This window comes from Chenopodium quinoa, unplaced genomic scaffold, assembly GCF_001683475.1.
Source record: "Chenopodium quinoa cultivar QQ74 unplaced genomic scaffold, ASM168347v1, whole genome shotgun sequence".
NCBI lineage: Eukaryota > Viridiplantae > Streptophyta > Magnoliopsida > Caryophyllales > Amaranthaceae > Chenopodium > Chenopodium quinoa.
The window spans coordinates 7,107,242-7,179,330 of record NW_018743331.1 but is presented as its reverse complement, the minus strand read 5'-3'; the positions used below and the strand labels follow the sequence as shown (position 1 = coordinate 7,179,330).

The 72,089-nt window shown below is 36.2% G+C and overlaps 3 protein-coding genes and 1 long non-coding RNA gene across 10 annotated transcripts; 2 read left to right on the top strand and 2 right to left on the bottom strand.

The window, feature by feature from the left end:
* Positions 1–3,259: 3,259 nt before the first annotated feature.
* Positions 3,260–5,475, bottom strand: LOC110737858. Of its 3 annotated transcripts, XR_002514486.1 has the most exons (5): positions 5,274–5,463; positions 5,083–5,181; positions 4,894–4,999; positions 3,859–3,903; positions 3,260–3,418 (listed from the first exon to the last, which is right to left on the bottom strand). It is a non-coding gene; the product is annotated as an uncharacterized LOC110737858 (long non-coding RNA). The 3 variants fall into 3 exon arrangements; XR_002514485.1 differs by having other exon boundaries at positions 3,859–4,999; positions 5,274–5,475; XR_002514484.1 differs by having other exon boundaries at positions 3,260–4,999; positions 5,274–5,455.
* A 24,698-nt stretch (positions 5,476–30,173) lies between these two features.
* Positions 30,174–43,452, top strand: LOC110737857 (endoplasmic reticulum oxidoreductin-1-like). 2 transcript variants are annotated; one of them, XM_021918206.1, is made up of 11 exons: positions 30,174–30,372; positions 30,492–30,638; positions 31,883–32,014; positions 32,226–32,481; positions 32,805–32,915; positions 41,005–41,123; positions 41,618–41,722; positions 41,810–42,012; positions 42,500–42,623; positions 42,972–43,153; positions 43,259–43,452. In XM_021918206.1, the coding sequence occupies exons 2-11, from the start codon at positions 30,516–30,518 to the stop codon at positions 43,275–43,277; spliced, it is 1,374 nt and encodes a 457-aa protein (XP_021773898.1). In that variant the 5' UTR covers positions 30,174–30,372; positions 30,492–30,515; the 3' UTR covers positions 43,278–43,452. The 2 variants fall into 2 exon arrangements, with proteins under 2 accessions (XP_021773898.1, XP_021773897.1); XM_021918205.1 differs by having other exon boundaries at positions 31,880–32,014.
* A 2,256-nt stretch (positions 43,453–45,708) lies between these two features.
* Positions 45,709–53,557, top strand: LOC110737856 (NADH kinase-like). The gene is made up of 5 exons (XM_021918204.1): positions 45,709–46,090; positions 47,146–47,391; positions 47,534–47,614; positions 52,644–52,795; positions 52,887–53,557. The coding sequence occupies exons 1-5, from the start codon at positions 45,902–45,904 to the stop codon at positions 53,278–53,280; spliced, it is 1,062 nt and encodes a 353-aa protein (XP_021773896.1). The 5' UTR covers positions 45,709–45,901; the 3' UTR covers positions 53,281–53,557.
* A 1,360-nt stretch (positions 53,558–54,917) lies between these two features.
* Positions 54,918–59,642, bottom strand: LOC110737855 (E3 ubiquitin-protein ligase CCNB1IP1 homolog). Of its 4 annotated transcripts, none has more exons than XM_021918201.1 (9): positions 59,453–59,636; positions 57,920–58,042; positions 57,623–57,695; positions 57,265–57,310; positions 57,071–57,101; positions 56,616–56,871; positions 56,329–56,492; positions 55,601–55,841; positions 54,918–55,518 (listed from the first exon to the last, which is right to left on the bottom strand). In XM_021918201.1, exons 2-9 carry the CDS (start codon positions 57,987–57,989, stop codon positions 55,512–55,514), a joined length of 888 nt encoding a protein of 295 aa, XP_021773893.1. In that variant the 5' UTR covers positions 57,990–58,042; positions 59,453–59,636; the 3' UTR covers positions 54,918–55,511. The 4 variants fall into 4 exon arrangements, with proteins under 4 accessions (XP_021773893.1, XP_021773891.1, XP_021773895.1 ...); XM_021918199.1 differs by having other exon boundaries at positions 54,919–55,518; positions 55,601–55,871; XM_021918203.1 differs by lacking the exon at positions 54,918–55,518 and having other exon boundaries at positions 55,597–55,841; positions 59,453–59,642.
* Positions 59,643–72,089: the final 12,447 nt, after the last annotated feature.

The following is a 72,089-nucleotide window of genomic DNA, read 5'->3' as shown; positions in this document are numbered from 1 at the left end:
GGGGTTTTCAACTGTAGTGTAGTTGAATTAGCACAGAAACTTCAAGAAGAAGCTAGAAAGGGAAAACTTACTACACAACAGGAAGGGGGCAAGTTAGTGGAAAGTAGTGGGAATGGGGGTTTTAGATCTGGGATGAAATTCATACACCTAGGGGTAGTGAGGATAAGGAAACAATTGAGAAAGAAGAATCAGGAGGGGATTGTTGGTAGGGGTTGACACAGACTTCAAAATATTTCAGTGGAAGGTGGGACAAAGATTTTGTAATATAGTAGCATTTAAGGAGGTTGTGGCTAAGTATGCAGTCTTTCAGGGCAGGAACTTATCCATTGTGTTAGAAAATAGGCCTAAGCAGCAAAGAATTGTTGTGAGGTGTTCAGGAGGGTGTCCATTTAGGTTGTATGCTTCCTAGGATTATAGGAGGGGTTCATTTGTACTTAAGATAGTCATGTAGGACCATACTTGCTTAAGAAATATGGAGAAAAACAAGCAATTGAAATGCACATGGTTGGCTGAGCAGTTGCTTGATGTGTTCAAGGCTAGACCATACTGGCCTGCTAAGGAGATTATTGAGACTGTTAGGAGAGCTTATAGGGTGATTGTTTAGAGAGATTTTTCTTATAAATTAAAGTACTATGCCCATAAAAATCTTCATGGTTCTATGAGAGAACATTATGGGAAAGTTGGGAGGTATTTAGAAGCATTGAAAAAGACAAGTCCACACACACACTTGGACTTAGTAACTTACATGGAGAAGAAGAAACCCCCTGAAATCTTTCAAAGGTTGTATGTGTGTCTTGAGGGAGTGCACAAGGGTTGGAAGGAAGGTTGTAGGAAAGTAATATGTGTGGATGCATGTTTCTTGAAGACTTTTTCGGGAAGGCAGTTGATGTCAGTAGTTGGGAGAGATGGCAATCACAACTACAAATCCTGTCCTTTTGAGACGCTTTTTTCCATTATTTACGGCACTGAAAAGCGTCGCTATTTTTTTCTCAACGCTGTATAAAAGCGTCGAGAAAAACTAAGTCGAGAAATTCGCGACGCCTTTTCGTGTCACAAATCTCGACACCCTTTTATGTCCCAATACTTTGTGACGCCTTTAATTGTCTTCAATATCGACGCTTATTAATGTCTAATAAAATATGCTAACCGTGGAAAATATCGGTATTCAAGCGTCACCACCAAATTTCTAGACGCTTTTTCCCTTCCATATTGTCGACGTTGTTTTCAGTCCGAAAATCAATTGAGACGCTTTTTGACATCCACGCAAAAATAGTGGCGAGAAATTTTGAAACTAATTAGAGCAAAATTTCTTGGCAAGAAAAAGCGTCTAGAATTTTTTTTACTGTTTTTTCATATAATTTAAATAAAAGTTTTTCAAATATTTTATTTTTTGGTAAAATAAATTTGTATTGCTAAAGAAATATGCAAAGAAATAAAAAAAAATTCTTTACAAAACCAGCCACCAAAGCAAAAAAAATACAAAAACTAACATCAACAAGTATCTAAAACAACCAACAAAAAAAACCAACAAGGCAACAAAGGCAGCAGATAGACCAAGCAACAACTTGAAAGCAGCAAGAAAAGCTTCAAGGAAACACCCAAGCAGAGAAACCAGCAAGGAAGCAGCTGCAAAATATCACCCAAGCTCAAGACGGTAGCTGCCTACAGAGAAGATCAGACCAGCAATAGCCACCATTAAAAGCCAGCAACAGCAAAACCATGAGGCAGCAGCAGCCAAACCAGCAGAGAGGAAGGCAGTAGGCATAAGGGTCAGCAGCCAGCACAACAACCAGAACAGCAGCTCAGACTAAGCAACTTCAGAAGAACCCAGGCATCTGTAGCCAACAGGCAAAGCAAGGGCAGGAAGCAGACAAATCTCAGAAAAATCTCAGAAAAATGGGCACATCAGCCAGCAAATTAACAGGCAGCTCAGCAGCAGACCAAGCCACTTCCAAAAGGCAGCAGCAAAAGAACCAGGCAACAACAATAAGATAGCAGCAGCAACCAAAGGGCAAAGGAAATGCTGAGTATAATAGGCTCAGCCATGTGAACAACACCAAGCACACTACCAGCAAGGTATAAAATATATATAAAATTAATAAAGTTTCTGTCAAAATTAACGAACAAAAAAGAATTGAAATTCAATCCCTGACCTACATACTATCACTGATGGATGTTAAAAAAAACGTAGCCATGTCCAAAATATCATCATTATTATTACATATATCAACTGCCAACTAAATTAAAAAGTTAGATTGAAGCCTACATAAGTTAACTACTATCTAACTAACTATAAACAAATGAAGGTGCATAGTAGGCTAATTTCCAGCTTCAGTAGGTTTCCTTCATTCTCCTGTTGCATTCATAACCTTTAAAAAAAATTAATAAGTATATAACATTTAATTGTTAGAAGAAATGCAGGGGTAAAAAAATTATCTGAAGGAATGCAATGGTATAAGTATATTTTTTATGAGTTTGGTACTTGCAAAGCATTTATAAAGAAAAATGATGAAATAAATGGCAAAGTAAAACTTTTCATAAAAAATAGAGTATGATGATGGAGAAAGCACAAAAACAAGATACAAATTGGGCAACAAGCGCGCAAAGGCCTGTGAAGTCTAGAAGGCCACATCGCCACTGCACACTTTTTCCACACATGCAAACATCTAAGACACATGTACACTACCATACATAAACCAAATACACACACATATTTTTACACCAACACAAAAGTCATGAGAATCATCAAGTGGCCGCACAAAAGCTAAGACATATGTAAGATAGACAGTTACCAACAAATTGTTTGACGCAAGTAGGAATACCAGTCCTCCTAATCATAAGAACAGGGAAAGAAATAGTCAGCTTAAGTTCGGTTTCATCTGTACCATTAGACAGTGCATATGCACCAAAACCTTAAACATTACAAATAAGAATAGATACAGAAGATTGACCTGGAGTCATGGGAACATCGTCACCATTGGTTTTCTGCAAATAAGCGCAAACAAATAAATCTGCTTTGGCTTTGTATTGCTTCAGAGTGTCAGTATATGCTCGACCATCTCCATCCAACAAAACCTATAAAATACAAGTTTGTGCTGCAGTTAATATTCAGTTCCCATATAATGAGCAAGTGAACATTACCTAACAGGCAGATGATCCTATGAAATTTCGTTAATATGCAAAACTCTAAAGAATTATGACATGGTTAAGTGTTGCTTCAAAGTATATAATAAAAAATTTTTAATGTAATTAACTTTGTTAGAAGGATCTGTACACCAGCATACTTGTTATCCCAAGAGAACATCTTGACTGAATTACCAGTTCTACCTAAATTGGTTGCATTGTAAGATGCATACTATAAGTAGTAGTCAGTATTCGTGGCTCGGTACAATCAAGTAGCTGCCCATAAGAGCTCATCCTTCAAATCAGGAGAACCATTTTAGTGTTAAACTAAATGTAACACCAATAGTTTATAGAAAATATAATCCATATTCTATAATAGAAATGTTCAACTGCAATACATATTATTACATAATAAAACTATTGACTAATCACCAAATAACATCAATACTCAGTATTAGGAACTATGAGATTATAACCAACATTTATTTTGGTTATGACTTAGCATTTGCAGATCCGTTTTCCTCCCCATAAGGCTTATTGACCTTTCTTGCACTATCTTGAAAACTTCGACTATAAGTTTAAAGCTCTATAATGGGTAACACTAGGAGAAGATATATAAAATATCTTGATCTTAGAAGATATCTAGAGCTCTTTGCCTTTTGATAGAGTTTTAAAAACTGCATTTTATAAATATTAAATAAAATACATGTCGATTCAAGGGCATGTAATCAGTACCAGGAAGTTCCATTTTGGGATGCTGAGAATCACCGTTGCTGCAATCTACATGTTAAGCCAAATAATTTCATATAAAAAAAAGGCAAATAAGCAGCAGTTTCTTTTTTCTTTACTATGTAACTAGGGATGAAACAAATGAGAGATAGAAACAAATGTGCTGAAAAAGCAGGAGAAAATCATCCATTCAAAACAACAAAGAAACAAAAGCAGCTCCTACTTTTATTTCATTGCTAATAGAGATAGATTAACCTATACAAAACAGAATGGAAAAAGTTGCTGCATAATATCTACAGATTTCTATATATAAAAACGAAACAGACAACATAAATGTGAGAAAAAGTCCTCGTAAAGAAAAATAATAATTCTCTCTAGTTCTAATTTGACAACTAAAAAAAGAATTTGATAACGATTTATATAGTGTATAAACAACACTGAATCCAAATAGTAGAATTTTATCATGCTTGTTCTTTCTACAATTTTGATGGCAACCAGTCACCAAAGTATTTATTTTTATCTATTAACAATTTAAACCTCAATCTATAGAAAAGTTTCACTGCAAAACCCTAGCTAGGCAACAACAACAGTAGAGCATAATTTACTGGTTTATGACAAAAATCAATGAAAATGCAAAATCTAACCCAAAAAAATCTAAATTGCAACAACAATAATGCTTCAAAACCACCAAATATAATCAACATAAACAAAATAATCCAGAAAAATTCTACCAGATTAACCAAAACATAAACCCTAGAAAATTCAACTAAAATTTCAAATTCAATATACACTCAAAAATCAACAAAATTACAGAAAACAATTCAAATAAAATAACTAAAAATTCGAGGAAAAAACCTCTGCGGCTAGGCATTTGCTACTGCTTCGATCTACTGCTTTAACCACAGGAGATTACACATCAAGCTAATTTAACATTTAAAAAAATATAAAAAAAATTCGGTTTTAACAATGTTAGAGATGAAAAAAAATTTAGAACCCTAATTACATAATTCAGACGAAAACAAATTTAGTAGAATAACTTACACCGTGGCCGGATTAGCATCACCGTTTACCATGGCCTGAGCGCAATTGTCCGTCGCAAATGTTAGTGGTGTGGTGGTGGAAACCGATTGAGAGAGTTTGAGAATGACTTTAAAGGTAAATGTCAGAGTGAAATTAAACCCTTAAGTTGTGAAATTGATATTCGGTGATTTTAATGGTAAAACATCATACCTCAGAAGCTGCTTCAATGGAGGAGAGAAAGCATCGGAAGCCACTTCAATGGAAAATTCAGAGTGGACAATACTCTGACATTGATGCCTCATAAGCAACCTAATTTGAGTGATATATCAACCAAAAACTACGAAATTGATGCCTATAACAAGGAGATTAAGGAAAATTGATGACAAGAGCAAGGGGATTACCGATAATTGAAGATAATACTGAAGAGAGGAACGAAAATTCAACAATTTCAAGCGGTTTAGGAGATCAGATGAGATCGATCGTAAGCATAGAAAAGTTAGGGTTTAGTTGTGGGAAAGTAGTGCTGATGAGAACTAAAGGTTGTGGGTCGTAGAATTGTTCTGATGAAAAAGCCCGCTTATTTTTTCCCTAAAATTTTGAAGTCTCGGGATGGATTTTAGTCACGTGCATTAAGGCATGTTAATTTACTACGCTTTTCTGTGTCAAGACCCAATTATGACATAGAAAAGCGTCGAAAAAACACGGAAACTAAATTTTATGCTAACTCTTATTACCTGACGTCGAGCAAACATCGTCTAGAAACTAAGGGATTTGTAGTAGTGAATGATCAGATGTACCCCATTGACTGGGTTGTTGTAGAGGGTGAGAACAACAAGTCATGGGAGTGGTTTTTGAACAACCTGAAGAAGAGCCTTGAACTTGGTGATGGTGCTGGAACTTTCATTGTTTCAAAAGAGCATCAGGTAACTACACTGCTCTTTTAACTACAATTTTTTTACTTATAATTTTGTTAGTGCTTTTTTTTGTTGTATGAATGTGTAACTGTATGCTGTGAATTTTTTTTTTCAGTCTATCTTAGCAGGAGTCTCAGTTACTATGCCTAATGCATAGCATAGACATTGTGCAAGGCACATTTTTGCTCATTGGCACAAGAATTTCAAGGGCGATGACATAAAACTTATGTTTTGGAACTGTGCCAAAGCTTACAGTGAAGTTGATTACAATGATGTTATGGCCATCTTAGCTACCTCGAACCCAGCTACAGCAGAAGCCTTTAAGTCTTACAACCCTAAGGTTTTCTGTAGAGCCTTTTTGAAGACTGAATTGAAGGCAAATGTAATTACAAGCAACATGGCTGAAACATTTAATGGATACATCATACAAGCTAGGGCTAAGCATCTACTTTACATGTTGGAGGACATTAGAGGTGCTCTAATGTGGAGACTGGTTGTTAAGAAGGAAGAAATGTTGAATTGGAAGACTATTTTATGCCCTAGGATTCAAAAAAAATTGGAGAAGGAAAAGGAAGAAGATACCCACTGTGATGTGCTGCCATCCACACATACATTGTTCCAAGTAAGCTACAACTTGGACACTTGCTCTGTTGATTTAGACAAGAAAAGCTGCACATGTAGGAAGTGGGATATGTGTGGGGTACCTTGCTGCCATGTTATGGCTGCCATATTCTTCTTGCATAAGAATGCAGAGGGCTATGTGGATGATTGCTATAAGAAAGAAACTTACGTGAAAGCGTATGAGAACTCAATCCCACCATTAGAGGGTGAGAGGCACTAGCCTATGTCTGACTTGGTTTTGGATCCCCCTCCTATCAAGATAGGCCCAGGTAGACCAAGAAAGAATATGAGGAAAGACCCTTTTGAAGACCCTGAGAAACCAGACAAGATTATAAGACATGGCATAGAAATGACATGTGGTGTGTGTATGTCAAAAGGGCATAACAAAAGAAATTTCCCTAATAAAGGTACTAGTTTGCCCCAACAACCCCTAGCAAAGAAACCTAGGGGTAGGCTTAGAAAAGATCATGCAGATCAACCTGTCCAACTAGTATGGCATGTTCCCCCTTCCCATCTTACTACAATAGCAGAGCCTTCAAGGATTGGAAAAGGTGGAAGGGTGATCAACAGGGGAGGCAGCAGGGGAGCAAGCAGCAGTGGAGCCACTAGGGGAAGGGGAAAGGGAAGGCAAAGGCCTAGAAAGGATGGTGGCAGGGGAAGGGATCCTACTAGCACTATAGGAATGGAGAGTAGTAGGGGAAGGGGAAATGACAGAGGTGGAAGAGGTCCTAGGTGTGGGAGAAAGAGAGGGAGTGGAAGAGGAAGGGGGCCTCAGATTCCTGTAGGCTATGAGATGTTTGTGACACAAGATGGAAGCTCTTATGTATGCTCTTTTACACATATTATTTTTGAGATTGCCTCTTTTGTGCATATTCTCTATTCAGATTGCCTAATTTAATTTGTTTCTTTTTGTTGGATTTGACTTACAGGTACATGGAAGTGCAACCACCAAAGAAAGGAGGTTGTTACCAGAAACTTTTCATACAACTTCAGTCAAGGGTCCACTTCCTAGATTAGTTTAGTTAACTAAGTTTTTAAGATACAATTATTATTTGTAATCTGTTTTTGAGACAATTTGCTAAGCATTGTGGTGTTGTTGTATGGTTGATTTGAATACTTATGAATTTGCCTTCTAATTTAATCAAGGATGCTTTTACACTTTCCACCTTTATTTTAATCCAACTTTTGCAATCACAAAACACACACAAAGTATATAAAGCAACATCATATATTCATTTCATTGAAATCAGTTGCCAAAATGTACATTTCAACCTACATTAGCATCATACCATCACCTACTAGGTCCACATATGACCAAACTAAACTTAGATTTTTTTTATTTTTATTTTTTGCCAATCACTGCCTGCTACTACTACTACATACTTAATTAGAAGCATTAACCTACTAGAAACACCTTCATCACATAAACGGCAAAAAATAACCAACCAGCTACATCTTAGACTTCCCCAAAAACAGATACATCCACCAAACCCAACTGACTCATCCCCAAAAACCTACAACAACATCCAACCCCCCCAAAATACTATGTCATCATCATCACCCACTTAAGCATAAGCACCAAAGTGAAAAAAGCCTAAGAAAACACCAAAGTCAATATGAGCCTCTTGTTAGTGTTGGTCTCCTGTAGTTCGGACATAGTCTTAGTTGTAGCAATCCCTATTTCTTCAACCTCCTCGAACAACTTCACTTTCTTCGCCTCCAGCTTCATCACTTTTTCCCTAAGCCATTCCATTTCTTACTTCAACATCTCAACTTCATGCTCAAGTTCACATATTGTTGTCTCCTTCTCCAGAACAACGTGTACATCTCACAAATATCATCAACCTTGTTTCGGGGGTTTCTGTGTCCCTCGGGAGGTTTACGTCACCTAGACTAGACTCCAAGCGCCTGTACCTGCAAAACAACGGAGACTCCGGTTAGGTGGAGTTTCGCCTTAACGATCAAGTTAGAACGTGTACGGAGAATGTAAAAAAGTGCAGAAAGTAAAGTGGTATCTTCTTGGATTCCGAGATAAGGTATTCTCTAATGTGAGAATTAATTATCTAGAAATCATTGACTACCTCCGTTTCTGAGGGAATCTGAATCTGAATGTGTATCTCTCCCGCATTGAATGCGTATCTCCCTATTTATAGGGTCATGGGGATTTGTGCCTCCGTCCTAGGTTACGGAAACCTAGGACTCGTGGGTTGCTTGGGAATTGGGCCAGGAAGGCCGTATTTTTTCCAATGATTGGAAGTGCCACGTGTCAAGTGGGGATTGGTTCATCTAGAACCTCTCCTAGGGTGACACGTGTCAACTTCCGATTGGGCCACGTGGCCTGGGTATTTTTACCCAAATCATTTGCCCCTCACAGGGGTGATGTGGTGTGCCACGTGACGCATATGACACTTGACGTACATGCATTGGTGGACGATTTTAACCGTTCACCTTCTAGGAAATTACAGGGATGCCCCTGATTTTACCCTTCTATAAATAGGTTCTTATTTCCTTCATTTTCGCATATTCAGGAGACATTTTCGGACAAAGAATCTTTGACTTTGGAAAGAACTTGTATGTTTCTGAGAAAAGCACCTACCGCCTGCAACTTGTTCATCTGTTTCTACAATCGTACAAGACTTTTTCAAGCGTCCACGGTACCTTTAAATTTAAGGTAACCGCCTGCTCTTCCCTCGTATTTTAAATTTTCTTTCTTTTTTAAAATGGTTTCCCAAAAGCACACGGCACGACCTAGGTTAGTGATCAGCCGATCACCGGGGACGGCTGAGTCTAAAACTAAGTGTACCGACTGCCCCTGCTTGGACTTCCCTTTGCAAACTTCCCCGAATCCGACTTTCTCTATGTGTGTGCAGGACACCATGGCCATAGTTAAACAAACATCCAGGCAACAAAATCCAGACGGCTCCTTTAGGGTACCTACTAGTGAGATTTTTTATTTGCCGCCTAGCACTCCAAGTACCCCCAATGATTCAATTTTTCAAGAATCAAGGGAGGAGTTAGAGAGTGATGTCTTTGACTCTGTTCATGTGGCCCCTCAAGCGGACGTTAGGTCCGACAACTCGGATGAGAGTTAGAGCCATGTACTTCTGGCAAAGTCTCCGTGGACTATAATGAAAACCGCTATCGGCTGGAGGCAACGAGAGAGACTCTGTTCGTAGAAATGGGTAAGGGATGGGCCGAGCCTTCTGCCCATCGCCGAGAACAGTTTTCCGCTTATTACCACCACATCCCCGTAGGCATGCAGAAGACTATGGCCGACAAGGTGGGGAAATTCAGAGCTGGCCATGTCATGGGACATGTCTTCATTATATGCGTTCCGGATGCTGAAGACACCGTAGTCTAGCCAGAAGGGTCAAGCTACAGGGACGAATTCTTTGGCTGTTATAAGGCGGCCATTCAAGGTGGCCTTAGATTCCCCCTCCATCCGGATGTGGAGAAAATTATAAATGGATACCAGCTGGGTATCTGGCAACTTGCCCCCAACTCTTGGGTGAACATTCTGGTGTTTGTTGAAGCATGTGAGATGCTGAAGGTAGAGCCGAGTTTTGAGGCTTTTGCCCAGATGCACTACCTCAGCCGGACCCCAAAAGCAAGCGGGTCCGGATGGTACACCCTTTCAAGCCACAAAGTTTATATGTGAATGTTGGGAAGGAGTACAAGTGGAAGGACTGGAGAAGAAAGTTCTACATTATCTCCTCCCCTGACCAGATGAAGAACAAAAAATATAAACGGTGGAACCGGAACCCCCCTTTGCTCTCAGGCAGGGCTGAATTGCCATCTGTCCCCAAAAGCCAAAGAGCAGATCCTGGATAAGGGTCTCTTCAAAGTGACCATTCGGTCTAATGAGGAGACAGGGGAGAAAGAGGTCATTCCACAAAGCTACATTCCCCGCCATGAATGGCAATCCGATGGGAATTACTTAGCCGCCTGCGGTCTGAGTGTTAAGAGACCGAGAGGTAGACGACCAACTGCGCTTAAATTTTCAGTAAGACTTGATTATTTTGTTCACCTTACTAACCATTTACACTTCTTATGCAAACAAAGCAATGGAAAAGCTTTCGGCCTCAAAGAAGTCGGCCGCCTACTACCGCTCCCTTTTGGGCAAGCGGAAGAGCGAGGATCCAGATGCAGCAAAATCTCCCAAGGTGAGTCATATTCTTTAATTGGATAGGTTGGACTTTGTTTTCACCTGCTATATTCTCATTCTGGTTTGTGCAGGGCGATTCATCTAAACCTTCCCCCTCTTCTCAGCCGGACCCGAAGCTTCAAAAGCAGTCGGGCGGCGATGTGAAGACTCCTAGCCAGCCCTAGAAATATATGGCCCATAAGCCTAGAAGGACCCTCCCCCCGACTGGGGGAAAATCACCGGACGGCCTTAAGGGAAGTAGACCCACAAAGGACCGGGAGGTGGCCGGTGGGAGCAAGGTCCCAATGGAGAAGGCGGTCGCTGAAGGTACTACAAGTCTTAATCCCTTGCCATACCCTTGTAGGGTCAAGTTCAATTAACAATCGATCAGCACTTCTGAAGACAGTCGGTCTATTGGGCGAATTTACGTCAACTACTTACAAAGTGTTAAACGTGCAGATGTCCCCCAAAGGCCAGATATTCAACAGCTGGCGAAGACCATGCTAAGGGCCTCCTCCCTCGAGGAAAGGGAGTCTATCAGAGGAGTCGGCACCCTCAACTTTGATGCTATCCTTGACCTCCTTGCTGAGGTGCATTAACTTGTTATTTTTTCTCTTTTTTGCAACTCTTTGATCCGCTTAATATTAATGTTTTGCCCCTTTGCCGGATGCAGGCTATGCTGCGCGTGAATGACCTTAAAAGACCGTTCCATGAGAAGACCAAAGAGGTAAAAGCTGCGAACGATCGGGCCGCCTCTTCTCTAAATATGGCCAAGTATTTTGTATTCTCAGGCGGCAACCAATCTGCAAGTCAAGGCGAATCTGGCGCAGCGAAGAGGTGGACCTCCGAGCTGGAGAAGGAGGTTAAGGACCTCAAGGCCAAGCTCGAACTCCTCCAAGAGGCGGACGCTGAAGTAGACGGACTCCACACCCGGGTGGAGAGCCTCAAGAAAAAACCGCAAAACTAGGAAGTCCAACTCGCCAAGAAGTATACCTCAAGGGCTGAGGAGGAGACGGGGGATCTGGTTAAGCAGATGATGGACGACTGCGATGCTATCATGCGGATGACTTGGGAGTCCCTCTTCCCCGAAGCTGGCTATGACGGGTGGAAGCATTAATTTGACGCAACCTCCCTTGAGTTCAATGACAAGCTTCTAAACCAAGCCCAAGAGGAAGAGGAGGAGGAGTCATCTGATTCTGCTAAGGGGTCATCCGGGGGGTCTGATCAGAAGGATGAATAGGATGATGAAAAAGACCGGGAGCCGACTGGGGAGAAAAAGGATGCGGTTGTCGATACTGAGAAGCTCCTCCTAATGCTTAAGCTTTCTGTTGTTTTTCTGCGGCCATATGGCCATGTATTAATTTCTCCGGCATATATGCCATGTATTTATCTGCATCTTTACCAACTGAAGTGTTGGGTAATTTGACAATCTTTTGCGGTTGTACCGGTTAACTTATTTTTAGTTGGCCATGAGGTCGACTAAGTTTAATCAATGAATCATTTGGCCTAATGTCCGATTTTGACATTTTGCACTTGCTTTGAATTTTTTATATGCATAGATTTTAGCTAAGTATTTAACTTGCTTTTTTCTATGAATTTTTTTTTACTATACCGGCTGTTTTTGCCCCTGGACGGTTGTAAGCTTGGTTTTAGAGGCAAATTGATTGACTTAGAAATTTTTGATACTCAGAGTATGATTGGTTTCCAAGTCAATCAATCACTATGGTGCTTGCCCCAAACTAGGCGGACAATCGGCCGTTGAGCCGGCGAGTAAACGTTCAATATTATTCGGCCATTAACCTCATCAGGTAGTTCTAAAACAAACAATGCTTAGTTGCTAAGTTTTTTACTTATTTTATTTTATTATTTGGAACTTTGCCACCTATATTGCCCATGTGCAATAGTAGGCGTTTAAACGATGTATCTAAATAAGATTGTATCTAACCAAGATAGTAGTTGGTTAACGTTTGTTATAGAACATGAGGTAACCTTTAGCGAGCTTGGTCTTTTTAGTCATAGTGGGAATAACAGCCGGTTACCGGCTGGTGTCAAATGAGACATGCAGCTTTGTTCATACCTTTTAGATTCCCTTTTAGATTATTCAGGTGAAACGGCTATGAATTATCCCTTGTTGGGTTACTCGATTTTTACCGCTTTATTTGAGTTTATAGACCAATGTACCACCCGGATGGGAGATGCTCTCTATGAAAAATTCACCTGGATGGGCGTCATTGGATGTTTTGCTCTTGTTGGAGCAGACGCGTTAACAATTAAAAGCAGACGACCATTGGCCGTATAAGTTGTTTCAACCGAGCAATGCTTAGCTACTAAGTTTTGGGCTTAGCTAATTGGTGTAAGAACAGAATTGAGTTATTTTATCTGAATGAGATAATAGTCGACTATCGATTGTTATAGAACAAGTGGTTAGTGTTTAGCTATTTATGTCTCATTAGATAGTTCAATTCAAATAGCTGCGAGCTTATCTTAATCCATACAGTCGGTAGGGCCATTTGTTTTTTAGTTTATTGAGCATGTACCACCCGAATGGGAGATACTCTCTGCAACGAATTCACCCGGATGGGCGTCGCCGGCAGCTTACTCATGTTGGAGCTGACGATGGTTTTTAATATCATCCGGCCATTGGCCTCATTAGGTTGTTCTAAAATGAACAATGCTTAGCTGCTAAGTTTTTGGACTTAACTTATATCTACTCATGTTGGAGCAGACGTTGGGCTTTAGTAAGGCCGTTTGCACATTGCATAGAAGGTTTTCCCCTAGGAAAATGTATTAGTTTAAACATTAAAAATTATAAAAAGCAACTATTGATGGGCTTTTTATTTTAAAAAAATTTACAAGTCTTAGAAGTAGTACTTTTTCAAGTTATCTATATTCCAAGTTCTAGCTAGCTGCATGTCATCTAGAGTTTCCAGGCGGTAGGTGCCTCCTCTTATTTCTTCATAGATCCGGTAGGGGTCTTCCCAATTAGGAGTCAACTTTCCTTGCTCATTGGCCCTATCGATTGCCTCCATTTTCTGTAACACAAAGTCCCCTACTTTCAAGGGCCACTTATGTACTCTTTTGTTGTAGGCTCTTGTCATTTTCAGACGGTAAATCTCATGACGCAAGGCAGCATTGCCCCTACGTTCCGAGAGTGAGTCAATTGCTAGTCGCATGGCCTCCTAGTTTGCCTCTTCATCATATAGCGTGACTTGAAGAGTCGGCTCATAGTGCTCAATAGGCAAGACAGCTTCAACACCATAAACCATGAGAAATGGGGTTTCGCCGGTTGCCCCTTTTGCTATTGTTCTGATGGCCCATAGGACATGAGGCAACTCATCCACCCATAGACCGCCAGCTCTTTCGATTTTCTTTTTAATGCCGTCTGAGATTAGCTTGTTGATGACTTCAACCTGGACGTGTGCTTGGGGACGGCCGGCTGATGCAAAGCAATGAGAGATCCCTAGTCTCCCAACCAATTTTTGAGGGCAGGCGCCTCAAACTGAGGGCCATTGTAAAAAACCATAGACATAGGTACCACAAACCGGGTGATGATGTTCTTCCAGATGAAGGAGATGACATCCTTTGTCTTAATGCTTTTGACCGCCTCTGCCTCTACCCATTTGGGGAAGTAGTCAACGGCAACTAGAATATACCTCTGTTCGCCTTGTGCAGGCATATGGACCTAGAATGTCCATGCCCCATTTGGCGAATGGTACTAGGCTATGAATGTCCGTCAGATCAGTGGTCGGACGGTGTATGAGTCTGCCGAATCTTTAACACTTATCACACTTCTTCACCATTTCCATGGTGTCTGCCTCAAGAGTGGGCTAGAAGTAACCTTGCTGCCTGGCCCTTTCTACTAGAGACCTGCCGCCTATGTGGGATGCACAAAAGCCCGAGTGCAGGTCCTCCAGAATTTCTTGCCCCCTTTCTAGGGTGATGCATTTCAAAAGAGGTTGGAGATAACTCTTCTTGAAAAGCTCTCCATTATGGATCTTAAAGTTGGTCGCACGTTTTTTCATTGCAACCATCACTAGGTAAGTATCTGGCAAAGTGTCGTCTGTCAGATAAGCCCGGATGCCATCAATCTAGGTGGAACTTTGGTCTAGTATTCTAATGGGAGCTTCTTCAATACTTCGTTTTTTCATTGCAACAATTTCTAGATAAGTATCCGGCAAAGTGTCGTCTAGTAGATAGGCCCGGATGCCATCCATTCAGGTTGAGCTTCGGTCCAGAACTCCAATGGGATTTCCCTCAATACTTCATTTTTCCATCACCACCCAAAAGTCTGACCGAGGCGTATCACATGAGGCGGATGAAGCCAACTTGGACTGAGCATCCGCCTGATTGTTCTCTGATCTGGGCACCTGACTTAGATGAAATTCATCAAGTATTCCAGCCTCTTCTTTGACTGCCTGCAAATATTTGATCATGGCCGGATGGGTGGCCTCATAGTCACCATGATACTTGCTAACAATCAATTGTGAATTAGAGCAGGTGTTAATTTTTCTTGCCCCTACCACCTTGCACATGTGGATACCGGATAGCAGTGCTTCATACTCCGCCTTATTATTTAAGGCCTGGAACTTGAACCGTAGTGCATATTCATACTTGTTCCCTTCAGGGGACTAACATATAATCCTTGCACCACATTCGTTCATAGTAGAGCTCCCGTCCACATACACCTTCCAAACATGGTCAGGGTTCTCCGACTCAGCCGACCTTGTCATTTCGACAATGAAGTAGGCAAACGTCTGACCCTTCACGGCCTTCCTTGGTTCGAAAGAGATTTCAAGACTTTGCATTTCAATAGCCCATTTGAGCATCCTACCGGATGACATCAGAATTGTCATTGGCCGCTTGAGGGGTTGGTCTGTGTAGACCACAACCAGATGTGCTAAGAATTAAGGCTTCAACTTCTTGACTGCCATGAAAAGAGCAAAGCCAAAATTTTCAACCATTGTATACCGTAGTTCAGCATTTTAAAGAACATGGCTAATGAAGTAGACCGAGAGTTGAGTGTCGTCTCTCTCAGCAAGGAGAACAACACTGAGAGCATGATTTGAGACAGCTAAGTACATGTAGAGCACCTCCTTTGGCAGAGAGCTAACAAGCCTCGGCAATGAGTGCAAGTGTTCTTGAGATTGTGTACTCCGGTCCTCAATTTCTGAAAGGCCGCCTCAGCATCATCCCCCCATTCAAACCTAGTCTTCTTTTTTATAGCTTGGAAGAAATAGAGGCACTGACCGGCCAAGGAAGCTTCCCAATGCTGCCAGATAACCTGTTAACTTCTGAACTTCCTTTACAATGCGTGGTGACTTAATGTCAATGACCGCCTGTATCTTCTCTGGGTTGGCCTCTATCCCCCTTTGATCAATTAAAAATCCGAGAAACTTCTCAGACTCAACACCAAAGACACACTTCTTGGGATTGAGCATGACCTTGTACCGCCAGAGTGTGGCGAATGTTTCTCGGAGGTCAGCAAGGTGATCCGTCTGTAGATTGGATTTGACTATCATGTCATTGATGTACACCTCTACATTCCTCCTTGTTTAATTAATGAAGACTGTATTAATCATCCATTGGAAAGTAGCAAACACATTTTTCAAGTCAAACGAATCACAGTATAGTAGAATAACCCCTGATTAGTGACGAATGTCGTCTTCTCTTGATCTTTCTTCCACAAGGGTATCTGATAAAAGCCTAAATAGGCGTCCATAAAGCTCATCAAAGCATGGACGGCTATAGAGTCGAATAAACTGTCGATCTTTGGAAGTGGATAACTATCCTTTGAACATGCCTTGTTCAAGTTATGTAATCAACACACATGCACTAGGTACCATTCGGCTTCTTCACAAGTACAACATTTGCAACCCAATCAGGGAAGTAACATTCCCGAATGAACCCTGCGTCTAACAGCTTCTTTACTTCGGCGGTTGCAGCCTGACTTCTCTCCTCGCCATGGTTTCTTTTCTTTTGCCTCATCGGCTTCTTTTTGGGATCCACGGCAAGTTTGTGGACACCTAGATTCAGGTTGATGTCAGGCATCTCTTCCACTTTAAAGGCAAAGATTTCTTCGAATTCTTTCAAAAAATTGTGAAAGTTTGTACCCAACTTCGCAAAAGCAACCGTCCCAACCTTAACATTACGCTCCGGACGTGTGTCGTCCAGCAATATCAATGTGTTCACCAGCCGGCTGGGGAAGAAGTTCATCTGATCGTTCCCTGGTCAGTGATTGCTATTACTTCTCTTTTTTCACAGCCACCAACAAGTTGACATTTCTCTTTTTGCCGGCAGCTGTTAGAGCAGGCACGACTTCCTTGACTTCATCACGGTCTATTGCCTCCTCACCCTGGCCGAATGCTATCACTATGGGCCTGACATCTGAGAGGTAGCACTCTCTAGCCGTCTTCTGGTCCCCATTCAGGGAACCAACAGTCTCATCAACTATGAGCTCTTACTTGAACCTCGAAAACACGAGGCCTCCAACGGGATCGTACCCTCGAACCCAACCCGAGCGTCCTAAGCCTCGAAGGTCAGACGAGGCCCGGACAAATATAAACTTGGAGTTTTACGAATTTCAAGGTATACTCAACAATGGAGTTGCCTTTACTTTTCCACTCAAGTGTATCCTTTCCCAAATACCCAAACTTTGGTATTTATAGGGAAATGAACCCTTGATCTTCATTCCCCAACCAATGTGGGAGAATGAGTAATTTTGACAATTAAATTTAATTCCAAATTAAATTAATAATCAAATCAATCACAATGCAACAAGTGTCAAGGGGAGAGAGAGAGTTAGGTGAGGACCAAAGGCTTGGGGGGGACCATTGCCTTGATCCCCAAGCCATTGCTCCAAGCAATGGTCCCCTCATCCAAAACGGATCATGTGCAAGCCAGATGTGCTGCTCGCCAGCTAGCACGCCAGCTGGCCCCCTTGCCAGCACGCACAGCACGCCCAACGCTGCTGCTTGCTAGCTAGCCAGTCGATGCTGCTTGCTAACTAGGCGTTGGTGCTGTGTGCTAGTGCTAGGCACTGCTAGTGCTGTACTGGCGCTGGCCCCTAGCACTCCCAGGCACTCGCACGTCCAGGCACACGCACACCCCCTCGCATGCCTACGCACAGTCAGGCCAGCATGCACTAGCACTCGCACACGCATACGCATAGGTGTGTTGTGCTTGGTTTATGGCATGCGATGGTGCCTACGCACACGCACACAAGCAAGGAAGCCTAGCATGGTGCTGCTGTGCGAGGCTGTTGTTGCGATGGTGCGAGGCACACACGCAAGGCCCAACAAGTGTCGTAAAGGCACACACTTGTTGCTTGTGATTTTACGACGCTCGGCCTCGACACCCTAAGCTCGATATCCGACGTCTTTGTTCGTAAAAATCCGTCGACTTATTAAATCCTTCTGATTAATTTGTCGTCTCGGATCGGTTGTTCTATTGGGTTCGACCCGAAGGGTTCAGTTAAGATTAAGCTGTAATATTAATTATACCTTAATATTACTAATCGGAAGCGGCCTCCACCTAGGCATTCCGATCACTTGACCTTACTGAAGAATTAGCTCTGTAATAATTCTAAACCCTCTATCAGAATAATACACTTGTTGTAAGGACACCATTCCTTTCAATCTCCCACTTGTCCTTCCAGTGTGCATATAGTGTATAGCCCATTTCCTATGTCGCTTAATGTCTTTTCGTGAACTATAAGGTAAGATTCATCGTCATCCTTATTACGTTCAGAAGTGTTTCTCGATCTCCAAGTTCGACTGTCAATAAGCATATGATTTCTAAAATTCATCTCAGTACGGCCATGCATTTTCACAGTCTTGCTCTTCGAGCGGCCTTTTAAACAACAAAGACATGTTCCCTATTGTTGATACGGGGACATTCCCAGTCTTGTACTGTAAGTTTCTCTTACTAAGAGGACCTAATCTCCCGAGTGTTCCCATTATGATCCCCAGTTACGGCAGACGTTAGGCAACATCAAAGAGACTAGTACTCAAACAAGAAAACTTCACAATACTCATGGTCGAGGAAACGAGTTCCGATAGCTATAATGAGAAATGTACTTATGACAATTTTGAATCTCTTAAAGTACTCTCATAGGTCGATCCAGTGCAGTTCCAAAATGGCACCTGTGCAAATGATTTATGACCATCATGTCCTTGCAGCACAAGAAACGGTGCTGTAAATCATACTACACACTAATTTAATCTCTGGTGGTCATCAATCGTCCATCAGTTAGATGACCTCGATTAGGGATAATTTTCGATTTAAATATTCAATGTTCACTTAACAAGTGTTTCTTTATCCAAGACATGGTCTTGATACCCTGTTTTGAATATTTCCATAAATCGAATGGACTCATTATTTAATTCTAAACCACAATTAAATAGCAATGGAGTGAAAAATAATTTTGCACAAAAATTAATTACTCCATTAATGAATGGTTTCAATACAGTGTCTTACATTAAAACAACCAGTTTAATTAAAACACATGTACAGGGAATTTCAAAGCCAGTCTCCGATGTGCTTGATTCCCATTACCTCAACGTGCTTGTTGTGTTTCACTTGAGGCAGAGGTTTAGTCAAAGGATCGTCCACATTATCATCCGTGCTGATCTTGCAAATTCTGATTTCACCTTTGGATTTCCATTCCCTTATCATGTGAAATCGCCTTTGGACATGTTTGACCTTCTGGTGTTCTCTTGGCTCCCTGGCCTGAGCGATAGCTCCATTGTTTTCACAGTAAAGATCTATCGGACCCTTGATAGAGGGTACAACACCAAGTTCACCAATGAACTTGCGAATCCAAACAGCCTCCTTAGCAGCTTCTGAAGCAGCCAAGTATTCGGCTTCAGTTGTAGAGTCTGCAATTGTGCTCTGTCTGGCACTCTTCCAGCTAAATGCTCCTCCATTTAGGAAAAATATGTACCCTGACTGTGACTTGAAGTCGTCTCTGTCAGTCTGGAAGCTAGCGTCGGTGTAACCTTCAACAACCAGGTCTTTATGGCCACCATAAACCAGGAATTTATCCTTGTTCCTTTTCAGGTACTTCAGGATATTCTTGGCCGCATTCCAATGTGCCTCTCCTAGGTTTGATTGGTATCGGTTCGTAGCACTCAAGGCATACGAGACATCTGGCCTGGTACATATCATGGCATACATGATCGACCCAATTAGCGAAGCATATGGAATCTGATCCATTTTCTCTCGCTCAACAGGTGTCTGTGGACACTGTTTCTTGCTGAGAGTTACGCCATGGGACATGGGTAGATGCCCTCTCTTGGCATTTTCCATGTTAAATCGTGCTAGTACCTTATCAATGTAAGTACTCTGGCTCAATCCAATCATCCTCTTAGATCTATCCCTGTAGATCTTGATGCCCAATATGTATTGTGCCTCTCCTAAGTCCTTCATTGAAAAGCACTTTCCCAACCAGCCCTTTACGGACTCCAGTAATTTTGTGTTGTTTCCAATGAGCAGTATGTCGTTGACATATAGGACTAGGAATGCGATTTCACTCCCACTGACCTTCGTGTATACACAAGATTCATCTAGATTCTTGATAAAACCAAACTTGCTGATGGCTTCATCAAATCGCAGATTCCAACTCCTGCTGGCTTGCTTTAATCCATAAATGGACTTCTTAAGCTTGCAAACCTTTCCAGCGTTGCTCGGATCGACAAAACCTTCTGGTTGTGTCATGTACACAGTTTCTTCCAAAATCCCATTTAGGAAGGCGTTTTTGACATCCATCATATTTCATAATTGTAATATGCAGCAATCGCTAGAATAACCCGGACAGACTTTAGCATTGCAACCGGTGAAAAGGTTTCATCATAGTCAATCCCGTGGACATGTCTATAACCTTTTGCCACCAGCCTAGCCTTGTATATCGATACATTTCCATCCTTGTCAGTCTTCAATTTGAAGATCCATTTGCAACCAATGGGTGTTTAACCCTCGGGCAAATTCACCAAGTCCTAGACTTGATTTTCAGACATGGAGTCCATCTCAGATTTCATGGCTTCTTGCTATTTAACAGAGTCGGAGCTCGTCATAGCTTGCTTGTATGTCGCTGGCTCATCTCCATCCATAACTAGGATGTCTTGATCATCGGTTAAGACAATACCAAGGTATCTGTCTGGTTGAGATCTTTGTCGTTGCGACCTACGAAGGGTAATAGGTTGAGCATTTACATTGTCTGTTTGATTCTGACCAATCTTCTCAGCTGCTTCTAAAGCACTTAGATTGTCAGTTTATCAGGTTGGCATTGTTGTTCGTCCTCTCGAACTTCGTCGAGTTCGATTTTCCTCCCACTTGTCATTTGGGAAAGGTGTTCCTTCTCCAAAAAGACACCATCACAAGCAACAAACACTTTGTTCTCGAATTTATTGTAGAAGTAATACCCTTTGGTTTCTTTTGGATATCCCACAAAGAAACACTTATCTGATTTGGGGTGAAGTTTGTCCGAAATTAATCGCTTGACATATGCTTCGCATCCCCAAATCTTGAGAAAAGACAACCTAGGAGGTTTCTTAGTCCATAATTCATATGGAGTCTTTTCAACAGCTTTTGACGGAGCTCGGTTCAATGTTAGTGCCGCGGTTTGTAGCGCATGTCCCCAGAAAGAGATAGGAAGTTCACTAAGACCCATCATTGATCGAACCATGTCTAACAAGGTTCGATTCCTCCGTTCGGATACTCCGTTCCATTGAGGAGTTCTGGGAGATGTCAACTCTGAAAGAATACCATTTTCTTTCAAGTGATCGTCGAATTCATGGCTCAAAAATTCGTCACCTCGATCCGATCGAAGTGTTTTAATTTTCTTGCCAAGTTGATTCTCAACTTATTTCTGAAATTCTTTGAATTTCTCAAAAGATTCAGATTGACATTATGTAGATATAGCCATATCTACTAATCTTTGTTAACGAAGTTGAATTCTTAGATGTCTTAGTTAGCGGTATCTACTTTTGTCTAATCATATGTAAAAACATGCAATTTCATTGAACATATATTTGTAAGACAATTTTGAAACAACTATTGTCAAAGTCTTACTTTCAAAATAACTAGGTGTCCAACACCATAGATCATAGTATGTTCAAAAGCATGATGAAAACTAGAATTAGTTTAATTACATGTCATAGACAAAATAGTGCATGCAAGCACGACCAAAAGACTATCTTCGTCGTCTTCTTGTCCTTGCACCAACACTTGATAAGCTTCTCACTTGGTCCCTGAAAAAGGCAACATAAAGTGAGTCATACTTGGTATCCAATACCTATGATAAGCTTAATTCACAAGTGTTTAGGAAGATACCTGAGGTAGATGCTCCATTCCTCTCATCATCTTCCTTAAAGAGCTTGCATTCTCTTTTGTAGTGGCCTTGCCCACCACAATATAAGCAACGCATCCTTGCCTTGACCTTCTTGAACTCCCTTCTCCTTGCTCTTAAGGGCCTCTCGGTCATTCCACATGCGATGGCTCAGCTGAGTAGTTGCACCACCTCCATTAAGGAGCGTGTCTCCTTCCCTGCAGCTATATGTACTCTAAGTGCATCATAGCCTGAGTGGAGTGAAGCAAGCAAGATGTGCCCCGCCATCTCATCCTCCAATGAGATTCCAAGAAGCTGCATGTGTTTGAAGAGCCTAGTAATTCCAAGCACATGAGGTCGGAGGGGCATGCCGGGTCTCAATTTGGCATTGTAGACCTTGGTCCAAAGCCGACGCCTTTCCTTAGCAAGACATCCCACGTTTGGTAGCTTTATCCTCATGTTTAAGAGTGACCTAGTCAAGTCAAACACGAGTCCATCAAAGTTGCTATTGTCACTCTTGGTGACTCTTACATTGACAACGTCCTCAAGTGCTTTGAGGACCATGTCCGGAAGGTAGGAGGAAAGGGTTTCCTTCCAATCTTTCGGGATGGAATTTGCCATAATTCGTGAGACCTTTTTGCAATTGGAAGACCATTCTTCATGAGCCTCATTGGTCATGATCCCTTTGGCAAAGAAGCTTGGAATGGGAGTATTAAGAGTGTACTCCAAGGAACAATTCCAGAGAGTTCTCCTGAGTTCCTCCTCCCATTCCTTGAAGTTAACCAAGTTCAAAGAAAAGGCCAACTTTTCGGGGAGTTCCGGGCACATTTGGTTGTTGTTTGAGTTACTTGTAGACATTGTTCTACAATTGAAAGAACTTGAAATGAAAAACCATTTATAAACCAATAAGTTGAAATTTATAAGCGTTCATGCATATTTTCAATCTTATTGAGCATTTTATCCACGCATTAATAAATTTTCCCTTATGGGCGAGAATAAAATGATTCCGAGATCCCAAAGATCAAGAAATGGTTAAGCACGCTTTGGCTTGTCTTAATCATTAAATATATTAAGGTAAGCAATCCAATTGCTAATAGCTCTAAGCTACTCTCGGTTTGATAAAATGTCACATCCAATGCATTCCTTACATTTTATCTCTTTTGCCACGACATCTAAGGACTCCTTACTAATATCGTTGAGCTTAACCAAGACAACTTGTATACCTAGTATACCTTACGTTCCTAGGGAAGTAGTGATGTCTCGCTTTGGCGTAGCCCATCACATACACTCACTAGTTCGGTAAGTGTTGTTCTTGGAACGGCAAAGTTTAGCTCAATATTATTAAGGGACCTAGGGTTTCTATGTTGGTTTGATTTAAGTGAACTTAACTAATCATCGCAACATGTAGAAATCCTAGACATGCATCTAACATTCATATATAACAATAATATATATAAAGCATAAATTGATGCATTTGCCAACTAGCATGACCCCTTGAAATCTTCAATTTCCATGGGTCTTCATCTTGGCTCGTCTTCATCGAAACGCCGTCTTGAGACATCTTGGCCAAATAAAATAACTAGCTAGTACGACTAAGATTAATCTAAAGTACAAAAATACTTAACGGTTCGCAGACCGTATTTAAATTTACAAAAATACATAACGGAACACAGTCCACATTTTCTATCCTAGTCGGGCCCTACTAGATGCCTTTTTTAATAACCTCTTTTGAAAACAATCTTTCATTCACCCATTCACTATTTGTGAATGGCCCATGCATTTTACGAAATACATAATTAAACACGCAAAACTAGTAACTAACTTAGGTGGTTAATCCGATTAACGCGCCTAATTAAAACTAGTCAAAGTTGTTTAATCCATTAATTCTAAAAGCAAATAGCTCACGTAATTAACTAAGCTCCCACTAAATTCCGCATCCATACTTAATTAATCTGATTAATTAAGTCGGCATAACCCACAATTTGTCAAAATCAAAATTTTGCAAAAGCCGGAAAAATCGAGGTCTTACCTCGTTAAAATATTTACATAAATAATTTAAAACGGCAAAATTTTCGCAAAATTACATAGCTCAAAACCAAGCAAACTAGCCCACACAAGCGCTTGGTGGGTGCGCACCATGGCTGCTAGGCAGCCCACGCCTTGTGTTATGGTGCGTGGTGCTAGCATGCTGCGCCCAGCACAGCAAGCCACGCTGCTAGCACAAGCAGCCTGCCTGGCATGCTACGCATGCTGGCTAGCAAGCTGGCGCTTGCCAGCAAGTGGTGCGTTGGGCTGGTGCTTGCTGCCATGCTACCCAGCAGCATCCCCTCGCAAGCCAGCCCCCACCCACTGCCCACGCACATCAGCCCCAAGCCTCCCCGCCACACAGCATTGCACAGAAACACCATGGCTTACCCCTTGTGCGCACCATAGGCAGCCTACATGCGGGCTGTTGGGCAGCCCGACTGACCTTGGTGACGCTTGGGGTTTTTGCCACGATTTGTGTGCATTTTCTCGGGATTTTAATCTCGATTTGTGTGTGACATAAAATTAATTCCAAATCTATATTAGAATTAATTTAGGGAAAATGAAAGTAAAATGAGTCCAACTTAATTAAATTCAATTTTAACGGTGCACAAGCCTAAATCATCCAAAATTTTATTTTTTTGAAATGATTTAGGTCTTCCTTTATGCTTAAAATTGAAATAGCTATGTCCATAATTAATATAGCCAATATGCAAATTAATAATGGATTTGACAAATGGGAGTTGGGAAAAATAAATTAACCATCTAATGATAAAATTTTCCAACTTTCATACTTGTGTAAAATAACAAGATTACATCTTCCAATATGAAGATTAATCAAAATTTTACTCACAAGTATTTGAACTTTATGGATTTTAATCAACCAAAATGAAAAATCCAAACTTTGTTCAATATGGAATTTAGGGTTAGAGTTCCAATCATTTAAACCTTTAAAGATTAGAACTTTAACATAGTTGGGAACTTAAAATTGCACATTCACATCAAACATTCACACATTAATGCAATTTATTTGCATAATTGTGAAAAATCAAGTTTGTGTGAAAAATAGCATATCAACTCAAGCACTAATTATAACTCCATAATTATGCTCAAGGATAATTAAAATATCAGTAGATTAGGGATGCAATAATGCATTTAATCTAACCTTGTAATGCTTGCATTAATCAAGGCTTAAAAAGATTTAAAATTTTCGTTGAAAAATGAAAAAACCCCAAAAACTTGGGTTTCTGGTTCGAATTTGGCTTCTGGACAGTTCTCGAAGTGGGTTGAATCTGTTTCAGAATGTCGATTCCACCTAAAAATCACTATTTTAGAGCCAAAATCTAGGTTCGATAGCCAAGTCGATAAAAATACGAGTTTTAAAATTAATTAAAACGAGCTTCTACTCTAATTAGAAAAGCAAAACCGAAATATAAATCTTACTTTAAAACACCTTAATTAATCAATAATTGCAAAATTTAAAAGGAGCGTGGCTCCGATACCGCTGTTGGGTTTCGTAGTGACCCACACTACGCGGAAAGAAACCTGCCAAGACCCGTCCCAATAATAAATGCAATTAACAAGAAAAACATAATTAAAAGCATACGAAAGGATAAAAGATTATACCTTTGACGCATGCTTCGCTCAACTATGAGCTCTTACTTGAACCTCGAAAACACGAGGCCTCCGACGGGATCGTACCCTCGAACCCGACCCGAGCGTCCTAAGCCTCGAAGGTTAGTCAAGACCTGGACAAATATAAACTTGGAGTTTTACGAATTTCAAGGTATACTCAACAATGGAGTTGCCTTTACTTTTCCACTCAAGTGTATCCTTTCCCAAATACCCAAACTTTGGTATTTATAGGGAAATGAACCCTTGATCTTCATTCCCCAACCAATGTGGGAGAATGAGTAATTTTGACAATTAAATTTAATTCCAAATTAAATTAATAATCAAATCAATCACAATGCAACAAGTGTCAAGGGGAGAGAGAGAGTTAGGTGAGGACCAAAGGCTTGGGGGGGACCATTGCCTTGATCCCCAAGCCATTGCTCCAAGCAATGGTCCCCTCATCCAAAACGGATCATGTGCAAGCCAGATGTGCTGCTCGCCAGCTAGCACGCCAGCTGGCCCCCTTGCCAGCACGCACAGCACGCCCAGCGCTGCTTCTTGCTAGCTAGCCAGTCGATGCTGCTTGCTAACTAGGCGTTGGTGCTGTGTGCTAGTGCTAGGCACTGCTAGTGCTGTACTGGCGCTGGCCCCTAGCACTCCCAGGCACTCGCACGTCCAGGCACACGCACACCCCCTCGCATGCCTACGCACTGTCAGGCCAGCATGCACTAGCACTCGCACACGCATACGCAAGGAAGCCTAGCATGGTGCTGTTGTGCGAGGCTGCTGTTGCGATGGTGCGAGGCACACACGCAAGGCCCAGCATGCGTGCTGCTAGCGAGCCACGCATGCTGGATGGCTTGATGCTTGGCGATGGTGCTAGGCACACACGCACACGCACACACGCAAGTGCCCAGCACTGCGATGGTGCGATGGTGCTGCGATAGTGCCTAGGCACCCATGCACGCACGCTGTTGTGCCATGCGAAGGCACGCACACACGCAGGTGGTGCTGCGATGGGCAGCCTAATGTGCCTAGCATTTCTCTTTTTCTCTTTTAGGAACCGGGCATCAGAGTATGTCTTCTTTGAGCCATCCGGCTAAACATGCCGGATGGCCTTCCTCTTCCCTATCTCAGGGAATTGGATCTTGGTAAGATCAATCAAGGGTCGCTTCCCCTCCTTTGATTTAGGATGCGGAGTGGGCTCGTGGTCCCTAACTTGTTTGTTCTTCTCAGAGAGAGAAGGCTTCTTGGCCGACTGACCCCTATTGGAGACAACCGTCCTTTTGTTGATCATGTCCTTTATCCCCCCCTTGAAACTTGTCATAAATTTCATGAGCTCGTCTCGAGTGACTGGGGCAGTGCCTTCCGTCGCCTGGTGCTATCCAAAGGGCTGTCCGAATGACTTGCTTGGACCTGCTTGATCGTCCCCCCATTCCTTTCTTTCCTTGGGACGGGTGCGTCTGGTTCTGAGTGACCCATCACCGGCCACATACGTTTCGACTTCAAAGTCGTCATCAGTGTCATGGTCCGAATAAACATATGCTTCGGCCGTAGGCCATTTCTCATTAGAGGCGGTACAGACTGTTGCGAATCCATCTAAGAGGTACTCTCCCCACAGACGGCGCCAAATGTTTCGGGGGTTTATTTGTACCTCGGGAGAGTTACGTCACCTAGACTGGACTCCAGGCGCCTGTACCTGCAAAACAACGGAGAATCCGGTTGGGTGGATTTCTGCCTCGTACGATCAAGTTAGAACGTGTACGAAGAATGTAAAAAACTGTAGAGAGTAAAGTGGTATCTTCTCGGATTCCGAAATCAGGTGTTCTCTAATGTGAGAATTAATTATCTAGTAATCATTGACTGCCTCCGTTTCTGAGTGAATATGAATCTGAATGTGTATATCTCCCGCATTGAATGCGTATCTCCCTATTTATAGGGTCATGGGGATTTGTGCCTCCATCCTAGTTTACGGAAACCTAGGACTTGTGGGCTGCCTAGGGAATTGGGCCAGGAAGGCTGTATGTTTCCCAATGATTGAAAGCGCCACGTGTTAGTTAGAGATTGGTTCATCTAGAACCTCTCTGAAGTGACACGTGTCACCTTCCGATTGGGCCACGTGGCCTGGGTATTTTTACCCAAAACAAACCTCATCAGCCCACTTGAAGAACCCACAAGTTCTCTGCTCCTACAAAATAATCAAATTAAAACCCCAAATTGAGCATTCAATTAAAAAAAAATTGAAACCTCGCACACTTACAGGACAGTAGGAACACCCATAAAACCTCTTCCCCTTCGTTGGACCATCATAGCGAACAATCCTCAATGGCACACTCTCGTTGTGGTAGCACACCAATTGTGAAGGGGAAGCATTTCCCTTCGACCTAGACCTAGACAAAACAGAGCCAATAGACAGATGACTTGCCATTTCAAGAAGAGAGAAGAAAGAAATTTACTAGCACAAAGATGGAATTGAAATGGATAAAGAAAATTAGATTGGGGGGGGGGGAAGGCTTTTAAAGAGATGGGAAACAGAGAAGAAGGGGAGAGGGAGTGAATTAATGGGCCATTAACTACCTGCAACGGAACTAAATAAGGGAGGGAAGAAAGCAGATGAATTAAGAAAAGTAGGAAGTTTACCTGATTTAATAGGTAATGGATCTGTTGGTGAAGATGGGGTATAAAGGTTGGATTTTTGTGGAATAAACTTAAGGTTGGATTTTTTAGAGAAGAAAGTGCAAAGGTTGGATTTTTAATTTCTATTTTTCCTTTACTAATTGCTTAATTGTTGTGAATATCGATCAATTGAATTACTTAATTTGTCATGAATATCAATTTATTTTAGTCATTCTCTCTCTCTCTCTCTCTCTCTCTCTCTCTCTCTCTCTCTCTCTCTCTCTCTCTCTCTCTCTCTCTCTCTCTCTCTCTCTCTCTCTCTCTCTCTCTCTCTCTCTCTCTCTCTCTCTATATATCTATCTATCTATCTATCTATCTATCTATCTATCTATCTCTCTCTCTCTCCGATTATTTTGTAGTCTTTTGATTTCCAATCATGTTACATATCAATAATTATTTTCTTTATGATGAATCAAGATTAGATTTAAGTTGTATATGCAAATTTTTAGAGTCGGAATAATTACAATCGAACTTGTATAATTTCTGTAAAAATAAAAAAATAAACATGTAGTAACTTAAAAATGAACATTTAGTAAAAAAAATAAAAATGAACATTTAGTGCATAAAAAACGAGCATATTTTAAACGATTTATTTTATCTTTATTTTTCGTTAATAATTATATACAATGAATTTGAACCTATATGAATATATGAAAAAATCATGTTCATATTTAATATACGGAATGTTTTTTCCCTTTTTTTGGCGTTTTTATTTTTTTTTACATGTTCATTTTTAAATAGTACATGTTTGTTTTTTCAATGTGTTCATATATTTTTATGAAATGTTCATTTTATTAGATATGGTCCAGCTTTCCATTTTTTTTAAACATGGTCTAGCTATTCTATGATTGTATAATAAATGTTCATATTTTTTTAACGTGTTCACTCTTATTACTAAATGTTCAAATTTTTTTTTTTACGTGTTTATAATTTGTTTTACTAAATGTTCATTTTAAAGGTCGTGGTCTAATAATTTTATAATTATATAATAATCATATTCATTTTTAATATACTAAATGATCATTTTTTTTTTCTCATGTTAACTTTTTAGTACTAAATGTTCTTTTTTTTATGTGTTTTTTTTGTATTATTAAATGTTCATTTTTTTTACGTATTAATATTTTTTACTAAATATTCATTTTATAGGGCATGATCTACATAATGATCTAGCTAAGACTTATTGAGTTTTAAGCAAGCATTTTTCAACCCAAACCTTAGCCTGATTCGGCTTAGTGGGCTGATTTTTTAGTCTCCATCTCGACCCATCCCATGATTACCACTACTGGCACTCGTAAAAAAAACCATTTGAATCTTGAAGAGTAGACAATCCCTCGAGTCAAAACATAACTCTTGCCAAAACCTCGAGTTGTGATTGTCGAAGCACGTCATTTTTCTCATATTTCCAGCAGCTCACATTTGAATTTTCTTTTATTACATACATACATAATACATTCTTTCTTAGTAGTATCGTAACACTACACTGAGGGTACATTTGGTTAGTATATTTTTTGGATTAAAAACGAATTTGATTAAATCGATATCGTTATCGTGTATTTGGTTTGAATGTATGGTAGATTGGTAACAATTACCATTAGCTAAGGGTAATGGTTACCCCTTATTTGTTACCTCTCAAAAACTTGGGGTAACAAATACTCTTACCCTCCTCTTAACAAATACTCTTTCCATAATTTACCCAAATAAATGAAAAGAGAATAACTAAATGATTCCTTTCCTCTCTCTTATTTATTTCCTAGGTAATGTTTACCCCTCATTTGTTACCTCCCAAAAACTTGGAGTAACAAATACCCCTACCCTCTTCTTAACAAATATCATTTTTATGGTTAAATCAAATAAATGAAAAAGTAATAGCTAAATAATTTATTTTTCCACTCTTATTTGTTTCCTTTTCACTCCGTTTCCATTTTCGAAACCAAGCGTCCCCGAGAAATCAAATCAAATCATATCATATTCAATATTTCTCATTTAAATCAAATTCACATGTGCGTTTACAATTAAAACACCCAAACCCCTTTACTGTTTTTCCATTGTTTGCAACGGTGGATTCCTCTAAATCAACCATTTGAATGATAAATTCTTCCTCTAAAATCAGGTAATTTGACGAATTGTTGCTCCAATTCATCGCTCAAATTGCCCAAAATCGCTTCAAAAACCGCAAGTCTAAGGTATCGATTTTGTTAAGTTTTCGCAATATTTCAAAAAATTTAGCTGAATTTACTTGTTTAGTGAATTTTTTACTGGGTTTATTGGGTTATAATTACTTATTTTTTATTTTTTTGGAAAGTGTGAAGCAAGAATTGAGGTTTTAATGGATGGGAAGAAGAAGAGTGAGAGTGGAATCAGATGGCGATGGGTGGCAATGGTAGCTGTAATGGCGATTTTTCTTGCAATGAGCACAAAATCTAGTTGGAAATCCAATCGTTGCAAACAGGTTTATATTCTTTCTTACTTTCTTTTTGTTAATTTTCTTGCAATGATATGTTGAATTCTACTTTAAATGCATGTTATTATTGATGGGTTTTGCTTAAATTGAATTGGGGTTTGTTTGTTAGGGTCGATTTGATGGTTTTTTTTTCGGATAAGTAGGATTGACGAATGATTTTGAAACTATAGGGGGGTAATGATATTTGTGGGTATTAGAGATGTGGAAATGACTGAATGATCAATTTTATACGATTGATCAGTGCAATTTTGTTGGAATTGTTAGTAATTGTTTATAGCTGAAATAAGATCATTGTCGGTAGGTTGCTAGTGATATTTAAGAAATCTTGACAAAGAGTGGTTTCTCTTTTAATATTGCAAGAAAATTCCAAACCATGTGGTGAGGTTTGTGACTGTTGGAGTTGATTTTAATGAATTTGGACGAGTTGTGGTATTAAGTGGTAATGGATATTTATGAAGAAAAACACACATTTTGGGATGCAGTTCTATTACCATGGTAATGTACAAAATTACCTAAAATATCATTGCCATTCCATGATGTATAGCTTCTTACTAAATGGGCCGTTGGGTTTCTTAAAATGTTGTTGATTGTAGTTGTTACCTCTGTCAAAAGAGGGATGGGGGGAGGAGGGGTTTGAGAAACAATGCTCTGTAAGTGTTTTTAGGATATTAGAATTGAACGAATATGCTTTGTTGGTATATAGTGTTAATAATTTTCGGTAGTTGAAGGAAAGAAACTATTTTTAGTCTTCTGTTGTTTCTTTGTATAAAAGTGCTCATTGATTAGCTGCTGTTTGCTAATAATATGAAACATTTAGTATATAAAGCAGCATTTTAATTATGTGTGAGTATTCTGCATGTCTCCTTGATTAGGACTTTAGGAGTGAGCCATTTTTCTGAAAAGTGTTCTTATACAGCCCACAGGCCTTATACAGTAGCTGTATTAGTTTTGAGAATTTAGTTAATGTATGTATCTAAGTTATTCCAAATCCAATCCTCGGCAGAAAACATAGGGAAATGCTGCTGAGTTTTTTATATTGAATCCTTGAAATTTGAAAAACTATATACTCCGTAATAACTTAAGTATAGTTCCTTTGTTGATCGTCCAAATCTTATAGAATTACTCATAGTTTGTCACTGTGCTGTTTCATTTTGGTTTTCAGTTTATGTTAAAGGGGTCATTCATCAATATCATTAGAAAAATGGTATTGACATCTGATTGTCTTTTAGCAGGAGTCATGTAAATTTACGGGAATGGTGGAGGATTGTTGTTGTGATTACGAGACAGTAAATGTTCTAAATGAAGAAGTGTTGCATCCTTTGCTGCAAGAGCTCATTACTACACCTTTTTTCAGATACTTCAAGGTATAATTTATTTTTTATGGCTAAAATATAGAGCGCTATTGCTCATAGTTAATCTTCACAAGTTCACATCTTAAGTCCCTGAGGGGTGACAAGGAAACCTCACTTCATAGCAATTCTGAAATTTCTAGTTTTAGTAGTTAATCTTGACCTTTTCCTTAGAGGCTCATAATAAACAAATCTGTTAACTTTAAACCATTTGTGATTGTGATAGGCTAAATTGTGGTGCAATTGTCCATTCTGGCCTGATGATGGGATGTGCCGATTACGTGATTGCAGTGTCTGTGAATGTCCAGAAAATGAATTCCCAGAAACTTTTAGAAAGCCATCTAATGTCCTCAGGAAAGAAGATTTGATGTGCCAAGAGGGGAAACCCCAAGCTATAGTTGACCGAACACTAGACAAAAAGGTGTTCAGAGGCTGGGTAGAGGTTGATAATCCGTGGACAAGTGATGATGAGACTGATAATAGTAAGTTCCCTCTCTTTGTTGGTTGGCATGGTTTCATTAAGGTGTCAAAATTCCACATTGCATATTTTCTTCCCTCTGCCTATGTTAAGCTTTTAGAGGGCTGGATAAATTAATGTTGAAGCACTTTCATTCTGTGAGATAATTTTGTTTAGGAGTTGACTGTTCACTGTAATTGTTTTGGATTCTTCCTTTGATCATAATAAGATTAATTAATTGTGCTGTCATCTTCGACTGAAATTCTCATGTTGAAATTCATGTCATGTGAAAGTTACTGTGATATCCTTTCTTTGATTTTTAAGTTACCAATTATTGCTTGGTTTCAGGTGAAATGACCTATGTAAACCTACTGCTCAATCCAGAACGTTATACGGGCTATACAGGTCCTTCAGCCAGGAGAATATGGGATGCGATATATTCAGAAAATTGCCCAAGATGTAAGTGATTTCATTTATTCACAAGTTTCTAAAATTAAATGTGTATGAAGTGACTTTATTCCTAGTTGGAACTTAGAAGGGCTTAGGCTACTTTTAATTTGAAATACACTGATGTCAGTAATGTGCATGAGAAAACTGAGTAGTCTTGTTTTATTTACTTCCATTCATTATTTAAGTCTTACTAGGATACCATGATCCTAGCATGCTCATCATTTGATATTCAGTTTCACTTTAAAAGATCTTTTGAGTCTTATCATTTCATAAAGTTCCAATAATGATTTTGTTTTTTTTTTTTTATTGGTATTTATTTATAAACTCATAATTTGCACAATTACTAGGTTAGGTCCCGTGCCATGCACGGTACATTATTTTAATTACTTTTGACAAATTAATTTATTTATAGCATAAAATATAAAAATTGTTTAATTTCTTTAACAAAATTGAAGTAACATGGAATATTTGATCAAGATCATATTCTTAAAAAATATTCCACCAAAAATACATCTTCTTGAAAAAGATTATATATTTCCTTATTATTTCGTTATTAATTGAGTATCAACATAAAAATGGTAAATATTATTGCTCATTTATATAGTTGACAAAAAAACAAACTTTTTATTTTTAAATAACTTCCTTAAATAAAATTTAGTAATTAATTATTAAAAAAAAATATATTAAGAACACACCAGAAATCGACACGTGTCATTGCTGGTGTCTCTTTTAGTATATAGTTATTGATTCCGGGCATCTTTTGAGTTTGGATAGCTATGTACATAGTACATACTACTGTTAAAGTAGTCTTCATAATTGGTATTGTGAATGATGGGAAATTAGTCCACATTGGTAGAATAGAAGTTGGTTATATAGGTTAGTCTATATAGTTAATGTTGGATGGAAGTCCCACGTTGGTAGAATAGAAGAAGTTAGCTTGTTCAATTCTATTTAACTTGATGTTGGGAAGAAACTCCCACATTGGTTAAATAGAAAAATTTAGTTTAAAGCTAGTCTATAAGTTACTCTATTCTATTTAACTTGATGTTAGGAAGAAGCTCCAACATTGGTTAAATAGAAAAGTTTAGCTTGGAGCTAGTCTGTAAGTTATAATTTTGGAGCCATTAAAATGTATAATGAAGAATAGTCACTATTATCCTAATCAATTTAAGTGTAGGAAAGTAAGTGCTTACACTCGCCCGCAAGCCCGTCGGGCAAATAAACTGACAAATCTTTTAACTAGGCTCGCGCCCGAGAAAGCCCGCCCGATCGGGCCATCTTTACTTTAGAAAATAAGTTTGCTCTCGCACCCGACCAGACTAACTTAGCCCTATCAGGCGAGCAAATATTATTTTTCTAAGTATATGTTCGCGCCCGACCGGGCAAAAGCCCGCCCGATCGGGCCCGTGGTCATAAACCATGACCATTAAAATTTTTATTATGCTCCAAATATTAAATTTATAGACTAGCTCCAAGCTAAACTTTTCTATTTAACCAATGTGGGAGCTTCTTCAAATTAAATAGAATAGAGTAACTTATAGACTAGCTTCAAGCCAAACTTTTCTATTTAACCAATGTGGGAGTTTCTTCCCAACATCAAGTTAAATAGAATTGAACAAGCTAACTTTTATTCTACCAATGTGGGACTTCCATCAACATTAAGCTATATAGACTAACCTATATAACCAACTTCTAGTCTACCAATGGACTAATTTCCCATCATTCACAATACCTATTATGAAGACTACTCTAATAATCCCCCACTTAGTCTTCAAAATTGGGTATGTTCTTAACCAACAAAATTATGCATCATGCATCAGTGAAGGTATCTTATCGATTTGAACCTCCACCTACTGTAAACTTTCAACGTAACAACAAAATTAACGGTAGCATGTAGCTTTGAACCATAATCTTAAATATCATTACCGGAAATTCTACGCACACAACTTTGTTAAACCAAATGTTCTTTGAATTGGTAGCACTATTATGGCCATGTGCTCATCCTGGTATTCATGAACATCTCCAAAAGTAAAACACACTTTTGCTAGGAACGGCACCATTCCTATATGTTCATATAGGTGAAGAACCTTTGAAACTACATTTAGAGTCTAAAACTAACCCTTACACATATATATTAATTATACTCGTTAATAATTAATATACCATCAACAAACAACTTGTTTGTACCACGTTGAACCTTTAATATAGGGGTAGTACTATAGGAAAGGTTGGGTTTCCGTTGTTCTTGATTAAATAATTAGTTTCAAACCAATTTCCTTGGACATTGTTTGCACCATGTCCCTTGGTAATCCTTTTGTAAAAGGATCCGCGAAATTATTGCAAGACCTTACATACACAATAGTTATTATACATATGCATGTCTTAAACTAATATGTCTAGATTTTCCATTATAAATCTTGTTATACGCTCTAGACAATGTAGCTTCACTATCACAGTTCAAAGAACGGCTGACATCGGTTGTGGCCACTAACTCTATGTCTAATAACATGTTCCTTGGTGCTGCTAAGGTTAAAAATTCAGCCTCCATGGTGGAATGAGTAATACAAGTCTGTTTCTTTGAAGCCCAAGAAACAACACCTCCACTAAGCATAAAAACCCACCCACTAGTGGATTTATTATCACCGGTACTAGAAATCCAACTAGCATTTGAAAAACCCTCATGGAAATCTATTATAATTCAAACCAAGATTTTTAGTTCTCTTTAAGAAACCAAAAACACCAGGATTGCTAGTAAATCTAGAAAGTTTGCAAACTGCAAATGCAATATCGGGCCTAGTACAATGTGATGCATACATTAAACTACCTATTGCATTTGCATACTCAGGTTAATCAACCCACCCATTATTCTTTTTAAGTTTACATGATGAATCATAAGGGGAATTGGCTTCTTTGATATTCAAATGCTTAAATTATCAAGTATTTATCAACATAATGAGACTTGACTCAAAGCATAACCCTTACAATGTTTTATAGCTTTGATTCCTAATATTGTATCCACTTCACCCAAATCTTTCATTTGGAAACAAGAAGATAAGTATTCCCTAGTCTCATTAATGCCTTTTATATTCGTCCCAAAGATTAACATATCATCAACATATAAACATACAATGACTCCATAATCTTTTGTAAACTTAGAATAAATGCATCTATCAGCAGTAAAACCATGTGACAAAATTGTAGAATCAAAATTTTCATGCCACTGTTTTGGAGCCTGTTTTAATCCATACAAAGATTTAACCAACTTGCAAACTTTACTTTCATTGCTAGGCCTCATGTACACTTCCTCATCTAAATCACCATTTAGAAAAGCTGTTTTTACATCCATTTGATGAACAAGCAAGCCATAAATAGAAGCTAAAGCCATAAGAAATCTAATGGATGTAATTCTAGCAACGGGTGCACAAGTATCAAAATAATCCACTCCTTCCTTCTGAGTAAAACCTTGTACTACCAACCTAGCCTTAAAAGATATTATCTTCCCATTTGTGTCCTTTTTAATTCTAAACACCCATCTACATTCAACAACTTTGGAACCAGGTGGTAAATCCGTGAGATACCAAGTATTATTTGAAATCAAGGAATCCATCTCATCATTTATTGCCTCCTTCCAAAAAGCTGCGTTTCTAGAAGGCATTGCTTCTTTAAACGTTTTTGGATCATCCTCTACATTAACATCAACATTTAGTAGAATGGGTATCTCATTAGTAACCTCACATCTATCACCTTCTACAAGAAAAAAAAATAGCTTGTGAATCAATAAAATCTGGACCCAAAATTTTCTCCTTCCTTGCCCTTACACTTCTTCTAGGTTCACTAGAGGAATCGAACAATTTTATAACATTACTTAGAGTTAGAAACATTATTAGGAGAAACTTGTGGTAGTGCCGAATCATCAATGTTTATGGAATCCCCACGAAATTTATTCTCAAAAAATTCAGCATCTCGTGATTCCACTATAATATTAGAATCCAAATCCAAAAATCTATAGGCTTTTGAATTTTCAGCATATCCCACAAAAACACTCTTTATAGCTCTAGGACCTAATTTAGTTTTCTTAGGTTCGGGAACCTTATAGTATGCAACACAACCCCAAACTCTAAAATAACTAATATTAGGTTTTTTCCTTTCCACAACTCATTTGGAGATACTTTATTTTTCTTAGAAGGAATTCTATTGTGTACATGACATGCGGATAGTAAAGCTTCCCCCCACAAATTAAGCGGCAAATTTGCATTAACAAGCATGGCATTGACCATATTACCTAAGACACCATTCTTTCTTTCAGCCACTCCATTTTGGTGTGGTCTATATGGGGCACTAACCTGATGTATAATGCCATTAGATTCACAAAAGTCAGAAAATTCCGTGGGAAAGTATTTTCCACCACTATCACTTCGTAATATCTTAATTTTCTCATCTTTTGTGTTTCTACCATGGCTTTATGCACTTTAAACATATCAAATGCCTGTACTTTTGTCTTTAGCAAATAAACATAGGTAAAACGAGAACTATCATCAATGAAAGTTATGAAATACCTATTACCACCTTCAGTCAAATTTCCATTGAACTCACAAATATCAAAATGAACAAGTTCTAATATTTCAGTATTTCTATCAACTTTAGGAAAAAGGTTTTTCTCTTCACATTTATCATGACTATCATTGCCATAAGAAATCAAACTACTTTTTGACATAATTTTCAAAGTCTTATTATTAGTACGTGCTAAACGATTATGCGATTAATTGAAAGAAACACATTCTACATTTTGCACAACAAAGTAAGCAGAATTTTCAACTTTATTGATAGATAATTTGAACATTCCATCACAAGCATAGCCCTTTCCAATAAAGGTTCCAGCCTTAGATAGAATTGCATTGTCAGATTCTATTACAACTTTCAAACCCTTCTTAGACAACATAAAACCAGAAATTAAATACTTCCTAATTTGAGGCACATGAAGTACATCGGTGAGAATGACTTTCTTCCCAGAAGTAAATAGCACTTCAACTGTTCTTGGAGCTTGGAAGAATGATGATCATCCATAAGAACTTCATGGTAAGGGGAAGAATCGGTGTAGGTCTTGAAAAGAGCCTTGTTGTTGCACACATGTGCTGTAGCACCCGAATCATACCACCAATCATCACTAGTAGTGAGCGAAGCCATATGCATTTCTTGAATCATACCAATGTTTAATTCAGAAATCATGGCAATAGTATCATTAGTGTTATTTTCTACAACATTTGCCTCACCACCTTCCTTCTGTTTTTTAATCTTCTTAGGGTTCTTGCAATATTTTTTAATGTGCCCTTTTTCGCCACATTTGTAACAAACAACATCGGACAAATTCTTTCTAGGCTTCTTGTTGGAATTTTTCTGCTTATTTTGATTATTAGCCTTTCTTTTCTTGCCTCCCCCCTTCTGATCATTACTTACATAATTTACTTTGGAACTAGAACCACCATCAGATTTCTTATCACGGTTTTGAGTTTCCTCTTCAATCCGTAAATGTTTCTAAATTTGTTCCAAGGTAAAATCCTCATAAGTATGCAAAAGTTTCTTCCTATAATCATTCCAACTAGCGGGTAATTTTGCAATTATTCCCCCTACAAGTAGTTTTTCCGGAATGATTATAGCAAGATCCTTAAATTTAGAGGCCAAGATAAGAAATTCATGCACTTGGTCTAATACATATGAAGAATCATTCATAGTAAATTCAAAAAATTGCATAGTTATAAACTTATTTGCCCCTTGCTTTTCTAAATTGTACTTAGTTTCCAAGGAGTCCCAGATCTCCTTTGGATTCTTCATCGGTATGTCTGAAAGATGATTCTGAATGTATCCTCTGCATAGTGCTTCGTCGTCAACACGCTTTTTGCGTTCAGCCTTCACAACATCAGTTTCATCTTCCTTCGGTTCGGGAATGGGCTTAAGATCAACGTCAAGGATGTAGAACAACTTCATTGTGATGAGAAAGAACTTCATGGTCTCCTTCCAACGAGTAAAATTGGAACCATCGAATCGATCAAGTTTCCCAGCGTCAACTTTCTTCATGACATTCTCCATGACGGTTAATATTAAAATTGCTTTAAGATTGTTAGAAAATAATTATGGGGATGAAGAATTAGGGACGTGTTTACACTGTCCTTAAAGCAATTTTAACCCCCACTATGATTGCTATGGGTTACCGGTTAATATGCTTCCAGGATTTTCCCTAAGTTCGAGATCAATTAAAGCAATGTAATTGAACTCCCTAATAACACTTTAGGAACAATAGAATAGATAAGGAAGAAGAAGATAAAGTAAAAAGAAAAATGTAAGTTATAATTGTGACTATTAAAATATATAATGAACAGCCTTTTAATCCAAGAGGCACTATTTCCAAAAAATAATTAATTAAGACAATCTGACTTTTAATGAATAGTCACTATTTTTCTTTTTACTTTATCTTCTTCTTCCTTATCTATTTTATTGTTCTTAAAGAATTCTAAGGGAGTTCAATTACATTGCTTTAATTGATCTCGAACTTAGGGAAAACCCTGGAAGCATATTAACCGGTAACCCATAGCAATCATAGTGGGGGTTAAAATTGCTTTAAGGACAGTGTAAACACGTCCCTAATTCTTCATCCCCATAATTATTTTCTAACAATTACTTATCAACTAAATTGGTAACTTCAACTACTCATTTTCACCTAAGTCTCATAATTTGCATGTGGTGTCACTGGCCCTTAATGAATCCCAGACATCGTTTGAGTTTGGTTGTACATATCAACTAAAAGTGTAACCGGTAACCCATAGCAATCATAGCGGGGGTTAAAATTGCTTTAAGGACAGTGTAAACACGTCCCTAATTCTTCATCCCCATAATTATTTTCTAACAATTACTTATCAACTAAATTGGTAACTTCAACTACTCATTTTCACCTAAGTCTCATAATTTGCATGTGGTGTCACTGGCTCTTAATGAATCCCAGACATCGTTTGAGTTTGGTTGTACATATCAACTAAAAGTGTAATTTTTTTTCTTCTAGGTTATGAAGTGCTTATTGTCAGGCTACATATTGTAATTTTGCCAGTTTATGTACATGTCAACTAAAACTGGAAAAGACTCAATTTGAATTCTAGCCTTTCCATGTTGGGATTGTATCTTATAAAGTGAGATTTTTATCTTGTTTACTACTGTAGAAAACTGCTTATTCATTGAACTGATTCACTGAATCTAGTGTACCCTTTCCTTATCAAGTATTTCTAGTGTTGGGATTTATACTAATCCATTATTTATATATTTTATATCTCTATTTGGTTTCACAATTAATGAACTTGGAAATTTGTGGCATGTTTGAAATTTCTTATAGTGCAAGACGAACATCATGCGTGATTTTATAACATTGTTACATAGGAAGATATGAAAAGGAGATCAGATTTTTATTGACATGATTGATACAGTTTTGGTAGATGCATTCAGAATTACCTTAGGTAGTATCCGTTGGTTATAGAAGGATCCTTGATGGAATTTAATCCTACTTGGCTTGGCATGTCACTACTATTATGCTAATTAAGGTGATGCATTTCCCCTGTTGTCCTGGAAGTCTGCTCTTTGGCGTTTATGGTTCATCTGGAATAGATCATTGATCCTAATTTTTGGCGTTAGGGTTCATGCGGAATTTCATCTCTGTATCTTAGAGTAGTAGTCCTGTATGTTTCTTGTGTTAGGACCAATGATCTATTGTGTACAGACACTTTACAAACTGTTGGGTAAGTTTGAATTCTGCCTAACACCATAGTTATCTGGAAATTGTTTTTTTTTTTTTTTTTTTTTTTTTTTTCCCCCTTTTTGGGTGGGGTGGGGGGAGGGGGCAAATTCCTTAACTTTTTTGTGTTATTAGGAAAGAGGGTAAATATTTGATGTTGCAGAAACAGAAAAATGCCTTTAATCACAACTTGCCAGTTATTATTAATATACATTCTAGATTAATGCTTCATTCATGCCAATTGTGTCTGAAATTTATGTACTCTAAGTTTTCCTATGTGTATTTTTCTGTGCTGTGTATGTATAAGCATATTCCTTTTGTGTGCAGATGCATCTGGAGAGATGTGCCAAGAGAAAAAGGTTCTTTACAAATTGATTTCTGGTCTGCATGCATCTATTTCAGTTCACATTGCTGCAGATTATCTCCTTGATGAAGCCACCAACACGGTATCATATTTTCTGCCAACCTGAAATTTAATTTTGTTCTATTAAATGATATTATAGGAGGAGAAAAACATCATATGCCAATCTAAACATCCCCAACCTTTGTAATTCATTGAACCCACAGTGAATTTTCACTTGACCTAGTTGGATTTTAATACATGCTCCTTCCTTTCCATATGATCTGTCCACTCAGTGAAATTTCCTCATCTCTTGTTCTCAATCACTACAAACTACCAATTTGATGATAGTTTTTGTCACTACCAAGTACTGATGAAATTCTAGTCAGTTTTGAATGTCAATACAGTAACTAACAAATCATTGACCTCTGAAAACATTTACTCTGTATTAAAGAATCGAAGGAGTATTACATAAAATACATGTCAAATATGGCCATAAGGGCCTATATAGCTGTTGAATTTCTTCTTTAGTTAAAATTGGCTGACTATCGCAGTATTTGTTATCTTGAAATCTTTTGTTTTTTGTTTTATTTTTTTCAGTGGGGACAGAATTTTGACATAATGCATGATCGAGTTTTGAGACATCCAGAACGTGTTCGAAATTTATATTTTGCTTTCCTTTTTGTGCTTAGAGCTGTAACAAAGGTATGTTTGATTAGAGAACCTAGTTTTGTAGAGAATAATTGAAGTGCAGATCAGCATTCTAAAGCTTCACCTATCTGAATGGTATAGGCATCAGACTATTTGGAGCAAGCTGAGTATGACACTGGTAATCATGAAGATGACTTAAAAACTCAGTCCTTACTGAAACAATTGCTTTATAATCAGAAGCTTCGTGCTGCATGTCCACTTCCATTTGACGAAGCTAAGCTGTGGCAAGGGCAAAGTGGTCCTGAATTGAAGCAGCAGATTCAAATGCAGTTTAGAAATATAAGGCATGTCACTTTATTAAGAAATATAAATTTTTAGTTAATGAGATAGTACATCACTACATACTCCCTTTCTAAATGTTTGCGTGTCGGTCGAATTTCATTAACAATTTCGAATCAGCTAATTTAAATATGAATTGTTAAAACATGAAAATGGTGGACCAAAAGACTTAATAATGTGAGACTTATTAAATTGTTCTACTTTGACTTTTATGTTTGACCAATGCGCAATTTTGACCATAATATTTGGGACTGAGTCTTTTGGTCCACCATATTCATGTTTTAACAATTCATCTTTAAATTAGCTGATTCGAGATTGTTAATGAAATTCGACTGACAAACAAACATTTAGAAAGGGAGTATGTAGTTATGTACTATCTCATTAACTAAAAAATTGTCTGGAGGGAGTATTTAGTTATGTACTGTCTCAGCATTTTCATGTCCGTCTCTTTATGCTAGTTGATGAAATTTGACTGACGCAAACATTTTGCAGTGCATTGATGGATTGTGTAGGCTGTGAAAAGTGTAGATTATGGGGTAAACTACAAGTTCTTGGTCTTGGCACAGCACTGAAGATCCTTCTTTCAGTCGAGGGTGACAACCATCTAAATCAATCTGTGAGTGAAATTATAGGGTGGTTTTTTTTTTTTTTAAGTTGACTATGTATTTGGATACGAGGATGTAATGAGATAGTGGTCATAAATGGATTCCTTTCCCCTTATTTGGACATTGATTTGGAATGGGAAGGGAAGGTAATCATAAGGACCCAACTTCCTTTCTCTTTTATAAACCAAAGTACTTCCAACATTTTTAAACATTTGGAGGGATGACACGTGACCCTCCCCTCTCTTTCTTTTTTTTCCCTTTCCCCGAGTTTCCCTCCATTGCTGTCTGAACATACTGTGAATTCTTTCAGAAAATTACTGATTGGTAATTGTTTACACTTGTGCTTCTTTATTGTGCAGCTGCAATTGCAAAGGAATGAAGTGATTGCACTGATAAACCTGCTTAACCGGCTTTCGGAATCAGTCAAACTGGTGCATGAAATGGCACCTTCTGCTAACAAGATAGTTGGCCGAGCTTTAGAACTTCCCTCTCAAGAAGTCGGCACACTATGGAGAATATGGCAGTCAGTGAACAATCTAAGGTGATTGTCTTATAGGAATTCTCCAATAGGAGACTTTTTTATGCAATTTATATGTACTAAGATGAGGTTTCTTATGCATACTAACACTAGAGAAATGATTTACAGGTCAAGGAAATCTTCATGATGTGATAAAATCTTCAGCAGCAATTTTGTTTTGTCCATCATTAAGCTGAGTAGAGATTTGTAGTTATAAGAACATACATGTAAAGAATTTTCCAAATTTTGTACATTAACATAATTATAATAATAATAATATTAGTGAACATTAGTTGAATGTTCATTATCTCTTTTATGGTACATTTCTTGATTTTGACATGTAAAATTAAGTAAAATTTGTGGGGAAACTGTCAATACTAGGTTAGTCATTTGGAAATTAGGGTGTCCTGTTAATTGTTGGGGTAGCCATTATTACTCGGGAGGGTCTAAATTAAAATCCAAAGTGTCGATATGCTTATGAAGACTTGAACCACAACCTTTTTAATGTAATGGACTTGACAACCATTCTAGTGAGTCGTTAGCATATTTTGTACACTGTAATTTATATACTTTGTATTTCGTATATCTATACTATCTATTAAAAGGTGTTCCTTTTAAAGGAAAGGTGCCACGTAGCACTTTTCAAAGTATATGTGCATGTCACAATGGCACGTCACTATCCAAAGTAAATGCGCCATATAAGTTTGTCACTTCATTTCACAAAATAAATTATGCTTTGAGCTAGATTCAGCCATATCCTCCCACACATAAAGGTCATACATCTACCATCTCAACTTCATTAATGTTTTAAATTTCACATAACATTATATATTCCTTTTATTTATTAAGAAAATTAGAGGTTATATATTTTATTTATTTTTCACTTAGAAAATAAATTCATATAAGGTTTTTTTTTTTTTTAAAAAAAAAAAAAAAAAAGTAACCGCCGAGGAATGCCCAGACCACACAGTAGCTATACAAACATTCGAACATAATTATCAAATTGAAGAAGGATAAACTAGCAACCTAGAGCATCACCCGGCACACTAGTTGTATACAAAGTATTTAAAAAAGATATAAATGAATATAGATGATGAGTCATGTATCTACACGCTAATTCTTATTTTCGAGTACTTTGACAGTTTGACAACCAACAACTCGTTACAATTTCATAACAAATAAAACCATCCATCTTAATTTGATGTGATTGTTAAATATGCAATAATTGAAAATACCTTAGTTTCATATTACATAAAACTTGAATATTGCTAGACCCAATAATAGGAGTTAAGCATAAAATAAAGGAATAACATTTCACATTTTTCACTATTAAAAACTTTTTTTTTTTCACCATTTTGGAACCCAAATCACTTTTTAAATCAATTCAAACATGTTAAATCTAAGTGTAGTTAGATTGTGCTCCACCATTTTCTTTGACCAGTAGCTAGGGTCTTTGTCTAGCAACAAAGATTAACTAGAGTTTCAACCGTTATTCAAGTTCAAATAGAGGTCTTATGTGTCTCCAACAAACTGACAGTAATTCAGCACTATCTAATGGTAAAAAAAGTCAGCAATGGACAATTTTATATCTAACATTCTAAAAAGCCAAACTAAAGAAGCTTAGCGTCTCTCAAACTCTCTACCTCTCCTTTTTCTATTTCGTGTATGTGTAACTTGTTGTACCCGCCACTTCCTTAGGTTGACTCTTAGATACAATAAATAAACACACCACTTCAAAGTCGCCTCCTAAAGTCTAAGTTTTACATAAAAACGAGGCCATAATTTTGGCTCACAAAAACAAGATTATATTAATAAAGTTGCTTATGTTACAAGTGGGATGAACCCATAACACCAATTATGTTTTCGGCATATTTGTCACTAAAACTTTGACCAATAATATCCTTAATTGAATCACTAAACGACACATGAATTTTATTTACCAACACTTCACATTAATAAGTAAAAGCACGGTATTATACTACATATGCCCAACCCACACTTTCTCCATCACTCATTCCCTCTTACTTTTTCTCTCTTCCACCACCATGACATTCCTCCTGCCAAGCAAAATCTACTAATTCACTCGGTTTCACCTGCTGACGTGGAGTTGGTCAAGTGATAGATGGTGGTAGATATGGTGACAGATAGTGACTAGTGAGAGAGTGTGGGAAGGAATTTGGTTAGAAGTAAGGGTATAAAGGTCTTTTCTTTTATAATAGGCATCAACATGTAATACACGGACGTCATTTAACATATACTCCCTCTGTCCTTATTTTTTAGCCCATTTGACTTTCCACGGTCTCCAAGACTCGTCTTAAAAAGCATTTATCTTCATTCATATGTCTTAAAATTATAAAAACGTGATATTAATAAAATATACAATGAATGAATCCAATAAGACCCTACTTAACTATATTATCTCTTATAAATTAATGAGAATTTATCATCAAATATTCTAAAGTTTGACTCAATTATTTGAAATGGGGCAAAAAAAAAAAAAGTAATACATTCAAAAATAACATCAAAACGAAATATTTTATAAGTAGTATTATTTGCAACAAATGTTTTAAAAAATAAAAAAAATTTGGAGCTAGTACAAAAAAAATTATTCAAAAATAGTAAATGAAATCAAATCCTAAATTAATTGCTTCAAAAAAAATAAATCTAATATAACCATCACCTTTGCTCAAAAAACATATATAACCATCACCTTGTTGAAGCACCGGCGGTGAGTTTAGGGAGAGAAGTAGCGGCCAGTGATGCGGCAGTGTGATGCGTGTCGCATTAACAGCCTCAGCATTGAGTTGGGCAAGATCATATCAACCCCGTAACCTCGTCACTCGAATGCTTTTACATGGAGAAACAACTATGGCCAGGAGAAAGCTCTTGTTGCTCTTGAAACCCTTCGATGTTCACCCACTTCGCCATTCTGATTCTCTTTCTGGAACTTCCAATTCTAAGGTTTGTTTTTCTTTCATTCTTATTTTTTTTCAGCTGAATTTTTTTGGTAGTTTACTTATATATCATAATTTCATGCATTTTTCAATGTAAATATTTGACACCCACATCTTTTCTTGTATTTCCATGAAGTTATTAAATTTTATTACATATGCCCATCAATTGAAACATGATGAATTTATGCGGTTATGGTATATTTGTCTAAAACTTATGGCTTTTGTTTGTTCATTTACATATATAACGTTGAGGGTTATTGACTTATTCAGTATGTCCTGTGTAGATGTCTAAATTGTTATATTAGGAAAAGTGTGTAAGTGTGTGATTTTCAAAGGTTTCCGGTGTTGAATTTGGGTATTGTGGATTTCCTTTTGGCTTATTGGTATGGGATTGATTTCTCTAATTGATAACATAGGCGTTAATGTTTGTACGCGGGTTATGAATTCCAGAGACACTTAATCACCCCTATGATTGTCAGGATTTAATTGAACAAGTATTAGGCAAAAGGGGAACTCTTGTAAAAATCCATTGGTAATGTAGCGTGCTAGGCCATCTAATCTTGTCAATGCAAAAGAAACTTTCCATTCGGGAGTTTAACAGTTAGAGTTGAGGACACTTGATAAGCTATGAAGATAGAGTGTGAACTCCAATTTTCAAAATGTTGTTGGTGCCACATCACCCATTTGGGGCACAATTGTCCTACTTCAAGTAAGCTTATTAAGATAGCAAGGAATTTTGTAATATAATTTTGGGTAGTAATGGACTAATCAATTGTTTATTTAGACTACCTTTACTTTTGTTTGTAGTAGATGTGAGCTCAAAATCTTCAAATAGTTCAATCGAGAGTTTTGTTTAATTGTTATTTGCCATTGCAAGGTTGAGGATATGCGCTTGTGAATTTTCTGCCTTGTATGCGAATCTTTTGCATTAGACTGATCTGCTGTCTGAATCCGTAAAGGTTGTAGCAGATGCAGTAATATGACCTTTTGTTTGCTACAGTTTCCTGCAAGTGCTGTTGTATTAGTCACCTGAGTCCTACTATATTCTGTACAAAACTGCAGATACTTCAACATTTAAACAATAGAATTCAGGTTCACAAGGATGCCATAAGCTTATGTCAGGAAATTCTGCAGCGAAAGTCAATTGATTGGGAAACTCTATTTCACAATGATGTAACTCGCCCAATCCGAGATGTGGATTTGGTTCTAACTATTGGAGGTGATGGCACTCTTTTGCAAGCTAGTCACTTTATGGATGACAGCATTCCAGTTTTAGGAGTAAATTCGGATCCCACTCAGATTGAAGAGGTACAAGTATTTCAAACTTGCATAGTTGCTGATTTTTCTCTTTTTCTAAGATTTGGGTTTTGGCTATTCTCTCCACAACAACTGACCCCTCCCCCTCTCGCTAAACCTTGTTGCTTTAGCTAACTTGCTTTCTCTGGTACAGGTAGAACAATTCAAAGATGAGTTTGATGCCACTAGAAGTGCTGGCTACCTTTGTGCAGCTACTGTCAACAACTTCGAACAGGTGAGATTGCAAGTATTGCCTTTTATCATGTTGCAAAAAATCAAGGAAAACAGAATCAGTGAAACTGAGTTTGCTATTGGTCATCATCTTTATTCTAGAGTCAAGTGCAGTTAACTATTGTACTTGTTTGTTAAGAATGTGTGATGAGCCACATTCTTGGCCTTTGAGGACTGCGGTTTTTCTTGGGGACTGCTCTTGAGGTTCTACCTTGGAAAATATTTGTTGGAAGCCAGGACTTTATGGATTTTGGAATAAGACTGCCTCTTGTGCAGGATTATATCCCTCTACTGGGTTGTATCCTGATTCCTGGCCATTAGAGACTTCGTTGATTTTATTATGTTTACAATCCAGGAAGAAATTTAATGGAATAGCAATTGGAGGATGATTTGAGATGTTAGAGTTCTTGTATCTTGAGAACCAAGTAGTAAAAACTAATAAAAATCGATAAATTGTGGTAGGATAAGCTACTAAAGTGTTAGAAAATTAATCACATCTGCAGTGAACAATGCTTACTTATTTTATAAGGAAGACTAGGACAAAGATGTAGTACAGCAGAGTTTGTTATGAAATTGGGGAGGGAAGGATACCACTATTCTGCAGTAGGTTTGTTAGAGCCTTGAGTATCGTGCAGGGCAGTGAGGTGATAATTTTTATTTTTTTTATTTTAAATAAAAAAAAAAAGATGAGGGAAATTATGCAGATCCATTTAGAGATTATCTAGTGCTAGAAAACATCAGCAGGGAGTTGATCAGAAATCACTTCTAAGTGAATGCCGACCTCTGGAAAGTTGGTTAGGTTGTAATTGGTGATAATATGCCTTGATTTCATCAATTCAGTAATATCTTATTTGTACTTTCATCTATGCTAAAATTTCTTTTTGATCATTTTTTTACATTCAGTGAGTGTAAGTTTTCTACATTCAGTGAGTGTGAACTTAACTCATAATTAACTTGCTTCTCAGCACAATCATTGTCACTTTGCTGCACTTCATATGTTGCAATCGATCCAGAATGATTATTTTCAAATTTGAACTTACTGAAGTTTATAACATTTGTCAAAATTGAGGCTAGAAGCCCAGATGTAATGTCTATTTAGCTCAGACGATATATGTCATGTCTGTTAAGACTCTAACTTACTAGAGGCATTAATATTTATCATCGCTAAGATCATATATAAAAATAAAAAAAAATACAAAAAGCTGAAAATCAAATAAAAATTATGTTAAATAGAAAGCTTGACATGTAATTTGAATTGCAATCAATCAATCAATCAAAGTCTTAATCCCATAAGTGGGGTAGGCTACATGAACAAAAAGTGATTACTCCGTATATTCATCCGCACAAATCTTCCTCCTCCATCCCTTACGATCAAAAATCTCATTCTCATGCAAGTCCATAAGCTTCATATTCTTCCTAACTCCTTCCAACCACGTCATTTTCAGTCTCCCTCTACCTCGTTTAACCTCTCCATGATCCCATTCTTCCACTCTCCGTGCCGGTGCACCTTGGGGTCTCTGCCTTACATGCTTGAATCATAGCAGATGATTTTCCCTTATTTTGTGTGGAATGCCTGCAACACCCACTTTCTTGCGAATAACTTCATTTATGATTCTGTCTCTTAGAGTGTTCCCGCACATTCATCTTATCGTGCGCATTTCTGTAACCTCCATCTTTTTATTGTGCTCCTTCTTAGAAGCCCAACATTTTTTACCATAAAGCAACACTGGTCTTATGGCAATCCTATAGAATTTCCCCTTCAACTGTAAAGGAATGCTTCGGTCATATAACACTCTTGTGGCCGCTCTCCATTTAGGTCACCCCGACTTAATCCTGTGGGCCACGTCTTGGCAATGTCACCATTCTTCTGGATGATCGACCAAGATATATAAAACACTCACTTATGGTCAAATCCTTTCCGTCCAAACTCACTACAACATCGCTTGTCCCCCTCTGTGTACCAAAGTGGCATACCAACTAGTCTTACTCCGACTTAGCTTAAACCCTTTAGATTCCAAACTTTGCCTCCATTGCTCCAATTTGGCATTAACCCCATCTTTAGTTTCATCCACCAAAATGATATCTTCCGCAAACATACACCATGGGACCTCATCTTGAATTGGCCTAGTTACTTCATCTAGAATCGTTGCAAAAAGATAAGGGCTTAACGCAGACCCTTGATGCAATCCAATTGTAATAGGAAAATAAGTTGATCTGATATCCTTTTCAATTAGTGAAAATGATTGTAAATTCTTTTTTAACTATAGGACATAGTATTCTTCAAAGCAACAGTTTTCTCCTTTTTGTTGTATTTCAGAGGGTGATAGCCTCTTAAAACACTTCTTCATGTTCTTGAAGAAAATGTTTGGTAAATTTTGATCCTAGATATGGCACTTTGACTGGAATCTGTATGAGAAATTTCAAACATTATGCTTGGTGCAAGGAAAAATAGGAGCTGAATATGCAAGCTGTCACGTTCTTCTGCTTATCAAGGCCTAAGGCAGTATAATTTTCCTTATAATAACCTCTGCCTGAGTTGCTGTGAGCAACAAATGTGGTCAGGCCTCAGACATGATGCACAAAGATTTGTAAAGTATATTGAGAGTATGTGGGGGCTCCTTACCTTATGCTGCTCATTGAATTAATATTATTTGGAACCACTATAAAGCTTTGTTGTTGTTGTTGAATGGGGGTAAGTACGCTTTTACATTAAGGGTCAGTGGAAGCTTCGGATTACCGAATCATATTTGAGGAAGGCAGAGGCCTGTTGTGAGGAGTACAGATGAACCCTGGTGGTTTTGTAATATTTTAAAGTGAAAAGGATTTTAAACTTTTTTGCCGGGAACGAAGGGCCTCTAATGGGCTGTCTTGGGATTTCATCACAAGAGAATTTCTATTAGGAAGATGTGCAGTTGTAATTTGCAGCAAGAGAGAAAGGAAAGGATTATAAATAGTTCAGCAAGACTGTATGCCGGCTATACTCTTTTTAGAAGTATAAATATCTAAAACATGTGCATATATAATTAGAAACAAAATAGAATAGGAGAGAAAAATATAGCAAAATTTTATCTTGTGTGCATTGGCTTCCTTTTCCGTTTTTATTTACCAAGCCTTGTGTGGTATTGGTTACTATATGGCACAGTTATGTTTTTTTTAATACTTTTCCTGTGTTTTGCTATGTTTTGGGAAACATGAGAAAAGTTGTTTCCTTTCCTTGATGTATGATGACTTGCTTGAATTTAATACGTAGTAGGGGATGGAAGAGAATGGCCCAACCATCATAGAAGGTATTTTTGTAATATCATGTCATATCCTTAAGGAAGCAACAATATTTTTATAATCCTCAATATATTCCTATCAACTACCAAACAAGGAATTTAATTTATTTTTATGAATCTTCAATTCCCATCCCACTTTCTAACTCATGAACTACCATTCCCATGTTCAAATGCCCCATACTGGTAAAATCATAGGACACGATGATATTTGGTTCCAAGTAGAGGGAGGAGTACTTTTTCCATTCATAACTATAATGTAGGGAATTGAAAGAAATTGCAGTATATTTTGTTGAACTAAATGAGGCAAATTGGGTCTGAACCATCTGATGAGTGATGAAGCTCATAGAGTTTCCTTTATTTTTCATCTTTCTGTTTTCTTGATAATAAGTCAACTTTTTTTTTTTTTTTTTTTTTTTTGCACACAATTCTCCATGCTTAGGTAAATGCTGAGAATTATTCTTTCATTAGCTCCAGTCCATTTGATTTATCAAATAAGCTTTTCTGAGAATTATTCTTTCATTAGCTCCAGTCCATTTGATTTATCAAATAAGCTTTTGTACACAATTCTCCATGCCTAGGTAAATGCTGAGAATTATTCTTTCATTAGCTCCAGTCCATTTGATTTATCAATAAGCAAAGCATAATTTAAATTAACAATTTGTTTTTGATGTTATTTGTTTCATTTTTGAGTTTGGTGCTCAAACCATATCTTATTACCAAGAAAATCCTTAATTGAGATGTCACTTACATTGTCATTAGAGTGATATAACAGTTCAGCTAGTGCCACCTTGAATTTGTAATGAATATAAATTGATTGGGACCATTATTTTATAAGACTACAGAGCTTTGACTGAATAGATGCATACGGGTCAGTGTCTAACATTTTGCTGTTATGGGAAGATGGCAACTTAGGTGTGCTAGAATTTCACATTACCCTCTTCATTTTTCACTATACCGCTGAACAAAAATATAAAAGCTGGATGAATTTCGGATGTTTTAGTCTATCTAGACAATGTAGTGTACAATTAATATTGTTCCCAATGGCTCATACTATCCATTAGTTGGGGAAAATTGTACTATGATTTCCAATTAAATTATTAACTCATGTATCACCTATTATTGTGTAGAAATTAGAATTGGAGCAAATTGCAACTTTATGACAGAATGGCAGTTTGGTAAATGAAGAGGCATTGCTACTAAAACGGGAAATCTAGAGAAAGAAATTTTCGAGCATGCCTCTTACTGATATACTGTAATTCTTGGAAGATCTTAATTGACTACTTATCATTGCAAAAGCAATTTTATAGATTATTTCATGCTTTCCACACTTGTTTGTCGTATCATGGAAGGTCTGGTTGCCTTACGCAAAGTTGAATGATCAGATGCTTTCTATGTAGATAGTTTTTTGAATTTGAATACGAAGTGGTACTGAGGACTATCATGGATTTGTGGCAAGGCTTCATGTCTCAGTTTAGCATCATGTTTATATACTGAGCTTCAAATGTTAAATAGGGAAGATAAGCTTGCGTGCAATATGGATATTATGTATAATATATGACTTTTATTAGTTGGTTAATAATTCTTAATGCAATAAACATGAAGTTTTATATCATTGTTGAGTGACTTTGTAATATAGTCTGTTGGCACGCGGATAATCGTCATACAGTTTTGGTGATTTTGTTCTCTTTGGTCTTTCTTTGGTTGTTGTCTTTGCTAATAGGATATGAACCTTGCAATTGAATTTCCAATTGGCAGGTGTTGGATGAAATTCTCAATAAACGTGCTAGGCCTTCTGAATTATCTAGAATATCCATACGTGTGAACTCACACTCATTGAAGACACACGCTCTAAATGATCTTCTGATTGCACATCCTTGCCCTGCAACATTGTCTCGGTTTTCATTCAGGTAAGGGAGTATATCTTGTTTTTCGATACCTCTATGTTGTTTCGCGGCATATACAACTATTTAAGTAATACAATCTTCTTATTGTTGGCAGGCTCAAAAGAAATGGGGAGTCATGTGGCCCGTTAGTAAATTGCCGGTCGAGTGGTTTAAGGGTTTCAACAGCAGCGGGATCAACTGCTGCTATGCTCTCTGCTGGTGGATTTGTGATGCCCATTTTGTCTAAGGACCTCCAGTACATGGTGAGAGAACCCATACTGGCAAGGGGTTCAAACTCTAGCGTGATGCATGGTTTGGTAAAGTCCGATCAGACTATGGAAATTGCTTGGTCCACGGAAGAAGGTTATGCATACATTGATGGTAGTCATATTGCTCACCCTATCAAGAAAGGGGATGTCATTGAATTATCAACAAAGGCCCCTGTTCTGAAGATTTTCCTGCCACCTCACTTGCTATCCTCTTCACACGAGCAGGTTGCAAAATTGTGAAAATTATTTGCCTTTTTTCATGTTTGGAGATTAATGGAACAGAAGGATAAATTTTTTGAATTCCTTTTTTTCTTATTTCATTGTAGTTGGTTTTGGAGGGAGTGGTTTTAAAAGTCTGTACATAACAAATAGTTCTGTTTTCATAGCAGGAAATTCCACTGACTCGGGTTTGATCCACATTTTTGTTGTCAGGATGAATTTTTGAAGCACTTTAGATAATCCTGTATCAGATTAAGAAAGGGTTACATCATATATCAAAAAATAAATTTTTTGCGGACTTGCTCGTTTTTGGGGTAATAGACTAACAGTTAATGTCTTTCGATAAATTAGGGTGAGATCGTGTAACCTAAACGTGTTCATTATGATTTCTGCCCCTGGTCTAAATACGGCAATTCTGACTCTGCTGGTGTAAATCATCTGTTGGTTCTCTTTACTTCAGGAGTTGTACATGAAGATTACAGGGAACATATTGGTTGAATATATTTCTCTTCACAAAACAGTCCAAATCTAATTAAAGATTATGCTAGTCGATGAAGCACCATTTAATTACAAAATTATGTAAAGAATGAGCTTTGAAGAATAGACAAATGATATCTACTACCAGATAAAGAGTTTTTTTTTTTTTTTTTTTATTTATTTATTTTTTTTTCCTTTTTTTTTTCGAACAGATAAAGTTATCCCATTACTGGTTCAAATTACACAATCAACAGAGCAATCTACTTAATCAAACAAAAAATTATACAAGTATATATATACATAAAATGAGCTATTGTAGACAATCCAATGTTATTAGAAGAACACTATTCAGACATTTGAGTGTACATGTACTGGTGTCAGAACAGCGAGTACGCCGAGTAGTTGGTTGATAGAGATGGATGAGCTGGCTCCTCATGACAAAATAAGGAGCAACTGAACTAGCAAGCATCAGTTTCATAAATCTTTCGCGTTCAGAAACAAAACTGATTTAAACGTTTGAAGAGTATTTAGGGAGGTTAATGATAAGATGTATAAATAATACTTCGTAGTTCAGTTCAACTTCAAAGATCCTTGTAATCCTGAAATGAGTCTTATCAAGCAAAATACCTCCAGAGCAAGCATACTTCTAATTCTTCTAAGGATCGGAGCTTTCACAATGGCAAATGGCAAAAGCAGAAGAGCATGCTCAAATTGATTCTGCCTGTCAGAATTTAGCTTGAGAAGCTTGGCAAAGGAATTCATGATAACTAGATCTTTAGCTGGCCTTGCCCATAATTATGGTTGCTGAAATGCTGTGAATGGAATCGCCATACTACTCTAGCATTGTTATGCTAGAGATTCGTTTATTTGAGTCATCACACAATCAAGGATGACTTTTTGTCATTTTCTAAACTGTACATTTGTTGAATTGTTTCCTTCTTTTTTTCATTTGCATGGCGCACGGTTGCACGGGCATATGATTGAAGTGCATCCAGGACAATGAGATTGACAAGTGACAAAAATACAGTTAACAATTGCTGTGTCTTAGACTCTTAGCTTCTTGTTAGAATAGGAGTCTTGCAAGCTTTTATACATTCAAATTACTTCGGTAAATAAAGATATCCATCTGTTCCAACAAATTCCTCCTGAAGCCATGTTTCAAAATATACATTTAATCAATCATCATGAGCCGAATGACCTTCACAAAATGATATCAGGCACTAGTAAGGCAACATTAGAAAATTATGAAACTTAGTCACAGATCTATTCACAACCTACAAATCTTCGGCATATTTCCCTAATCAGATGAATATATTTTCAATAAAGTTTGTCCATCGCTTGCCAACAACAAAAAATTACTCATGGACCTTGCAAATGAGTGAACAATCAACAAATATAAAACACGTCTCCTCACTCACACCCGAAAGAGGGAAAGGTCAACGTAGCCTTTGACTATGCAGCTACAGATGAAAGTTTGGTATTACTGCTATTTCGTGTGTTTCTTTGTACAATTTGAAGTATAAAATGTCAATACTAATAAATTCTGTAGTTCTGTTGCATTAAGATGTATTTCGATATATCGCAAGGCAAGTGGGAGAGCTTGAACCAGCTGCTGCTTCTGTAACATCAGCCGTGTTTGCAAACTTCTTCAAAAGAATTGATCATTGTGTTAAACAGCCAGAAGAGGCTAAACTTAAACAGAAAATACTCCAAAATGTAGCTCACGACTTCTGCGGGCATGTTCAGCAACAGCAAGATAATGAGCTTACTTCTGATCACATCCTGAAAAAAGCAAATCTTGATGTGATTAGACAACAGATAAGACAGAATCTACTTGTATCTAGAAGATACAGATATTACTTACGTGAAAAGCTGAGGGCGGTTACGTGATAACTGAGGCCGCTTTATAGGAGAAAGAACCAGATTCCTGAGAGTCATGGAGGGGTTTGAATTTCCCGTTCCAAAGGGAGGATGGCCACTGGGCCTTCTGTTTCCTGCATCAGTTGGGACTGGTGCTCGCCTTGAGGGTGAGCAAGCTGAGACATCAAAGGCTCCTCCAGAGTTGGAACTATTTTGCCTTGCTGGCCAGATATCCTCCCTTGGTCCTGGAGTATCAGGAGTAAAAACCAATCGATCTGCAACATATAAGTCAACTGATTTTTCTTGGGTGACTTAACAAAGAAATGCAAAAAAGCTTATTTAACCAGCATACTAACAAAAGTGATTACACTTTTTACAATATACTGTAAAAGTTTATGAGATAGTACACATTTTATCAAAAACCCTCAAATAACAAGATATAACTCTTTAAAGATTGAAAAAATTAGGTCATCGTAACTGAAAATCTGTACACTATGAAGACCAATGTATTGTTGAATTTTGACTTTGGTTGGTTATTTGGCATTGTGCACAGTGATAGTGATTGGTGTATCATTTAGAAAAATTACTCTGCTCTCCCACGACACCCAACACAAAAGCTTCTTAAGGAATTTCATTTGAAAGTGGCATTAAATATGGAAGAATTTAACAAAAGCAGCAAGATTAGGCAGCTAAAATCAGAATGCGTAATTGCATACAAGGAGATGATATAACCTTTTCTTAATGTATCTTGGTTATCCATCAAGTTGGATGGGTTAGAAAATAGATCAGGCTCAGGTCTGGAATAGAAGTTGTTTGCAGGTTGTATGGCTGAACGTTTGACTGAATCAAACTCGCTCCTCAACTGATCATACATTTCATCAAGTTTTCTCTTCTGTCTGGCATCAGCAAACAATTGAAATGAAGCATTAGAAGAAAAAAAAGGATTTCAAATATATAAAATAGTCAGCCATTATAATACAAATTGGCCCGACAGCAATAGGCTACCAGACAATATTCACCTCGATTTCTCAGCAAACTTTTCTTGCAGTTCTTGCTTATATTTGGACAAGTTCTCAATCTCTTGTTCCATCATTTGACACCTCTTGCCCATTTTCTGGTATGCAGTATGCATCTGCTCCAGTTTCTCACTGAACTTTTCTTGCAATGCCTCACATTTTTGTCGGCATTGCGTCATTAGCCTGTTCATCTTGCATTGCATTTCTAGTTCCTTTTGCCCAATATAGAACATCACACTTCTGTATGCACTTTTCATCACTGGGCTTGTTTAAGGAAAGACAGCACACATTGCCAAGACAAAGTATAGATAAAATTCATCCAATGACAAGATTGTTTCTGATAACAGCTCATTAACATAGAGCATGTCAGTTACTGAGCTCATATTTTATTCCTAACAGAATTTTGGTACCTCATGAAAAAGACTGCAATTAAGACTTATCAGGGAGTTTAAGGATACATATCTGAGGCGAGACTCCTGCCATTGCCATCTGCAATTACAAGGAACAATACAACAAAACAGATATGTTAAAAATTGAACAGAAACAATCCCCAAAACAATGTAAAAAAAATAAATAAAAAAAAACATGACATAGATAAATGTCAAACAAACAGGTTGCTAAACAAAGAAAGTTAGGAAAGCGCCTAACTTACATTAACCCATTCATCATTTGGATTGATATCCACAGGTTTCATATGACTGCAAGGATGGAGAAACGATAAATCATTTAAACATATTAGTCAGATGTTACAGATAGTATCACTTATAGATAAGGGCAGCAAGAGTTCATTGCAGCAGTGCTCTGAAATTTCCAGAGAAAACTCAAGCAAATCAAGTTGTCAAAACAGTTCAAGTGAGCAAATCATTCCAAAATTGTTACATGATATCTACTACACGAACCAGCAATAATAATTCTCTTCTTCATAAAAAAAATTAAAAATTCAAATAATATAACAATACAACATCTAGTTAAGATCCAGCAAATTCACGGAATTCACCAAAAGACCTCACCTCTTAGATAACACCTGATCACAGATGGGACACGCTCCATCACTGTTAAGTATCTTGCCTGCATCTGATGTGCCTTATGACATGTTAAGTGAAACTTGTGACATCTTATGAATTTCAAAATGAGTATATAGAGGAACAAATTAATCACCAACCATTGTCCTGTTAACAATAGTATGGAAAGATCAACATATGCATTCGTTCATCCATATCAAGTAGAGAGGTTATTTCCAAATATTAAACAAAAAAACCTAAAGATTTTTAGAGACACTATTTAAACAGAAACAATCATCAGGATACAAAAAAGGTGGCCACAAGTGGTCGATACAGCTTGACCTTCCAACTCTCTCCAGCACGCATTGCATCTCATTTTAACCTTTAGGTGAGTAATTCATTTGATGGCATTATTAAGATTCTGATATCCTGTTAAAAATATACAAAAAAACAAAAAACAAAAAACATGACACTTTATCATAAGATTCCAAAATGCACTCGGTACAATTTTTACAAAAGTTTTCAGCAACGCAGCAGCATGAAAGATGCTCTACTAAGAATTGACATATATTGCATACAAAGTTAATACTGAAACGGACTATGTAGCACAGCCTGCAGGCAGACATGAACAAGTGTCTAATCTACTGCAGCCTAGGGTCAGTAGAAGGGAAAAGGATAGGTGGTTGATTTAAGAGCTATAGGGACAAAGTAATGAAACTCTTGTTTTTCACCAAGGCTGATTGTGACCTGGCCCTATATTACACAACTCCGAAAATTCTTGGCAAACTTCTGAATTTTTATCTTTTTTTTCCAATCACCTCTAATGTGGACTACACAGATGGACAGTACACATGCCAGAATCAATAATGGTTTGCAGTAGAGACAATGAGCACATGTAACTGTACTTAGTTTCTTAATACCCCTCATGAACCAAAAATTTTAAAAAATAGTTGAATTAATACTTAAATGTGGTACATTTTAGCCTAATTTAACCATACTAGGTAGTGAATTGTATGCCCATACGGCATACCCAACCTTGTATGGCGAATTATGTAACACTAATTCATCACACTTTTGATCTATCACTTTTAGCAACTTCCAAAGTAGAATTACTTACACTATATACAGAAATTTACTGTACGGTCATGCATGTTTATAACACACAATATACTCAAAACAAAGGCTTGAAACATACAGACTAATTAATCGGTGTGACTGCTATAGTGCTAGGAATAAGGCACAAACAATATGGAACAAGGCCGAACAACAGAATAAGAACCTAAACTACTTTTATAACTTCATCAACAGCGGAAACAGGAACTACTTGATCAACAATTGAAGAAATCTATAATCCAAAAGTAGTACAGTTCATTCCAACTCAATTCTTACAAAATTTGAAGGAAAGATTTTGCAACTCGGTTCAGATCAAAATGGTAGCGCCCAGGCTTGAGCTCGAAGCTCAACGAGCCTCAAAACCCAAGCTCAGCTCGGGCTTCTATAATCTCAAGAAAGCTCTGCTCATGGACTCAATTAGGTTTGCAAATTACTAACACATTAGCAACCAAATTTGACTCTCATCAAATTAGGCTCGAAAATTCACATAATTTCTACTCTCTTATGATCATCAACGTAAATTGAAGAAATTAAAATCCTAGCAACAAAATTGCTCGCTAAAATTTTTCATAATTTCAGCAATTATAACCAATTAGTTCAATAATCAAGCTTAGAAGAACCCTAATTTGACTATACTGACAATTAAAGCAACGATAGTTTGAAACTAAACCCTAGATTGTGAAATTGATATTCGATGATTAAAATGGGGAAAAAAAAACATCTTACCTCAAAAGTGCTTCAATGGAGGAGTGAAAGCTCAGAAGCTAGTTCAATGGAGAGCTCGGAGTACGCTTCAATGGAATAGAGAAAGCTCAGAAGCTGCTTCAATGGAGAGAACTCAGAACACGCTTCAATGGAGGAGAGAGACGTGCAACGTAAAGTGAAAAGCGCGAAAGGGGAAAATATTGAAAACACTACATATATATAAACATTTTCCCGCTTAAAAAAAACGAAGCCCGTGCGATGCACTGGTTTTTTATCTAAGATTTTTAATTATTTAATTTATTGTATTTAATAATTTCAGACAAAATTATAAAAGTTTAATTATTTTTTTTACTATAATTTATAATGAATTTATTAAATATAAATAAAATGTAAATATGATATTTTTTCCGTTATATAAAATCTTTAATGTGAAATAATAAATTTTTAATAATTTAAATCCTAAATCATTATTCATTGTTTTGCCATATCTTTTATTTCGACAGAATCACCAATGGATAAATTGAACCGTGAAATGTTAGCCAAACTGAAATAGATATAAATTAAATCTTTACATCTATATAAAATAAATCAATATATTTACCAATAAATGAAAATTTGTTGCGATATAAAATCAAATCTATGCATTGGAATTTTTTTCATCATCACCAAAAATAACCAAAGTCATCCATAAGTATACAACATCTAATCGTATGTCATTACATAAACAAATAATCGTTAAGTATCCTAAATAAATACAATGTAACTAATAATTATAAATTTAAACATAAGATTTTAAAAATTACCCGGACATTGATGACTTAAAACTAACACAAAATTACTAATACGAAATTCGCTTGATGGGGTTTTGTATTGATACGAAATTTTATTTGTGTTGTATGATGTGTTAGATCTGCATGTAAATAAAACATAAACATAAAATCGTTGAGTATCCTAAATTAATACAATGTAAGTAATAAGTAAAAATACTAATTTAAACATAGGATTTTAAAAATTAAGCTAAAAATTACCCAGTCATTGATAACCAAAAATTAACACAAAATTACTAACACAAAATTCGCTTGATAGGGTTTTTTATTGATACGAAATTTTGTTTGTGTCGTATGATGTGTCAATTTATAATGGTATATATCACTAATTTTAATTTAATTATAATTAACGAACAACTTGTATTTCTTATCATAAATACTATCAAAATTTATCTTATAATGATAGGTATCAAACTATTATAAGCGTTTATCATTTAAATATTTCTTTTTTTTTTTTTGGATTTTTTATACTCATAGTATTGAATTTATAAATTTTTCTTTTCTATATTTTTACTTTATTTTTTTCATTAAAATAATTTAATTCGTGGATTATAATTTACGTGACATTAAAATTTTAGATATATCAAATCTAAAATACAAATATTTCTTCTTATTGGTCGAAATAAGTATATTTCTTACGTGGCGCTCCGAATGCTCTCCAAAAATGCAACGCCCTTGACAGTTGTATTTTGAAAAAAATTGTATCATTATCTTGTTATCGCTCACAACACGATATTCATTCTTGTTAGGTACAAGAGAAAAATATCGAATTGTGTAAACTTTGCCTTCAATTAGTTTTGAACAAAATTATTCGACAAATTTTCCTTTGATTGAAGCATGGACATAATCACCCTACATATGCAAAATAATATTGTATGTTAAAATAATATTGTAAGTTACACAATGAATTTAAAAAAATATTATATATTATTCAATGAATTTAGAACAATAAGTATTATCAAATACTATAGGATTTAGATGATCAAGATAACGTGCCATGTCAAGATGATTAAAATCAGTGTTGGATGTTATACATATTGCAGTGTTAAAATGTGCATAAAATTAAAGTTGCTTTCTTGCTTAACATATTAGGAGAAAAAGTAGGTGTAGGTGGCTTCAAGGATTAAATCGTTAGGGGTCAATCATGAGGTTTATTGGCTAGATTTGGAACACATTTTTTTATATATATATATTTATTATTATTATTATTATTATTATTATTATTATTATTATTATTTGTAAGTTAGATTTATTTGGTTGAGTTTTAACTAATTTTGACAAATAATATTTTGAAAGAAAAGGTAGAGAAGTTAATAAAATAATCATGGCATAGTAGTGGTTGCTTGTTGTTCACAATTGTAACTAACTAACGTAACATATACTATCTCATTCTTGTTGCTCATGTACTAATTGAGTTGAAAAATGTACTCCTCTATATCCTATCATTGAGTGGGAACAACCACTATTATTGAGAACTTATGGAAGTTTAAATCTTTATGAAAAATTTGGGTCTAAAATAAAAGTTATGACTATTACACAGAGGGTTAGTTTGAGAAAACTTCTTTGTAGACGATGTTCTTTGTGCTCCTTTTGTACTTTTGTAAAGAATCATCAATAAAAGACTTTAGGCCTTCTGGTGAAGTTGTTCTTGATGCTACGTGACTGAAAACAGGATTCGATAGGTATACTCCCACATATGAAAGTGACTGTCCTTGACTCTTGTTTATTGTCATTGCATAGTAAGGCTTTAAAGGGTATTGTCTTCTTTTAAATATAAATGGCAGTTTGTGGTCTGTTGATGTCATTACAATTATAGGTATTAAAACTTTGTTTCCCTGTTTAGACCTAGTAATGATCTTTCCTTCAATTACAAACTTCCCAAGATGCGTAATAATAAGGCAAGTTCCATTACACAGCCCTTGTGGTGGGTTTATGTTTCTAAGAAGCATGACCGACATTCCTTCATTCAACTTTAGCTCATGGTGGTAAGCCAGGTAACTTTAGACTGTTCAAATACTCTATAGGGTATGCATCAAATTGCTGGTCACATTGTGTTGAGGATAAGCATATTTCATCACAACTTTTGTAGGTCTTTTCTTCTGTGGGTAAGAGACCCATCATGTAGTCATTTATGCTATCCGTAGTATCATTTCTTCTTTGTTCAAAATTTTGGTAAATCGTCTCCACGACCATTTTCAAATCAAAGATATCCACATTTGCTATATGCTCACTTGGTATTTCGATCCATGTTCCTTCGGCTTCATGATCTTCATTTTGTGTTTCAAGCCTTCCATCTCCCATAGCTAGCAGCCATTCATTGAACCTCTTATTTTTAAAGTAGTTCTCTGTCTCGGTGTTCCCTTCTCGTACCCTCATGCTTTGTTTCAGTATAAACACATTGCAATCTTTCCATATGTGGGATCTATTGATCGAAGCCTGGACAATTTCTTGTCTACCTCCCTTTGGGCACGATGGGGAGTACTTACCGGAAGTCTCCTCCGAGTAATATCACCTTCCCACCAAATAACTTAGATGTTGTGTTTGGGTTCTTGTACCCTACAATGTCCCTCATAGTGCGATCAAGTGTTTCAAATGCAAACTTGTGGTCCATTGGTGCTTCGTCCCATATAATCAATGATGTTTATTGTAGTAGTTCTGCTAGTTGTGTTTTACGAATGATATTACATGTTGAATTCTCTAGTAGGTCAATCGGTATCTCAAACCTGCTGCGTGATGTTCTTCCTCCAAGTAATAGCAGGGCCGCAATACCTAATTTGTGGTTTGAAGAGAAGTGAGTGGAATTTTTTTTTTTTTTTAGTTTTTTGTTATATTACCCAGATTACATATCGTAAAGATGTGACTAATATCACGTAGCATTTGAATTTACTAATATCATTTTTAAAGATTAATGCCTTACCTGATGATGCTACATTTAGAACAATTTTCTTTTCAGCACGAAGACTTGCTGATATGGTGTAGTATAGGAAAGTCTTTCCAGTCCCTCCGTGGCCATAGACAAAAAATATCTCCCCTGTTTCGTTCTGTACAGCATGCACAACTCTGTCATAAACAACTAATTGCTCTTTGTTCAGTTTTGTTACTCTGCTTGACCACTCTTCTTGCTGTTGCTTGGTGTCATATAGTCTTTCTTCTGCTATAAGCTTGTTTTCCATGCACTCTGCTTCAGTGAAGTCAGGCTGTGGCATATCTTTGAAATCGGCTAACGACTTCCCGAATTTCACAAGGATTCTGTCAATTTCCAATAGGGCGAATGTCTTTATTTGATCTTCTGTAAGTATTAGTTCTGGATGTTTGAATAATCGCCTTTTGTTTTGTAGTATGTCTTCTGAGAGGGCCTTGAAGCTACTTTCCCATAGGCTGAATATGTCGGTCACTTCGCAGAATAAATGTAGTGTGACAAATAGTTCTCATAGTTGCGATGGCATCGCCCACTGGTTGGCCTCTTGTATAGCGTCGTGCCACTCTTTGTCATTCCTAAGTAGTCCCAAAACATAGCACGCTTCTTTGTAGGTAGGATCCAAGTAGCCATAGATTGTCCTTATTTCCTGAAAAGATTTAGGACCCTTGACAATGTTGAGTAGTAGACGAAGGTAGTACCTCTCTCCTGCTGTTGGGTGTACATATGTTATTCTTTCGATGCTTTTTCCATGATGTCGTTTCTCCCATGATTTTTTCTTTTTTGTATTTCTAAGCTCATCAACCTCATCAACGGTAGTCCATACATAGTCTGTAGGGAAATCTGCATATGTTAAGGAGCTTGCATCCTCATCAATTGCATTGGTATGCATCCATTCCGTGAGCATAGTCTCATTGGCTTCTCCATTCTCCATTAAATTCTCATTGTCTCGAATAACAACCGCCTGTTCTCCTTCCAAGTGTACAAGTAGACGTATGACTGACGGACTTCTTTCGTGGATTTCAAATTCGAAAATTCTCCATGCGGCCTCACATGCTGAGATATACCTACAATCAAGGTACGATTTTATCTCATCTGTTTGGTCGTCACTAATTATCATGGTTGTTATGTCTGGTACTTTGCATATATATTTAAATAGGTACTTGATAGCACGTGTGGTATTGCACCATTCCACATTAATATGAGCATCAAACATTAGTAGTAGGCCTTCATTGTATGGAACTATTGATCTGTTATCTATTAGATGATCACCCTTTTTCATGAACCTGCGAGTTTTATATTGGGATTTGAGTATGAAGCAATTTATGTCATTAGTAAGTATTAGTTGTTAAAAAATTTACTACCTTTCATCGTCCCTTCTTCTGTATACGGGGTGACCATTATTATCAAAAACAGTTTCTTGATTGAATTGCTTTGGATAGTTTTTGCTGCACTTCTTATCCACCATGCATGGGCAATTCGGATTGGAATTTCCGCATGGACCATGAACCATGTAACGCGTAACGGTCTCATATAATTCTAGTTTCGATTCTTTGTTTGGGATCTCTGCTTGGATGATCGTGCCTATGAATTGTGGAGTGCTTTCTAATTCTTCTTCCTTTATCCATAAAAGTATATGAGCATGAGGTAGCCCCCACTTTTGAAATTCCATAGTGCAAACATCTGTATTTCAGTCATACATTACTAAAAGTTAGTTATAGCATTTTTTGCTATTGTTTTTTTTTTGTTTGACTTTTAATTAACTTGCTCATCATCGGTTCATCATAAATTATTAAAGTTTGCTTATAACTAAAAAGTAAACCGTGGAAAACTATAAAAGTAGATTAAGGAAACAAAATGAATGAAATACAAAAACGCTATATCATGTTTCTCTATTATCTGTGTTTGAAGTGTGTGTGTGTGTCCTGCTACTGGTACGCATTCATAACTCTGTAAATTCTTTTTTAAATTACTTTTGCAGATATTAACCAGGAGGGGAACTACCGAGCTACATGAATTTGATGGGAAGTCTTTGGGTCACAATTATTATAAATTTACTTGAGTGATCGGGCATGTTTTTAGGTTAGGTTCTCTATTTCTATCTTCTAAGTTATGGCTTTTGTTCCCTGTTTTGGTTTTTTTTTTTTTTTTTTTTTTTTTTTTTTTTTTTTTTTTTTTTTTTTTGTAGGTTTTTTTAATTTTTACTTGCCACATCAGTCCCAAAGTAATGGTCTTCTTTTAGACACTTCATGAGCTGTTTTAGTTTGAGCTTGAATACTCTTGCCATGATATCCGGTCGATCTTCTGGCTTTTATCCTTCAATATGACTCAACATTGCTTGTACTTCTGGCCACTTTGTGTTTGCGGTAAATGTGATGAATAGATGTGGGCTTCCATACCGTCTACATATTGCCATGGCGTCTTGGTAGTTTTGGTACATGTATCTTGGTCCTCCCGTAAAATTGCTGGTAGGACAATTCTTTTTCCCACTGCTGCCCCATTCATGTCTCCTTGTACCACAGCATCTCGTATGTTGCTGTAAATTTCGCACCTAAATTGTTGTTGGTTGTTTCGGATAAACGACAACCTTTCTTCTTCAATCGCGCAATAGCAGTCTACAATAAATTGTAAAAGTAATCGACCTGGAGCAAGATATAAGGAGTTATGTTTAGAAAATATGAATTTATTGTCATATAAGTAAACAAATTCTCGTATCATTTTTGGAGGTTTATATATGTGTTAGATTAGTAAAAACGTGCATATTAATTTGAATAAGATAAGTAGTTAACCTGCTCATAGTAGAGTTTGAGCTTCTATTTTTCTTGTTTGCAACCTGTATGCGTAAAACTCTCTCATGGTCACACATTCCCTCTTGTCTTTTCCTGATCCTTTTTTCTTAGCATATACCTGTATTTGGGTAATTTTACTTTCCCCTCTTGACAACTTAGGTTGAAGATTGTCCTGTTCTTTGTGCTTCTCTTCTTAACTCTCTCTTCGTACCACATTAATGCACCACACTCTGGACATTCGTATTCAGGTAGGCCTAAGCTTATATACTTGTAGCTTTCTTTATTTGTTTCTGTACATTAAATTAATTAATGCTTAGATAAGGATAGTGATTTAAAGAAAGTGCAAGGTAAGTTGGTGAGTTTTATGATACCCGCTGATGTTGTTTCGAATTGAATTTGTCCATTCTCTTCGTTATTTATTAATCGTCTTCTTTTGTCTTTATGCAAATCTACACACAGAATTCAAAGATGAGCAAAGTGTTAGCAATTGATAAAATATTGTAAATTTATATATTGCAGGTTTTGGGTGTTCTAATGTTGCCTTTCCGTTTGTGATTTTTTTATTTTTTTATTTTTTTTTTTAACTTTTACTGTTGATTTTTAATACGTACTCTAAGCAGATCCATAGTTGATGTTGTTGTAGCATGTGTTTAATATTTGTAAAGTTAATTATATCCTAATAATCTTGGGTTTTGTATACAATGCTATTTATACAGAGTCATGAACTAAAATTGGATTAGGAACAAGATAAGTTGTTCGACTTAGACGTGAACATTTTCTTGCTATATTTATATAGAGCGTAGAGCATATATTGTTTCATAGAGAGCGTATAATTCTTATTACATACGGTTTCATGTAGCGACTTTTTCTCAATGGTAATCAAATTCCATCACTTTCAAGTCATTATTATTGACAGTAGATTGATATGTTGATTAATTAAATTAGAAAGAGCAAGTTATGTTTTATATTAATTACCTGGCGCTATATGAAATTGTCTTCGTGCTTTTTTCTCATTGAGTATCAATCGTCTCCTTTTCCTTCTTTCTCTTTGCAAAGCTTTTTTAATGAAATCTTGGTTCATGGTATCTCTTAGAATAAATTCACTATACGATGATTGTGTTCTTTCTTGAGTTGCATATATGTAGTGTTATGAAAATTATGATTCAAATAGGTATGATAATTTTATTAAAGTTGGGTTATTAGAATATAGAGTTTTCTCAAGTTTATCTTTTATTAATAAGATTATGATATTAAAATTATAAATAAGTATGATGTTGTGGAATTTATCATAACAAAATTAAAAGGATGAAGACTAACTATTGTAAATTTCTCAAGTTTATCTTATATTCAATAAGATTATGATATAAAAATTATACACAGCCAATATACATTCACAATTGCCGTGCATCGCTAATAATAATGATAAGGATTAATATTTTTTCAAAGGATTAATTTTTTAAGGGGTTTTTTTTTTTTTTTGGTGCAAATTTTTTAAGTTGTTTTTAATTATGATAAACATTAATATGCACGTTAATTGCAAACCTACATTCATCATTTTTTTTTTGGTGCACGGTTTATGGACATGGACATGGGCCAACTCCAGCCAACATTAGTTAACATGAAAAGTATTGACAACTATATAGTCTTGAGTTGGTGTTGTTGTTGTCGTCGCTCACCACTTAGCACTAAGCTACTTAATCACATTTTTTTAATTTTAATTTTATATAATTAATCCTATCTTCTTCATTAACCAACCGATAATGATTGCTAATTGTCCTTAATTACGGAGAATGAATTAGTATTATGGTTTAATTAATACAAAGTATTATTGATATCTTTTTTGAGCTTTATCTTTTTATATTTTTTTTTGGATTTGTTATACTCGTAGTAATAATTTAATAAATTTCACTTTTCCTACTTTTTTTACCATTAATTTATAAAATAATTTTATTCTTGGTTTTTAATCTACGCACGGCTTTGTTTTAATTATTATTTAAGATTTGTATCTTATTATATAATTATTATTATTATTATTATTATTATTATTATTATCATTGGTAAACTATTAAAATTGATATAACAATTCAAAAATAAAGGTAAAAAAAGTATTAAGTATATGATTTGCTGTTAATAATAAAACATATATAAAAGAAAAACTATCATCTAGAATCACGAAAGTTGTTACATAATAAAAAAATTAAAAAGCTAACATATTTGTTACTATCATCTAATTATCTATTTCTTGAACATGGAGTTTTATTATGTTTTGAGAGAATCCTTGATTCATAAAACTAAACCTGCATCATACACAAAGTACACAAATTAAAGTGTTAATATTAGTATACTATTAAATAATCTATAAGATAAAATTAGAAATAGTAAGAAATATCTAAATGAATTATATATATTCTAAAAAATATATACCTTTATCTTCTTTGATGTGATTTGGTCGGATGAATCATAATCCTTTTCTGTTGAATCGATATTATTAAAAGGGCGTTTTGCGATTTCTTCAATGACTGTAACTTCATCTTTTGAAGTATCTTCATTATCTTTTATGACATCTTTATTCTACATCAAAATTATTTATGTAAAGTTTTAAGAAATTAAAATTTTAAATTCATGACTTCTAAATAAACATTAAATACTTTTAACAATTATTTAGTACCTCAATGGCACTTTTGTCAAAAAATTACATCACCGTAAAAGTTTGTCGAATTACTGTACGATTATAAGCGGTGGTTTTAACTTTGAACACTAACTCTCTTCCAATTATATTTGCAATCATCTTTGGAATTTGTGTATCATCATCTTCATTGTCATTATCATCATCATTATGATCATTGATCTGTCAATTTTAATTGAAATAAGTGATAAAAGCATTTGTAGAACAATTTAATCTTTTAACTATTGTTAAAAAGCAATTTTTAAAACCTTTTCATAAGTATGAGCCTCAAAAAGAGTACTTTCATCTTGTCCAATTAGTTTCTTAGCTTCTTCATCAAAAACTACAAATATTGTTGACCCGCTATGATCAATAACACTAAGCTCCAATCGATATCTGATTGAGAGAAAAAATTAATGCATGAAGAAATTAGGCATTATATAATTTATTATTCGTTTAATCTATTATTGTAATATGGATGAAGAAGAAATTTGAAACAAACCTTGGAATGGGCCTTTCAATTTGTTTCTCACAAGGAATGCACCAAAAATCTATTTTTCTTGGAGTGATACGTCTTTTACATGCTGGACATGAGATATAATACCAACTATTTTTCACGCATAATTGTATCCACTTTGCCATGCAATAGAAGATCAAATTCTATATGATTTTAAAAATAAAATTAGGTTTGAATTTAAGATTTATCATATACTTTAAGTATAATAAAGTGATGTATTAAAATACCTTTTCTAAAGTTTTTTGTACATGATTCATAAGCGTTAAAATATCAACTTTTTTAGAGTTGATTTCTTCCGGTCCAATGTTGATGTGCTGAATTTCAAGTTTTCCAATGGTAGCATTATCTAACTTCTCACTCCATTATAATGATCATATATAAGAGATATATTTATGTAAAAAGATTGCAATTAGTTAAAATTATTGAAATAGCATACCTCCATAATGATTGCAATTCATCAACGTCAGAAATTTGAAGATCAATATAAATTTTGGTTGATGCAGAAGTATTTAGAGTAATTTTCCCTGTAAACAAAATGACAATGGCAAATTAGGTTATTCGTTGTAAATATTAAAAAAAAAGTTATTATAATGACTAATATATGATACTTACCATTAAAATATATGACCATTGTTGAAGTAACAACTATACCAAAAGGCTTAGTAGAATCAGCGAGTAAGTCATTTTGTCTTGAATAATCAGGAAATACTTTATCCTAAATCTTTAATAGGATTCGTTGTCCGGTAACCATGATATTAAAATACAAATAATTTACTAATAAATCTAGAATAAATCAAATATAAATTATCTTACAATAATAAGTCTTAGTTTATCATAATTGATAATAATAATATATACAAATATATTAAAATAATAATTACCGTTTGTCTTCTATTTCAATTGAATCTCCAATTTTGTTTATAACCATACCAACCACATCTTGTAAGACAAAGTGATATACAAAAAAAAATAAAAATGATAACACTATAGAATTTTTAAAAAAAATAAAAATTGAAAATATGTAAAAATATATACCAAGGAGTGTTGCATTACTACGGAACTGATCTAAATGTTGCAATTGAACAAAATCAAATCTACGCAACGGATTTTATTATTATCTGCAACGCCCTTGACAGTTGTATTTTGAAAAAATTGTATCATTGTCTTGTTATCGCTCACAACACGATATTCATTCTTGTTAGGTACAAGAGAAAAATATCGAATTGTGTAAACTTTGCCTACAATTAGTTTTGAACGAAATTGTTGGAAAAATTTTCCTTTGATTGAAGCATGGACGTAATCACCCTACATATGTAAAATAATATTGTATGTTAAAATAATATTGTAAGTTACACAATGAATTTACAAAAATATTATATATTCTTCAATGAGTTTAGAACAATAAGTATTATCAAATAAAAAAAATAAAATTAAAGGCATACCTCTTCGTCAATTAAAACCATGTCCAAATTAATCAAACTATTGTGTTTCCGAAAGTTCAAAACATCAAAAAGCCTTGATACGCGTACTTTATTTTCCAATCATTTTTTGAAGAATTAAATTCTCGAATCGACGAAGTAGACCTAAGAAAACAATGCAATGAAAAAAATTGTTAAAAATAATATTACGCGTAACTATAATTTGAAAAAAAAATTGAGTTTAAGAAATTAGATCGACATTTTTTTAAACCACAATATGAAATCCCAATTTGTTTTGTATGAGGTATTGTCTGATTCTTTGGTGGTGTGTGAATTAAATTAATGCCTATTTTTAATAATAACAAATCATAAGCTAATTAAATCAATTTATATCTTTTCCCCAACTTAAATTTTATCATTTTAATATTAACTATTGAAATATATACGTATGGCTGGTATAAACTTGGTGCAACTCCTAAGTTAGTGCATCCTTATCATATTGCTACGTGAGTTTTTAATATGATAATTTTATTAAGTTTTTTTTTATTAATATTTAAGTATTAAGTTTTTTTTTTAAGGTTAATTTTATTAAGATTTTTTTCTTATCTGATAAACATAATCCTACGTGACGTACTTTATAAATAATAATCAAAATTTTATTATGTTATTTATTTTTACTTTATTTTTTTCATTAAAATAATTTAATTCGTGGATTATAATTTACGTGGCATTAAAATTTTGTATTCATTTGCATAATTTTTTCATTAAAATATATATATTTTTTTTTTGCGAAACTATTTTTAGGTCCCGTGCCATGCACAGTAGTCTTACTCCATTAGATTAAAAAAAAAAAGTTATAAAAATAACATGGACAAAATACAAATATAACACACTTTGTGTTTATTTTCTTCTTATTCTGCATTTATAATGAAATTAAACATGGAAAATATCGAATGAGTGGATTAGACAGTGTAAAAAAAAAAAAAAAAAAAAAAAAAAAAAAAAAAAAAAAAACCTACATCTTAGACCAAAACGAAAGGACTTAGTCTTAGACGATGTTAAACTGGTGGAGCAATAACATAGTCAAGCTTTTCATCTCTAAATTCCATTACAGTATTATTTTTCTTTTATTTACCAAATAAGTATTTTAAAATATGTATTACACCCGACATGTAGGAATAATAACCCGTTTTAATGATATTTGATCAAAAAAAATTCCCTAACAAAATACAATAATATGAAAAATTGGAGATAAAAACTAAAAAAAAAAATGAAATTTTAATGAATCAAATTGTCTTACTCCGTACATGATTTCATGCATACTCCATTTGTTTTCTTATATTCTTCGTATTAGAATTAGGCAAGAAACCAATTAAACCATTTAAAAACAACAACAACAACAACAAAATTCAAAATTTTCATTTCAAAATTAAAAATCTATTGAGAAGATAAAAATTGCACTTTAACATAAATTATTGTGCATTTATTAAATTTTGAGATAATGGAAAACATAAGTAATACATAA

Excerpts from the sequence above, each read along its gene's own strand:
- LOC110737857 (XM_021918205.1), top strand. The coding sequence starts at position 30,516 with ATGGATGGGAAGAAGAAGAGTGAGAGTGGAATCAGATGGCGATGGGTG. Across the intron at positions 32,482-32,804 it reads TGATGATGAGACTGATAATA|GTGAAATGACCTATGTAAAC; the intron begins GTAAGTTCCCTC and ends GCTTGGTTTCAG. Across the intron at positions 42,013-42,499 it reads ATGCAGTTTAGAAATATAAG|TGCATTGATGGATTGTGTAG; the intron begins GCATGTCACTTT and ends AACATTTTGCAG.
- LOC110737856 (XM_021918204.1), top strand. The coding sequence starts at position 45,902 with ATGCGTGTCGCATTAACAGCCTCAGCATTGAGTTGGGCAAGATCATAT. Across the intron at positions 46,091-47,145 it reads CTGGAACTTCCAATTCTAAG|ATACTTCAACATTTAAACAA; the intron begins GTTTGTTTTTCT and ends ACAAAACTGCAG. Across the intron at positions 47,392-47,533 it reads ATCCCACTCAGATTGAAGAG|GTAGAACAATTCAAAGATGA; the intron begins GTACAAGTATTT and ends TCTCTGGTACAG.
- LOC110737855 (XM_021918199.1), bottom strand. The coding sequence starts at position 57,989 with ATGAGATGCAATGCGTGCTGGAGAGAGTTGGAAGGTCAAGCTGTATCG. Across the intron at positions 57,696-57,919 it reads CACTTGTGGCCACCTTTTTT|GCACATCAGATGCAGGCAAG; the intron begins GTATCCTGATGA and ends ACATGTCATAAG. Across the intron at positions 56,872-57,070 it reads AGGAGTCTCGCCTCAGATAT|TGATGAAAAGTGCATACAGA; the intron begins GTATCCTTAAAC and ends AAACAAGCCCAG.